General features: G+C 39.5%; 2 protein-coding genes across 2 annotated transcripts; one reads left to right on the top strand and one right to left on the bottom strand.

Annotated features, from left to right (window-relative positions):
• Positions 1-936: 936 nt before the first annotated feature.
• SLC13A4 (solute carrier family 13 member 4) lies at positions 937-27,893 on the top strand. The gene is made up of 16 exons (XM_063154087.1): positions 937-1,739; positions 7,308-7,436; positions 10,410-10,546; positions 10,768-10,949; positions 11,673-11,727; positions 13,323-13,362; positions 14,079-14,156; positions 15,777-15,955; positions 17,281-17,400; positions 20,163-20,264; positions 21,363-21,464; positions 22,517-22,614; positions 23,703-23,833; positions 24,163-24,324; positions 25,796-25,933; positions 26,645-27,893. The coding sequence occupies exons 1-16, from the start codon at positions 1,575-1,577 to the stop codon at positions 26,780-26,782; spliced, it is 1,956 nt and encodes a 651-aa protein (XP_063010157.1). The 5' UTR covers positions 937-1,574; the 3' UTR covers positions 26,783-27,893.
• Positions 27,894-32,120: 4,227 nt separating this feature from the next.
• STMP1 (short transmembrane mitochondrial protein 1) lies at positions 32,121-38,151 on the bottom strand. Its single transcript, XM_063154088.1, has 3 exons — positions 38,072-38,151; positions 35,031-35,084; positions 32,121-32,583 (listed from the first exon to the last, which is right to left on the bottom strand). Exons 1-3 carry the CDS (start codon positions 38,084-38,086, stop codon positions 32,503-32,505), a joined length of 150 nt encoding a protein of 49 aa, XP_063010158.1. The 5' UTR covers positions 38,087-38,151; the 3' UTR covers positions 32,121-32,502.
• Positions 38,152-58,731: the final 20,580 nt, after the last annotated feature.

Genomic DNA, 58,731 nt, shown 5'->3' with positions numbered 1-58,731 from the left:
TATGGGCAGTTCTTATCTCACAGGTTAGAAAATCATTGCCCTCAAATAGCACATTTTATCCTCCCTTTGACCTTATGGATCATAAAAATATGAAGTAAGATTATATTTTTTTCCATTTAAAATAAAACAAATTTTCATTTTATTAACATTTTAGAGCCCTTTTTTGGTTGTTTACTTAGTTTCTCTGAAACTGTTGAAAAAAGAGATCCTGAGCTGTATCGGCCAACCCAAAATCTTCACATTAACTATACCTTTTTTTCCAGATCTAGTTGTTAAATTTACCTAAGAGGTCTCTCAATTCACCTCTCATGTGCACAGTGAATTCTTCCTGAAATAAATAGTTGTATCTTAGACTTCTGGCAGAAGACAGGCAAGCAAGTTTGGGGGTCATGGAAAATCCTAGATGTGTTCTTCCTATGAGATACAGGGCAAATATACATTTGTCTGTCTACAGATGGTGCATGTAACCTAAATCTCCAGTGCTTTCTGCCCCACAAAAAAAGCATTAATAACATATGAGTTGGAGAAATGGTTTTTTCCCCCTAAAAGACAAGAGTAGAAAGTCTAAAAATTGTCATTTTGATTTGGAACCCTGTGGTTACTCAAGGCACTGGAGTCAGTACAGAGATCAGCCCCTGCCTTCTGAATTAGCGACATTCAAGGGTTGTGATGGAAGAAACACAAAGACAAAAGATACTGTTCAGAAAACAACAACTATTTATTTATCATCAGTAAAGGGACCTTGCAACAATAACAAACTGTTCTGCAGCCTAAAAAAGGGTCTTTTTATACATTTGTAGGAATGTCAGAAGGCTGTTGATTTTCTCAAATGTTCTGACTGGGTTTGGGACAATGGGTGGAGCAACTTCTACCTTCTGCAGTCCTCATTGGTGAATTAGAGTTGCCTGTAGCTTTTTAACAAATGTTTGTCTTGAGATCAAGTATAATCCATGTTGGAATTACTGCCCTGTGAATTCCAAGCTCAGGGCAAAAGTAGGGTAAAGGTAGATACAAAATAGAAGCAAGGAAATAAAATCTGAAGGACCTGCAAATGGAGGGGGGGTTTGGTCTTTTCTTTAAAGAAGAAGTACCTGAAAATTTACTTCTATGCATTGGAAAATAAATTGTTTGGTTCAGTAATCGTCCAGAAGGAAAGAAACTGTGTTTGAGATTTTCAGACTATCAAACAAGAGGAAAAGCAGCAGCTCAAAACATATCTTGCCTGGTTTATGAAAAAGGAAATAACACCACTAGATGATGGAAGAAAAAATCTTTATAAGACATGGGAATAAGGATACAACATATCTACAACTGTGAGTCTGAATTGAAAAGAAAATTTGTCAAAAGATCACTATGCTCCAACTTGCAAACCTCTGCATGTTATGGTGTGATAATAGTTCAGATGGGATGGTGAGCCCTACCTAAACTGAATGTATTTTTAATTGAAAAACCTTTTCAAAACAACAGATTGAAGAATAAAGAAAGAAAGATATTTTAGGTGGCTGTGGGGATAGGAGATGGGGTTGTGAGAGTTTTTTGAGGGAAATCCAGGCACAGGTGAAGAAAAACGTGGCATGAAAATTGGAATATCTGAGGAACCAGAGAAGAACATGAAGGAGAAGAACGGCACCAGAAGGAGCATGGCAGTGATGAAGGAGGTTCTCCGATCCAGAAATCTCCTGCTTGTTGTTCTCATTCCACTTCTGCTGCTTCCTCTGCCACTCATATACCCCAGCAGTGTAAGTACATTTTCATTTTCTTTTTAACAAAGCCTCTGAGTGCATCAGGCAGTCCTGCTGATTAAGTTTGCGGAGTGCAGAAGGAAAGACAAAGATGTCAAGAAGCACAGATCTTAGAAAAATCAAAGACTCATCTTTGAAGGACTGTGAGGGTCACTGAGAAACCATCACTAAGAGCTAGAGCTGCCTTGAGTTGTGTCACAAGCAGAGCCAGGTGAAGCTAGAAAAGCACTGCTTTGAAGCAGAAATGCTGGATCTCTTTCTAACTCATAAAATAACAATGTTTTTCAGTTGCCCTGTTCTTCTCAGTCCTTCTAAGCCTTCTGATGTTTACATTCTTGTAACGAACTTTCTCACACAGTTTTATGTAAATAATTATTGGTTTACATTCTTTTCTGGAGGAGGAGAAATTTGATGGACTCTTGGTTTGTCCAGTGTCATTGGAGAGGTGACACTGCCATCCTCCAATCCACTGTCACTTTTGAAAATCTATAAATGTTGGAGTCAGAAATTAAACTTCCCTTCTTTTTACCTTGGAAGTTCCATTGTCCATATTGTTTTATTTTGTGTCCCATAGCAACATTTTCTGTCTTAGAGAGGTGGTGATGTTTAATTTATCAAAATCTGCAATGTATTAAAAATCTGCAGCTTGTCCTTCCCCATAGACCTAGACATAAATCTGTCCAAAAAGTGCAGCAATATCCAATTCCACCCTCTACCCTGCTAAAGATTCATTCTTCCTTAAAGTATCAGGGGATTTATGAATGCTGGTACTTTACCCAATAGAAATGCAAAGGATTGGAAATTGCATAGCTGATTTCAAAAACAAAACAGTAACATTTCATTTGGAAAATAAACCAGAATTCATAACAAGGAAACATTCCTGCACCACTGAACTGTGCGTGTTGCACTTTGAGTTTTCCTGCTTTGAACTTCCACGTGTCTTGGCTGTTCTCTTAGAGTGCTTTTTCATCTCTTTTATCTCGAGAGAGGGGATGAATAACAGACAATTGTGCTCTTCAGGGAACAGAAAGGCTCACCCTGTCACACAGGCTTGTTCTGCAGAGGGGTTTAATCTCCCCTGATGCCACTGGAAGGGTGACATGGGAAGAGATGCTCCCTGGCATGCTCAGCCAGGGGATTGTAAAGCACCTTGTGGCTGCTGCAGCAGGAGTTCACTGACAGCATTGCTGCAGGAATTGCTGTTGGACAGTACAAGCCGGTCTGCACTGTTACTCTGCACCTCGTGGTGCTGCTTTGCTGCAAAGTGATGTGATAATCCGTCCAGGGGAGATTTACATCCACTTTGTAGATATGTGAGTGACCACAGAGGGTAAAGCACAGCTGGCAACCTTACCAAGAGCTGGACAAATATTTATAGTGCTATTAAGAAAACATCTACACCGTTTAAACTCAGCCAACAGTACACTATCCAAGTGCTTTTGTGCAGATTTTATTTTGTTACAACCCACTGACTATGATTATTTTTTAAATATGAAGATTTAATTTGATACCTGCCCGGATGCTTGTGTTTTTGCAATTATATTAGGGCTTTTGTCTTTTTTTATGGAGATTGAAACTACCAGGTCATTTATAGTTGCATTTCAGCAGGGAATCAGCTTGCAGTTTCTTGGATGATACCAGCACCTCTCTGGAAATGTTAAAGGAGCATTACATGTGTAGTGGCATGTACAGAGAGATCAGAGAGAGCACAAGGAGTAGGAATTGTTGGTAGATGCTGCTAATGGGAATAGACTCCACAGCTTCTTTCATATTAATTTGTGAAAAGAAATGGTTGGGTGAAGAATACATTTGAGAAAATTTGCTCAAATTCTTTTTCCCCTTCTGGAGTTATGACTGAACTTGTCCCACATGTTTGGACATATATGAATGCCTTTAAGGTAAAAAAAAGTGTGTGCTTTACAAACTGAGGGTCTTTTTCGTTCTGTCCTTATTTCCTTCATTGTTTACAATGATATGTGAGCATTTTTTCTTCTTTTTTGTAAACTTTATCCACTTTTTTTTTTCTTTTTTTTTTGGCCATGAAGCCACCAGAGATACCACAAGGCATGCCACATGATTTCAGTCAGTTGGGGACAGGCTTTCTGTAACCAATGTTGTTGTGGCCACCCTGCATCCAGTCAAGGACATTTGGATGACTCCTGAAAGTCACCTGCTGGCAGAGCTGTGAGAATGTATTCTCAGGGGATGGTGGCACCTTGATGTGCCAAATCAGCAGAATGGACCCTAAAGCACAGAACACGCTCTGGAGAGCCACAGTTGACTCATTTTCTTTCACCTTTGGTTTTATTCACGCAAGCTGAAGGATGGAATTTCAGCATGATCCCATAAAATCAAAGATGTTATCCCAGAGGCTGGACTACCTCTTTGCAGAGCTTAACCATATGTCTGCATGAAAGATATAAAATGGGCAAATAAGTGGGCAAATTTCCAACATATAGAATTTATTCTTCCTCTTAATCATTCTGAGATCCTTGAATATTTTAGTTACAGAAGTTTTATGCATGACCCTTAGTGTGGAGTTTTTAGCCATGGATTCCTTTCAACTCTTTTAACCCAAGGGGCTGACTGAAGAGATAATTAGATGATAGTCCCTCCAACCATCACGTTTCCCTTTTCCTGCTTCAAGCTCTGAGGTGGGTTTAACAGAATTTTTCAGCTGTGAAACAACAAGTGAAGAGGGTGAAACAGTTAAAATTACACTGCCACTGCTTCAGTGCAATACTTAGTAGCTCTGGTAACCATTAATTAAATATATAAACTCAGTTTAATTAAATAGAAAAGATTAATATGGTTTCTCTTGGAAACCAGCAGAGAAAATAAATAAAGTTGCCAGACAAGCCGATTAAGTTTTTAGTGGAGATTAGCAAGCTTGGCTTTCCCAGTACTTGGTTACAGTTTTGTACCATTTAAAAATGTAATTTATTTGGGTTTTTTCTTTTGGAAAATGGGTACAGCCTTGTGTATAGGAAACACAAAGACTTAGTGCCCATCCCAGTAAGGTTTTGGTAGAGATGCAAATTCCCTCTGTCCTGTCCCATTTTCACTACCAGCCCACTTTTTTTGCCACACACAGAGGAGTAATAGAAAATGACAAAATTGCTCAAAGAAATTAGAGAGAAGTATATTTTTGTAGTGAGAAAATGGTTTGGATACCCCTTGGATCTTACATCTGGACTGCTCTAAAACTAAAAAATCATTGATTCTTCTTTAATTAGAAGTTATTTTTCTCCTCAGGCAACTGCTGAATCTGATGCAGAAACCATGAAAACATTAACAGAAGCTAATGAGTTAAAAATTAAAAATGTGTTGGAGTCACAAGGTCACAAAAAAGGCCCCATGCTCTGCTCTCTGTGGAATATTAACCTTGAGGTATAATTTAGTTAAACGTGACTGAGCAGCAAGTTGGCTAATTCAGAGCTAAGTTTCACCCTACAACTGAAGACATTTTCCCCAATATCCAATATAAACCCACCCTAGCTTTGTTGAATTATAATTGTTTAATGTTACACTTTTCTGAAGCAGGAGTCAGAGCAAGAACTGGCAGCTAATTTAAATCCAAGCTTCTGAGTAACTTTGGCTACAATTCTTGCACAAGTAAAGGAAATTGTACATATCAATCTATCTTAACTTCCTCTCTGGGCTGTGTTGTGCCTGTTGTTACTGTAAGCTGTACTTCAAAAAAAAAGATGAACATCTGATTGTGACTCTTTTTTGGAGGTAATGAAAAAATGACATCTATAAAGATGAACTTAAATACAAGCTATTGATTAATTCCATTGAACCCACATCCCTGTATAATTTCACTAGGCTTTACCACCTTGTTCACCAAACTGATTGAAAACAGTGAAATGTAAAACATCCTCTTTGATTTGCACAAGATCTGTGAGAATTGCTTGCGAGGCCTCTTGAAAAGTGCTTTATTTAGAAGTCATCCAGCCAGGATGGATGTATAATATGTAAAATTATATTTCAAGAGACTCAAATAGCATATGTGAACAGTGAATTTTCTAAACAATAGCCATTTGTGAGCTGTGACTCCATACGGCTTGATAGGTTCACATGGAGCATCTGGTGCAAAATGAGGAACAGATAAATTTATAGGTGGAATAAATCAGTGCAGACCTATTAACTGCCATAGAACAGCAGGTTAAGGCAAGTACAGGACTTGGCTTCAAATTTGAGAAAGAGAAAGAAAAGGAAAAACCTTTTCTTGAGGATAGTTTCTGTAGTTATTACCAGCAGACATCCCCAGGTCTCCAAATACAGAAACTACTGCTAAGTATAAGAAACTGAGCTTAAGGAGAGCTCCAATGAGAGCCATAAATAAAGACGTTTCTAAATAAATGGACCAGAAGACTTCCATTCACTAGCTGTGTTTTCCTGTAAGAATATTCAGCAGATAGCACTTTTCTCTGTCATACCCCAGCTCCCCATGACTGCTCACCATGATGCTCTCATGCCTTTTTCAACCAGAACCTTGGACAGCAACAAATTTGTTTGATTAACTCCATTGCCTCCAACCCCTCAGTCCTGTGGTCTTCTTCCAAAGGTCTGTAGGAATTATCTGAGCAAATAAAATCAGCTGAAAAAAGTGTTTGCACATTGCTTAAAAAAAACCCCAACAAACTAAAAAAACAACGAAAAACCCCCAAGCCTAAGTTTCCAGAGTATTTCCCAAAATAACTAGAAGGCAGTTTTATGGCAAATATGAATGCTCTCATCTGGTCCTGTGTCGCAGACATCCTTTATGGAAAATCTTTTCTTTAGGATTTTTCCTCCTGAGAAGCTGAGAGGCCTCAGGAACAAAATGTAAACAATGATTATCTGCTGCTGTGGAATGCAACAGGTGCATCTGTGATTGGCCCATGTTGGTTGTTTCTAATTAATGGCCAATCACAGTCAGCTGGCTCAGAGAGCCCAAGCCACAAGCCTTTGTTATCATTCTTCTTTCCTATTCTATTCTTAGCTAGCCTTCTGATGAAATCCTTTCTTCTATTCTTTTAGTATAGTTTTAATGTAATATATATCATAAAATAATAAACCAAGCCTTCTGAAACATGGAGTCAGATCCTTATCTCTTCCCTCATCCAAGAACCCCTGTGAACACCGTCACAGTCCTGAAAACTACCAGTTCCTGTCTTTGTCCAGGACTGGAGAGACAAATATGCTGAGATAACAGGTCAACAGGTCTAATTTGAGGAGTCGTGATTAAGTGCCTGGTAAATATTGGATTATGGAAAACAAACAAATTTGCGAATGCACTTTATGCCATTGTTTTGCTGATAAATGGGCTTATCCCAATGCTTTGCTTTGGATTATATGTGAAAACTTTCATTCACCTCATCTTCTGACTCTCTCCTTTCAGAAGGTAGCCAAGATTTCACACCCAAACAGCTGCACCTTTGGAGGTCCCAATGCACTCCTTTTTGGTTTTTTTTTTAAACCAGGGCACCCACAGTGTGAAGAATCCTAAGGGTGAGTTCCCAGTGCTCTCCACAGCATGGGGTGGGCAGTAACACTCATCCTCTGTGCTTGTCCCTGCAGGAAGCCTCGTGTGCCTACGTGCTCGTGGTGACAGCTGTGTACTGGGTCTCTGAAGCAGTGCCCCTTGGGGCAGCAGCCTTGGTTCCTGCCTTCCTGTATCCTCTCTTTGGGGTCATGAAGTCCAGTGAGGTCAGACCATTGTGTGTTTTTATCATGTTATGTTCTTGCTCTCAGCTGATTATGTGAACGAGGCTGATGTTAGTGCAGCAGCAAGACTTGGAGGCATGGGAGGCAGAAGTGTTCATCCTGTAAGGTGCAACTGGGTCCCACCAGCCCTTTCTTCATCTGATGATAGATGTAGGATATGAGACAGGCTACAAGAGCCAGGAGAGGTGTCCATCCTTTCAGCTCCTGCATCACCAACAATGACCAACACCTATTGCACCACAGGATCCCACCCCTGCCTGTCACAGACACATTTTTATGAAAAATCCTTTCCTTAGGATTTTTTCTCCTGACAAGCTGAGAGGCCTCAGGAACAAAATTTAAGCAATGGTTATCTGCTGCTGTGGAATGCAACAGGTGGATCTGTGATTGGTCTCATGTGGTTGTTTCTAATTAATGGCCAGTCACAGCCCAGCTGGCTCAGACTCTCTGTCCGAGACACAAGCCTTTGTTATTCATTCCTTTTCTATTCTTAGCTAGCCTTCTGATGAAATCCTTTCTTCTATTCTTTTAGTATAGTTTTAATATAATATATATAATAAAATAATAAATCAAGCCTTCTGAAACGTGGAGTCACATTCTCATCTCATCCCTCATCCTCAGACCCCTGTGAATGCCGTCACATCTGCCCTCCTCAAATCCATGTGAGCAGCAGCCAAAGGATTCACTGTCAAGTTTCCTTGCAATTTTATTTATTGTGGATGCCATATAAGGCAAGAGGCTATATATGCTAAAACAAGTTACCATTTATTGGAAAAGGCTGGATAATTTTGTTATCCAGATGAATGCCTAGCCTTTTTTCAAAGCTGTAACCTACTGCTTCACTGTAGCCAAAAGTTTTTAGGCAAAGAAGTAGCTGTACAGAAAAGTTTCTATGATCAGTCCTGAATTTGCTTACTTGAGGTTTTTTGAATGTTAATTTCTTTCATTATATGCCAAGAATTTATTTTATTTTCTCTGCAACTTTTTTTTCCCCCTGCCTTTTTCTATCTCTTTTTGGGGGAGTGAGGGGACAGCACATTTGATTTAAGGATGAGTAATACAGATAAGAATGCAGAGGAATATGCAGCAAACATAAAATTGTTGGATTTCTCTCACAGTCTAGCACTGGGAATACCCATAAATGGATAGAAAGAAGCATGAGCTGGGAGTTTAATGACTGCTTATTCCCCCAAGTTTTGTAATAAAATGAGATGCATTTTCATACCAACACAATTCAGTATTTTCACAATCTTTTTTTCCTAACATAAAGGTAAAGTAGTTGGGCATTTTCATTAAAAATTTGGCAGCACATTGGAGAAGGAAATTTAATGTCAGCCTGAGAGACATTCAACGCAATAGCAAATAAAGTGACAGTAAGACTACTGCAAAGAATGTATTATTTGTTTTAGGAGCTGAAATAAATCCCTGCGTGCAAAAGTAAACAACTCTGGAGCATTATTTCCAATCTGCTGTTCTGGATTGACTCTTGCCTAGAAAATTACTACTATTTAAGCTACAAATTACTCACAGGGGCTTAAGAGCATGAACCATATATGTATGCTGGTATTAATGAGACTGTTAGCATTCACTTATTTCTCCAAAATGGCTGTGAAAGGAATAAAGGAGAAAAAAACCCAGATTCTTCATGCTGCTGGATTGATGGATTTCCTTCCTTCACCTCATTATTTTTCAAAAAGGTAGCAGGAAAATAAAGAAAGTTAATGAGAAAGAAACCAGTGGAAGAAAGTCAAAAAGGTGATATTTAAAAGTTCTGGCACACAATTATGATGGCCAAGTCTATTTAGTCACCATAGGGATTTATTGAATAAGTGTCATTTAATACATAACTTGTAGCAAATTTCATAAAATAACATTTTTGTCATTCTTGCATTTTATGGAGGAGCATCAGTATAACTGAGGACAATGGAAAAAAATTATTGCTTCCTCTGATTTTAATTGTTTTTAGGTGCTGGCATCTACATTTCATTAGAGAACTAGTTTTACACTGAAGAAATTACATTTTTTGAAAAATATTCCAGCAACAGCTTAGGAAGGTTTTCATAAAAATGAAATGAAAAATTTTGCTAGACCCCAAGCATCTCTTTGTAACTCTTATTTTCTCCCATTTTGTTTGTTTTTACAGAATTATGTGTGTATGTTTCAGTAAGAATTTTATGGTTTGCTTAATTTGTCATTTTTGCAGTTGCTTCACAGAATATCTTCTCATATTATAGTAAGACCTACATCCACAATTCCTGCTTTGGATATTTTAAATATTTTTGAATATTTTCCTGAGGCAGTGATGGGTTTTGCTCATTGTCTTTAAATAAAATTTCTTAGTCTTGAAACTTTTCCCTCTTTTCCTGATAAAATGGAAATGGATTTCCAATGTGACAAGTTTTGACACAGGATTTGTGGATCACTGCAGAAATATACCAACCCTTTTTTATTGCATTCAAAGAGCAAGTCCCAAAGGACTTTTATTCTGATGCAGTAAGTTCTAGGGATGCCACATTTTTCCCAAAAGCTGAACAAGACAGAATAAAGATAGGCAAGATAAACAACACCTCCAGAAGGAAAAAAAGCAGAGGAAGCACATGAATAAGCTGCCTTCAGTGCACTTTTGTCTGTGCTTGTTCCCATCTGAGCCTAGCTGAGTATGACTGACTCACTGCAGGCACTGAACATCCTGCTTGCAAATATAACATTTCTCTTGATCTCTCCAAAACTCAGAGGTCTATAAACAACAGGGGACAGAGCCTTATTTGTAAACACAACAAGAAAAATATTAAAGAGAATATTTTGATTTATGAATTCTTCATTTTCTTCAGCTTCCCTGTCGTTCTTACTTGAGGGAGCAAAAATGCACTATGCTATATTTCTTCTCATTCAGGATGATTTCTATGTATTTACTGCTTTTTTAACTGTCTGCTTCCCCCCTGGCCCTTAATGCAGGTGGCTGCTGAATATTTCAAGAACACAACCCTGCTCCTCATGGGTGTGATTTGTGTGGCAGCTTCTGTAGAAAAGTGGAATCTCCACAAGCGAATCGCCCTGCGCATGGTGATGATGGCTGGAGCCAAGCCAGGCATGTGAGTGAACCCTTGCCTTTGGGGCAGGCTGAGGCTGGGAGCAGCAGCTTGAATCCACTCTGATCTTCCCATCCATGGCCAAAATCTACCTTGGTTTAAATCTACCTTGGTTTGGGGCATTTTTCATACTCATCTTTCCTTTCAGAGTTTGACAGCTTACACATTTTCACTCCTTTTTCTGCCGCCTCCGACTCCCCATGTTTCCCTGCCCCGCACTCCAGGTTGCTGCTCTGCTTTATGTGCTGCACCACGGTGCTCTCCATGTGGCTCTCCAACACCTCCAGCACAGCCATGGTGATGCCCATCGTGGAGGCAGTGCTCCAGGAGCTGGTGAATGCTGAGGAGGAGTGCGAGGCCATCACGGCTGCAGGCAGCACCGCTGCTGAGGAAAACAAGCCCATAGGTATTTGTCAGTATTGGCATTCACTCTCTGCTCATTTGTTTGTCAGTGACCTCACTTGTTGATACATTTTACTGAAATTCTATGCAGGTCAGATCTCTCTGGCTTATACTGCCAAAACCACTGATATGTACTCCTTGTGCTCTGATATTCCTTTTTGTATTCTGATATTCCTTTTTGTACTATGATATTCCTTTCAAAGGAAATTTTATAAGTGATGGTAAATTTGGAGTTGGGAAATTATTTATACTGAATCAGGGCATCTGCTGTAGCTGTGTGTCATAAACTCTTGGTCATAGCATTTCACAGGGTTGGAAGGAAACCTTTGGGAATAAAGCCAAGGAAATTTAGAAGAAGCTCAGAAGTTTTCTCTTGACAATCCCATAATAAAAAATTGATAAGAGCTGTAAGGTTCACTTTATTCATTCCTTCCCAGAAGAAGGCTTAGGAAGAAAAGAATCTCTCTTTTCTCTCACTTTACAGTTTCCAGGCTGAAAATTATTTCGTCCAACCTTGTCAATTAGACATAGGTATCACAGTCTTTTAATTGCCAGATGCACATGATAAGTACAATACAAAATAATAAAATGCCACAACAAGGGAGCACCTGAGAGTGTTTGGACAAAGCTTTTGTTTTTACAGCAGCCCCTCCAGGTGCAGCGGTGTGAGCCAGGGGCTGAGCTCAGTTGTTCCCCCAAGGGCTCTCTCTCTGTTCCTCTGTTGCAGGTCTCGGTGAAAAGCACGGCCAGCCTTCCCTGGAGCTTATCTTCATCAATGAGGAGTAAGAATGACCCCTGTACACCAGGACTGGACATTTGAGCCCTGCACAGGTTGCAATGAGATGAACCCAGGAGTAGAGCCAGGAAGGGCAAGCAGAATCTTTCAAGTGAATGTGTCTCATGTGACTGATAAGGAAGGCTTACATGATAAATGGGATTAATGCACTGCTCTGGATCTCACTAAAATCTGCAGCATTTATTTATTTTTTTACACTATGGATATTTTAGGGAGAAGGAAAATATTTCTAGGGGTTTAAAAGTTCTTTTGAAATCTGAGTTTGTGCTGTGTAAGAAAGGGCTGTCCACAGGTTTTTATTCTGTTCCCCTGAAGGAACAGTGATGAAGAGGATCCAAGTACAGCGCAGACTGCCCACAGGACATATCCAGAGGGACATCACTTACAGAGCATTCCTGGAGAAAATCTGAACTGCCTGCCTAAAGAGAGATGAGAGTGGAGGGCAGGGGTAATGTAGGAGGGAGAACCCACAAAAAACCACCCCTCCTCCCCTACAAAATTTGTAGAAGATCTCTTTAAATATAGACTAATTTCTTCACAGTTTTGAAACACCAGCAGTTTCTGTTTGGGGAAGAATCTAGTAAGAGGAAAGGGTAAATCAAGTACAGGAATAATTTCTTTGTCAAACGATCTAATTAAGCATCAGTTCAAGATATACAAGACAGTATACAAAGCTAATGTTCTAAAAATTTATTATAGGCCAATTCTGAGGAGCATCTTATGAAGTGTGAGAACAAAATTGCACAGTCCCTTTTTGAGCTCCTTCTGTATTTGCAACTGCTCAAAACAAAAGAGAAACAAGTTTCTTTTACTTTAAATTTTAATATGCTTCAAAACAAATATTATAATTCAAATAGTACAGGTTGATGGCTTTAAGTTAACTGACAAGATCTAAATAGTTTTCTCATTAGTCTAGAGACTATTTGGGTTCTCCAATATTCCCTCTTACCTCTTTTTATCCAGCCATACTTTCTATATAGAATCAAATCTTCAGATTGGCATTGTGCCATTAATCCCTTTAACCCCTATTGAAGAGTGTATGTGCGATATTTCAAACAGAACTATTATTAAAATGGGATTACTTGAAAAAGAGCTTTGAAATTGCCAGGAAAAGTAGCACATAATCTGGAAGTAAATTCAGTGGATTGTTTGCATGATCCACATGCCACACAGGGCAGGTTTTAGGAAAGGCTTTAATGTGGTACAGGTGGGGAGTCAGAAACAGCCTTGGAAAAGTTGGCAGAGGAAGAACTTGAACAGGCAGTAGTGATGCTGGATTGCCTGGTGATCCCCTCCACTCCACAGAGAATGGGGTCCTCTCCTAGAATGGGGTAAATACTACCAAGAAACAATTTTTTTGTTGCATGGAGGTGGAATTCCACTGTTACACAGCTAGAGATTGAGCCATGAAACACAATAATGTCTTACTTTTTGGCCAAGAGCCCACATAAGAGGTTCTAATAAGTGTTATTCAGCATTTCAGTAGGCACTAGTTCTCCCCTCCTCCCCATGATATGTCTCTCTTGCAGAAGCTGGATGAACAGGCATTTTTAAAGCACATTTTCCTTTCTTTGTTTTTAGTGCTTCTACTACTGACTTGAGCTCCTTGGTGCACTCAAAGGTATTGTGGTGGTGGTATCTTCTGTGCTACCCTGTCTTCTAGTGCAGGAACCAGCAGAGCAAAGTGCACACTGCTCTGAAAAAAAAACTGCTGGTGCCTTTATTTCAAATGTGTGGTGGTTGTGGGCAGAAATTAGGTATTGCAGAATGTCCTGCTTTGTATTTAACCTGTCAGCCTGGTAGCACAAATCAATTGGGGAACATTAGCTCCAAAGCAAAAAGAGAATTACAAAACAATAGAAGCCTGCTGTACTCCTTGCTGGAGATCCTGAGATCCAGTCAGAGAATCAACAATTCCATATGGTTTCCAGCAAATCCAGATATGATCTTTTGTTGTTCCAGTATTGCCGGATTCTGAAGCTGAGAACTCTTGAGGCTGCTGCAGCAGCCTGTACGCATCACAAAGTCACAGGCTCAAGGGACCTGCTAGAGTCTCAGACAGGCCAGAGGAAGACCTAATCTCATTATAATTTGACTTTAAAATCACTTAAAAATAAAAAAACCCCAAAAAACAGGGAGATTAATTTTTTTCTCCAATTTAAAATTAACAGTTGATTTTAGTGCATTGGATTTTCCTATAGTTTTGGAACCTTTTTTTTTTTTTCCTTTTTTACCCCAAAAGCCTGCCACCCAGTCACCTTTACAAAGCATCACAAATTCACAAGTGCCCCATGGAGCACAAGAAAGGCTAACCCAAAGGCATTTTCCACCTTGCAGGGTATGAATGGTGTGCACATGATAGCCAACCCTATTGGAACAATGAATTCTACCAGCAATGGGCAGCACCTGCCTCAGGTAAGGAAATGTTAGACCTGGGGGTGAGGCAAAAATCAGGTGTGAACATCACCTGCTCCCTACTGTTTCCTTGAAAGCAATCATTTTCCATCACCTCAGCACAGCCCCAGCTTGGCCCTTTGCCAGTTCTTGCTCCCATTTAGATGCACCCATCACAGGTTTCTTCACAAGACCCTTCCCCAATGGCTGGGACAATTCATTTAGCTTTACGTCCAGTGATGTGATCACAAGTTTCCTTTATTATTTGACTGTAATAGCCACTTTGTTTCTGCAAATCCTCCTTGGAAAATAGCCCAACTCAAAAATAACAACCCTGGCACAAAAAAACCCTACTCAGAATGAAAAAAGCAGACCATTAATCTGTTCAGCCACTTTGTTGGGTACTCTTAGTATCCACTTCCTTTTTGTCTTCCAAAATATCCAGCCTCAAAATCCTCCATTAAATCAATTCATTGCAGTATTTCTACTTCTCTTGAGTGGATCCAAGAAGAGATTGCTGTTTGGATGACAATTTTGTAATGCCTTAATGGCATAAGTTTGTGGGCATGAAAAAATAGGCTAAAATCAACACATGAATTTGCGTTCACAGTTCAAAAATAAATCAAAACAAAAATTAGTAAATGTAACAAGCTTTTCTGAACCACTTGATATCTTTTTCCTCATTCTACCTTTTTTCCCAGTATAAGGACTTGATCTACCAACATAGACATTTTCCTGTCACTGATATGAAAGCTTATTTGGAGCAAAATTTTCTGGCATCTTTTCCTTCCATATTCCCATAGCTCAGCCTTTTCCATTCCATTTTGAGATCCCCAGCACTCCATCCCTAATTAGAGGCCCTGAGCTAGTTTAAGTGTGAAAAGTTCACCAAGCCTTTGTGTGGTGGCTGCTCCTAAGCCTCAAGGATTATGGATTCCCATAATCTGCTGGAATCCCATCCCTGCAGCCCTCAAAGGATTTTGGTATCCCACTGATATTCCAGTCAGACCTGGAGCTGGCCCAAACCTTAGCCAGAAGCCTGATTACTGCTTGTCCTACATTTTTGTCACAGACCAGGCCATTTTAGGCCCTGGGACAAGTTTCCAGGACTGATCCCAGTTAATCCCTGTGAAGAAAAACCTGGCTTCTCTAAAACCTGTTGCTTCGCTGGGACCCGTATCATAGCAAATCAAAGGCGACTCTGACAAAGGGGAGGGAGAATGTTGCATCTGATTCCATGGATATCAGAAGGCTAATTAATGACTTTATTATACTATACTATATATATTTCATCTAAACTGAATCTGCCAAGCACTCAACTCTGCACACAATTGCTCACACTGCCCAGAATCTCGTGACTGTCACCCAACAGTCCCGACACACAAGGAAACAAAACATCCTCACTTTGGCTAAACAGTCTCCATGTTGCGTTCTACTTTGGCACAACACAGGCACAGCAAGTGCTAAGAATTGTGTTTTCATTCTCTGAGGTTCAGATAATGTGAATCTCAGAGATCCTTGGGAAAAATTGTGCCTTGCTTTTCTCTGTGAAATGTGGCGACACCGTATCACTCTGGCATTAGAGCAAGCTGGGCTGCTGTACTGATCACCTGCTCTGCCTGTGACTGTGTCCCCCCACAGGCTCAGATCCTGGTGCTGCCCCCTGAGCCCTCGGAGCTGAGCAGCAGGTACCAGAGCAGGCACGACCACATGGTGTGCAAATGCCTCTCGCTGAGCATCTCCTACGCAGCCACCATCGGCGGGCTGACCACCATCATCGGCACCTCCACCAGCCTCATCTTCCTCGAGCACTTCAACAAGTAAGTGGCATTGGGTTTGGTGAGAGTCATTGTCATCCTTGTGGGTCATTTCCTACCTCAAGGAACCCTAGGAAGAACACTCTCCCTGAAGGAAAATTTGCTTCTTCCTCTACTCTAATCTTATTACCAATGGTTAATGTTTGAAGGTTGCTACATACCCATGTCTTTCTCTCATACAAAAAACTACTCAGGGTGAGATCATCATCATCCTTGTGGGTCATTTCCTACCTCAAGAAACCCTAGAAAGAACACTGTCCCTGAAGGAAAATTTGCCTCTTCCTCTAATGTTATTACCAATGGTTAATGTTTGAAGGTTACTGCATACCTGTGTCTTTCCTTCGCGCAAAGTAAAAACTTCTCAGTGTGGTAACATTGAAGTTTCTCCAGGAACTTCTTTTGATTTGACAGAGTGGTTATCATGAAAGGCAGCAGGCACTCTAGAAAAGTAAACACTAAAGCTGTGAAGATAGTGCAAATACAAAGAAATACAAAAGAAGAGATATCATAAAAACAGCTGCTCAACATGTAGTGCAAAAAAACCCAAAAAACCAACTTAGATATGTGGCCTTATGCATTTGCTTCAGACAAGATGAGAAGCAGCTCTGTGATCACCTAAATATCTCCTTTATCATAGGCCCAGGGCTCCCAAAGACATGAATGTTTCAATGTCAGAAACAGGAATGTTTTTCTGTCAGGAGATGGTGGCACTTACCATGCAGAGAAACACATCCAAGCTCAAATCTGATTCTGACTATCTACTGCTACCACTAGTGCCTTGATATCTCTCATTTCTCTCTCTTAAATGGTGGTAGCACAGAAGACTGAGTTCAAAAGTCATTCTTAATCCAAAGATTTGGACTTTACAGAATTTTCCAAGATTTTGGTTTTATGAGAGTTGCATCAAATGCACACATCCAACATCTTTATCAGAGCACAGCAGAATGCAGTCAACATTTGTGTGGCCCATGAGAAAACATAGAAAGAGGTTCTGGGTGAAATCATTCTGAAGACTGCCAACCTAAAAGAAGCTTTAATATAAACCACAAGCCGGGATGGAGTTTCCTTTCAGGTATCTCCAAGTGTTTTTGAAGCTGACCAAACAATCCAGACCATCTGGTATTAAAAGTTTGGAGAGCTGCTCTATTTTTCTGTTGGTTTCACTCTGCACAGGTAATGCAGCTGTTTGCAAAAGCAAACTGATGGAACTTTTCTCTCACCCCATGACAGAAAAACATGCCCATAGATGTGTTTGCAGCTATGTCTGTTGGAGGTTCCTCTCCCTGTACTGTTCTAACTTCTCATGCATCCTCTTTTTTAATTTACAGCCAGTACCCAAAAGCTGAAGTGGTGAATTTTGGAACCTGGTTTCTGTTCAGTTTCCCCATCTCCCTCATCATGTTGGTGCTGACTTGGTTCTGGCTGCACTGGCTGTTCTTGGGCTGCAAGTGAGTGAAAGTTGTTCAAGATACACAGATTACAAAAGCAGGGCAAATGACAGAATTTAAGGCACAATTTCCTTCTTGTTGCCAGAAAAATGACCAGAGGAAATCTCACTTAACTGCCCTGCACAGACAGCAGTGCAGTGTTGCTACTTGAGATTGAAGTGCCCAGGTATTGCTGACAGAAATCCATATTAAGCATTCAACTGATTTGGGATTTTTTTCACTCTTATGACAATTTTGAGCCACGATTCCCTCATGGCTCAAATATATTGTTATAAGTCTTTTTGGAAAAGCACAGTTTAAAAGATTAATAGAAAAAACCTGCAAGTGAAAAAGTTACTTTTCAGATCTGCCTCCAGCTCAATGAAATTAACATAAAACCAATTAAAATTAAAGGTAAATAGAGTCCATATATATTTCTCTTTAAAGTGGAAGGTACTCACAGCCTAAGAGACAAATACATTTAATACTAGTCCCTAAGCCCCAAAATAAGAAAAAGTTTCAGTCTTCTAGGTCATTTGTACCACATATTGTCTTTACAAAGTTAATGAAAACTGCCAAATGTGTGCATTTAGAATGGATTTGTTAATCTGCATTGAAATGTGATGCAGACACATTTGCTCTGAATTAAATTTGCCTTAATTTGATTTAGTTCACTCTTAAAAGTAAACTGAATTGACATCACTATTTCACCCAGGACAATGAATAAATTGATAATGAGTTCTGCTTGCTGCTGACCTTGACTAGATTTGAAGAAGTAATTTAGAGGTGAATGGCTCCATGCCTCTCTTAGTCAGTCTCTGAGTCTTATAGCTCCAAATTAAAAGGCTAATATAAATTCCCTCTGCCACTTTTTTCTTTTAATCTTGAGGAGAAACAGGTCCTAACATGACCCTCAATTAATTTGGTTTTAAAACAAAAATTGAAATTCCACATTGCATCCAAGACTTCATGCTGATTAATGTTTTTCTAAATAATACCAGAGACTGAAGCATTATTGACTTCTTGAGAAGTAGTTGATTCCAAGGCTCCTTAATCTCTGACTTTATTCACTGCACTTCATTAAAGAATATATTATGTTGGGAGCTGGCCTTCAATTCTCTGCCTTCACATCCTCCTGAGCCTGGAAACACTTGGAACCTGTTGAAACAGCTGCCTAATGCTTTTGCATAAATGTTTAATGAATCCCCATAATGTTATTTTCCTAGGAAGCCCTGTGCTATCAATCTGTTATTGCCTGGCTTAGCTGGAACAGCATTCCAGACTTTAAGGCCCTAGACCAGGTCAAGGGTGAAAGAGAATGGACTCATCAAAGGATCATTGCCAGCAGAGAAGAGTTAAGGGTGGAAGTTACCACAGAACTCTCCTTTATAAACCATAGAGCTCTTCTCTTCCAGCCTGGAGGGCTCTTCCAGCCTCGTCTCTCCCTGCTGGTATATTTTACTAAAGTCTAACAGCAAGATTTGCAAGGAAATTTGAAATGCTTATAGATGAAGAGCAATGCTAAGTGAGCTAAAAAATTGTGTTCCATATTTCACATTACATGTGAAACGCAACCCCTGGGTAAGCCCTTCTCTTGACCAGACAGGGCCTGTCTGGATCTTGAGCAATGCAAAGGAATTTGAGAATCTGGCCTTAAGCAGATACATTGAGGGAGATTGCAGTCTATGGTTTGGCCAGGGCTACAGCTTGGTGCCTAATGAGGTACCCAATGAAATATTAAAATAGCAAGGACCATAAAAGCATCTATTATCACCTTAAAGAGCCATAAAAGTTGTGCTTCCATGGTACCTGAGTCACTGCTGCTGCCTCTTTTAGACTGGCTTAGATCCTGTTACACCTCTGTGTGACAGAGGGTACAGCTGGAGGGAAAAAGGAGGGATCTGTGGCTCAAAGCACAGCTAGGTAACACTTCTGGAAAGAAGAAAAGGAGAGGGTTAAAGTGAGCTTGAAAGCATCTTAATTTCAATTAAGAATGTCCATGCTTTCTTACAGAATGAAGGAAAACTGAATAAACTAAGGGATTCGCTTAACATCCACACAAGTGTATAGGAGGCTCAATATATCCAGCTAGGAAATGTGTTTTCATGTCCCTGGCAGAAGTACAGGCATTTTTCACCTGGGCAAAACACCAGGGTGACTCCCCTGGCCTCTGTGGTGCTTTTCTGGCTGTGCCTGATTTATAAACAAATGTTACTATGACAGTATAAGCAGAAGCAGACAGGTTGTGGCAGCTAATGGGATCCCAAGCACAGCTTTCCCTCATTATGAATCCTGAATACTCAAGGCAAATATGGTCTCAAAAGCCAGAGCAGACCCCAAATATGTTGGATAACCCAGGAAAGCATAGTTAGCCCATGAAAAATTTCTATTGATAGCTGACCTCTGTCACAACCTCTCCACATGATGATAGACTCTAGCTGTAGCTTTGGGAGGTTTCTGGCAGCTCCTTGAGGAAGCCTACGCAGAGGGAGCCCAGCCATGGCTCAAGATGGCTCAGTGATACCAATCAGCACTAGTCAGAGCACCCTGGGAACCTTCCAACTATGTCTAGAGTTGAATCTTAAAAGAACTTGAAATCAGATTAATCAAATAGCATGCACAGTAATTTCCTTTTGCATTGCCATGAGGCCTTGCCTCAGTCACATCTTCTCCCAACAGTCCCTGATACCAGAATTTTCAGTCTACCCCATTGCTGGAGATTTTTTTAATTACTTTTTCCCTCCCTCTTTATGCTCTTGCCTAATTTTATCATGCTATCTCAGTTTTAAAGAGACTTGTTCTGTGAGCAAGAAGAAGAAGACCAAACGGGAAGAAATGTCAGAGAGAAGAATTCAACAGGAATACAAGAAACTGGGAAATGTTAGGTAAATCAGACCTGCCTTCCTTGGGAATTTGTCTCTCATTGTCTCCTACTGCCCTCCATGTTGCCTTGGGCTCATGTAGCTTATTCTAAAATTCTCAGCTCTTTTTTCTCCCCTCCAGTATAGAAATAGAACTAAATGCAAAAATGAGCTAAAATCAAAGGCTTTGTTACAAGCATGCGTGCTAACATGCAACTCATTTATTTGTGAGGAAAAAGGGAAAAGAAAGGAAATATTTGAGTTTATTCCAGGGTTCAAAGGTCATCTGAGTCCAGGTTTGTCTTTGAACCCTAAAGGACCCCTTCTCCTAATTCATGCACACACTTATTTTAGTGGATATAAGTTCAAAAAAGGCTTTTTCCCATGCCATGGGTCGTCCAGCTTTCCCAGTTGCCTATAATATTTATGCACAATGGCAAGAAATGTCTCTTGAAAAGATTATTTGGCAACATTTTCTTTTCCAAAAGGGCTGATATGGCACAGAATTCCTTCTTCGCAAAATATTTTTGTGTTGTTTAACTGAAATATTGACAGATCAACTGCCTGAATATGATAAACTCTGAAACTAAACTGTTGTTCAGGCTGTGCCTAAATATGAAATCACTCTTAATTTAAATCTATGCTAAATTAAAAATCCTCAAGCCACCTCAGGTATCCTCAAGTCACCTTGTGTGCACCATCTGTGCTAATTTACATTGTCATTTGCTCTTAGGCTTTCTATCCTTCTAAAAAATGCAGGAGAATGTGTTTACAGTGGAATGCTAATACGAACTTCACCTTGTTAACACATTTAATCAGATAATAATGCAAATACACAACGAGCATTTAGAAATATTTTCCTTCAGGTCTTGCCCATGAATGATAGCATTGCAAATACAGATGGATATTTTTAGCCTGTTTCTTACAGGGTTTAGATGGTTCCCAGCTGGGACCCAAATCTAGAATTCTTTAATTCAAAATAATCTCCCTTGCTATTTTTAATATATTTTTTATCCTTTTTTAAAGCCAGTTTCTACTTTCTTACTTCTTCTGGAAGTTGCTCTTGAGTTTTCAGACAGACCTTGGAATTACTTCCTTGCTTCCTCTGGTTTTTATTTCTAGCTACCCCGAGATGGTGACTGGATTCTTCTTCATCCTGATGACCCTGCTCTGGTTCACTCGTGAGCCTGGCTTTGTGCCAGGATGGTCATCTTTTTTTGAGAAGTGAGTAAAATCCCCATAACTACTGCACAGGAATACAACTTTGCTTCTTATGACTTTCTACAATTTTTTCCCCCCTAAGACATCATCAGACACATTTCATGAAGCAATGAAAAATTGAGTCTTTATTCAAAAATTGGGATTTTTTTTCTTAAATTATATATTTTTCTATAGTGAAAAATTCCATTCTTTCTCTTTATTCAAAGTGAGTTAAGTAGAGAAAGTAAATTAAACCATTTCAAATGTAAAAGAATAGGAGGGTCAGATTTTGAGGTTAAAACATTTTAGTGCATTCATAAAGAAGTTTTCACTATAATATATTGCAACTATAATTGAAATTAAATTTTTGACAAAGAGTGTTTTATCAAGAAAATGTCCATTCAATTAAATATTGCTGAGAATGGTGACTAAATAAAATAATTTTTCTTTTATTTTAAATAATTTGAACCAAATTATATTAAAGCTTACTAAAACACACTTTGCACATCAAAGAATAAAGTTTTCTTTATATTGCTACTGTATAAAATTACTTTAATTTTTCATTCCAATTTTGACAGGAAAACCATTTCTAATACTGTGATTTTCTGATGATCACTGGAGTTTGGTGCTCCTCAGAATACTTTTACAGAAAGCCTTTTAAACATTTAATTTAAAATCAATCTACAGTTCATTTCTAAAGGATCACCTGGGTTTGGCTTTTCCCCAGAATATGTTTACTGTTTCTTACACTACAGTAAACACAGTATTTTTTTGTACCTCCAAGTTAATAGATTTGTAAACCAAAAGGGATTATTTGTTTTTCAACCAGAATATTGAAAATTGTTGAGCTGTGATTGAAGTTGCATACCAGATTCAGTTTAATAAATGGAAAAAATCCAATTTGTACCCTTGATATGCAGGCATATTTTTCTAGTAGGCTGTTAGTGTGACATCAGATGTGGGAATACAACTGCACCTGCAGAAATGTGCTTGGAGCTATGTACCTGGTTTGGAAATGTCTCTGTTAATGTTTGGAAATGGGTTTTTTTATTAATAAGTTGCTATTTTTTCCTTAGGAAAGGTTACCGGACTGATGCTACTGTCTCTGTATTTCTTGGGTTTCTCCTTTTCCTGATTCCAGCAAAAAAGCCATGTTTTGGAAAAAGGAAAAAAGGTGAGGAGAATACAATAAGAAAGAGAATGGGTGCATTTTTCAATGTCTAATGATTTTTTGTTATTTTTTGTCTGTAAAAAGTTCCAAGAAGATACTTTTATGCTGGTAAGTCAAGGATACCAGCCCTACCTACATTAGACCCCCTTTTCCTTTGCTGTAATTCAAATTGTCTCCTCCAGAAGATGACAAACTTCAATCTGAGACTGACATCTCTTCTGTGCTAGCAGTTATTAGACTTCAGGACTGAGCTTTGGGAAAGGTTTAGATGGAGTTCTCTATTTTCGAATGCAAAATCAGCTCAAGATAAACCCCAGCAAAAAAATTACTCATCACTTACACAGTGGAAATCACTGTAATGTCTTAAGATAAGCATAAAACAGGTCATAGAGTGCCAGACAACATTTCAATTTTGTGCAATTCTTCTCTCACAGTCTTCTTGATAATGAGATTATTTCACATTTCTGTTTGGGTAGCACTCAGTGGTTTGATCAGTTTGCTGCACCAGTCTTTCAGCAGGGCTGTAGGAAAGCAGAATTGCCTGCACAGTCTAATGTAAAGATTATAAATGTATAGAAACACATATTTTTATGCTGTCATATATTGTACAGGTTTTAGGAAAATATGACACTCTATAACTCCTCCTTTAAGAAAATACTCAAGCACTGAAAAAACCCCAATATCCTCAGATAAAATCTAGGGGCCTAAATGCACTTTATCAAGCATCATGGCCTACTTCATAGCCCTTCTTTGATAATATAATCCCATTGTAACATCATCTCTGTGGTCTACAGATATATGCACATGCATATCACAACACAGCACACAGTCCCTCAAAAAGCTGTATCATGAGGACACAGGGATTTACAACTGTTTACATTAACAGAGCAGCCAAGAGAAAGTCAAAATGTTTGGAATTGATATGCTGCATTTTGTGAGGCCAGATTATCCAGAGAAACAGGCTTGCACTGCCTGTTTGCCTCTCTCTCAGGAGGTCCCATGCATCTTCAGTCATTCTATTCTTGTGAAAAACGTGAAGGTCTTTGCTAAAAGGGCAGTATAATACTGGTCACACACTTTATTTGATATAGGAGATGGTGAAAAGTCAGCAGAAATTAACCCACTGGAGCCAATCATTACCTGGAAGGACTTTCAGAAGACCATGCCCTGGGAGATTGTAGTGTTGGTTGGTGGAGGTTATGCATTAGCAGCTGGATGCAAGGTAATGGTGTAGATTTTTTTAAATCCTCCTTCCTAAACATATTATCAACTTGCTCTTTTATTCCTTTGCATGCTTCCCAATTTGGATTTATAATGTGGATACTTTAAAGTTTGTACATAATGCAGTAGGCAGCACTCCCTGCGCTCAATATATGTCTTTCACTGCAGTGAAATCTAGTTTACTGAGCAAAAGGAAATGCAGAAAGCATTGACCTGAACTTTGTTTATTTGCTGGTGGGATTCTCTGATGTAAACTGCCACAGAAAGAAGAATCTGTTTGACAAACATACCAAATATTTAGTAATTCTTGCGCTTCTGTCCTTTCCCCAGACCTCTGGCCTCTCTACATGGATTGGACGTCAGATGCTCTCCCTAAGCAGCCTTCCCTCCTGGGCTGTAACTCTGCTGGCTTGCATTTTGGTGTCCATGGTAACAGAATTTGTTAGTAATCCAGCAACCATAACCATCTTTCTGCCTATTTTATGCAGCATGGTGAGTCAAAACAGTGACATTTTTGGTCTGTTGTTTCCTTACAGGCTTGTGGGAATTTTCAGGATGTCAGGGTCTTGGCACTCTGTCCACATGCAACCCAGCCTCAGTTCCCAAGCTATTGTTCTGTAGTCTTGAAACTAGGAAAAAAACATAACTGAGCAGCCAAAAGAATGTTTTAGAATCATGGAATTTATAATACTTCTCAGAAAAAGTGCACTAAGGAATTCATATGCCAGGTATAAGAAAAGGTGATTATGGAATTAACAAGTTAGGTGAATTTCACATGAAACTCGAGATGCTTTTGTTAATATTATTTTAAATGTGTTGTTCATTACTTAGAAGTCACCTGCTCCCTAGTTGTGAGAAAAGAATGGAGTGCTGAATTTTATTTCAGATTTAGAAGTGTTCAAGGGGTTGATCTGGTAAAGCATACTGTCTTCTACCGTGGAAAGCAGAGATGTTTGTAAGGGCAGAAAAAAATCAGGATGCTATTGACAAAGGTAGAAGAAAGAGAGAGTAAATTAATTTTATATTGGAATAGCAGTTACAGAAAATTTCCTTTTCTTTTTAATATAATGTGAAACTTTTCTGTCTAAGAATGGAGGTCATTAATCATCTTTCCCTATTATAACTATTTTATGGGATTGTCCCAAAGCATATTATGTGAACAGTTCTGAGTTAATATTAAGTAGGGTCAAATCACAATATGTAATTGTGTTTCTGTGGCTTAGGAGTTCAAATTTGCTTCTGCTCCTTGCCGAAAGAGATTCTCCTGAAAAATATTTAGAGCAGTAATCTACTTGCAGTGTGAACCGCCATCTTAAGGCAGACTCTCTTTTCAGATTGCAAAAGTAACCTGGAGACACTTCCCTCCCTCAAATGATTGTAGCCTTGTTTATCCTTCCCTTTCCCTCTCATATAAAACTGGGCCAAAGCAAAGCAAATTAAAATGGAAAATTTTACCACCACTGAAAACTTCATTCTTTGGCCCACTGTAAAATATATTCCATCATCTCTGCCTTCTCACCATGCAAATTTGGATCATGAGCAGCTGGTTCTCCTAACCAGTATTCAGGAGGACATCACATAATGGTCTCAGCATATTCAGCAACTAGAAGAAACAAGTTCTTTGTGTTAACCTGTTGTGACTTCTTGTGGATGAAGACTGAAGCTGTAGTCAGTGTTAAACAAAATGACACAGAGAACAAGTGGGAGAAAGAGCAAAAGTGTCCTAATAGTAGCAAACTCCACCCTCCCTCAGCGTGATATGTCTCAAGAGAGATTCCTGGAGCATGACCAGCTCAAAATTATGGCATTGCTCTACAAAACCCAATCAACCAAAAAATACTTTCACGCTTAAGTTTAGAAATTAGGCAGATGTGATTCACAGCAGAGAGGGTCCTTTCATAGCCATTATCAGCTGTGACTTTTATTGATAAGGTGAAACACTTCTCTCCCTCTGTTCTTCCAGTCAGAAACCCTGCTTATCAACCCTTTATACACCCTGATTCCTGTCACCATGTGCATCTCATTTGCGGTGATGCTGCCCGTGGGTAACCCTCCAAATGCCATTGTCTTCAGCTACGGGTACTGCCAGATCAAAGATATGGTGAGTCTTGGCACTGGCTGTATCCTCCCACATCAAGCAGATAGTAATAATAATAATAACAATAATAATAGTAGTAGTAGTAGTAGTAGTAGTAGTAGTAGTAGTAGTAGTAGTAGTAGTAGTAGTAAAAAACCAAGACCAACAATAATAATAAAAATAATATTGCTGCTAATATTAAGTAGTGATATCTGAACTGCTCTTACACAATAGAGCTGTCAGGTTAAGAACACAGATCTGTAGGATGCACAGATTTCTTATTTGTATTTTTTTTTATGAATGTAATGGTCTAAAGAGCTTTAGGAGTATGGAATCTTTTTTTGCACTGGCCTACTAAGACAAGCACAAAAGAGCATAAGAAATTAGATTTATCACATAGCTCCACAGCAAGTCGTGTATCACTCTATTATGTGTGGTTTAACTCCCCATTCTGATTATCTGATTGAGAAGTCCAAGTGACAAACTCAGCAGTTCACAATGAACTGCATCAGTATCTAACCTGAATATTCATTCCTGAATACTCCAACATATACCCTGACACATATGCTCTCATTTATGCTTTTTCTTTTTGCTCTAGAAATCACTACACATAAATTATCACACTATATATGAGTCAGTATAAATTGTACAAACTGCTTTTTTTTTTTTTTTCCCTATGTTAAAATAAACCATTTTTTTCATTCAGTTGCTCTGTTTTTCTTTTTGCTTTTGCAGGTGAAAGCTGGCCTGGGTGTAAATCTGATTGGCTTGGCTGTTGTCATGGTGGCCATCAACACGTGGGGAATTAGGCTCTTCCAGCTGAACACCTTTCCAGAATGGGCAGCAGTCAGCAACATCACAAGCCAAACGTAATCTCCAATGAAAAAAAGAGCAAAAGTGCAAGACCAAAGCAAGGTGGGACAAAATATTGAACCTACATTTCACATATGAAAGAAAGAAGGAAGCTTGAAGCAGGATCCGTTGTAAAACTATGAAGAAAATCCACTGGGAGGTCTTTTGCAACAGCTTTTCAGTTCTGAAAATCAGTGTGAGTTAAAAGGAGAGATTAGCTTTGCTCTATTGTTGCTTTCTCTGGGATACCATAAGTCAGAAAAAATCCACTCCTCCAAGTTATTTCCCTATAGCTTTTTCATGCCTTAGAGCAGTTACATAGGACTTGTCTGCAGGACTCCAGTGGCAGAAGACAAGTACACAGACACTGCTGTACTCAGCAGCAGCACATTCAGTCCTACTATTGACTCCCACACTGAATGTAGGCTGAGCCTTATTCCCAAATCCAGAGGAGTTTTATAAGCCTACTTCTTTTGAAGGCAAATTATTCTTGTTTTTTTGCAATGACTTATCACTCTTTTGCAAAAACCATTTTTCCACCTAATTCATATGACCTGGACAGAAATCCAGCTACCAACTACCAGCTACAGCGCTTCAAAGGGATAACAGAAACCTCCAGAGAGGAAGGAGAATATGGGGTTTTTTTCCCACACAGCACTAGTATAAATTTCTAATATTGCAGTACTTGCATGAGGTCTCAGCTTTGGAAGGAAGAGTTTCAGGAACAGAAAGTTTTGCTCAAGACCTTCTTCATCATTACTGCAGTGGGAGCTCTTTCAGCAGGGGAAGCTGTGACCAGCAAAACCATATCAGGCCAACAGCCCCTATCACTCTCCTGTCTCTTTAGCTGCTGTTTAATTATGCACTTATGATTCCCCTGACTGAGCAAGTCCCACTCCTGATGGCACTCAGTGCTGCTCCATGAGTAAGAAGGGAGAGGGCTGAAGTGGAGTGGTGCTGGTGTATCTCCCCTTCCTGTGCATTCACTTGAATCTCACACACCCTGCTCTCGAGCAGCCCAGAGAGCAGGAACTTCAAATGTAGGAAACTGTGGCATGAAGGAAATAACCACCAAGCCAAAAGGCCAATCTCTTTATCTCTTATCAATAAAGTGAATGCCCTGCTTTCCTCACTGGATCTCTGTGACACTCATTAAGTCTTCTCATGTATTATGTCCAGTTTTTAATAATTTCTTTAATGTCAATACATTTAAGCTGTATATTAGAATGATTGAATCTCATTTAATCACACATACTCTTTAATGAATTTTTATGCTTTCCATTTTTAATCTAGGCTCTCTAAAAGTGAATGTATTCTGTAAAAATAAAATGTCAATAAAATAAATTATTCACTACTGCACATCCTGGTGCTCCATGAGCATACAAATTGGATATATTTCACCCATAACCCACCAAAACTTTAGAGAAGTAGGGTTGAGACAGCAGGAGGTTTTGGTTTACTGCTTCTGTCAAAACAGAGGGATCCCACAGACTCATATTGAAAATAAACAGGTACAATAAAAGGTCATAGGCTGGCAGAAGTGAGAAAGAAATACGGGAAAAAAACAAAAAGCATGTCTTAACCCTGGTTCCAAAAGCAGGAAGCTGCATCCTTTAGCAAAACAATTGCTATTCCTGGTAGTTTCTGTAAATTTTGTTTTGAATAGCAAAGTGTTTCTGTGCATCAGTCACTTAAACCATCCCCGATGAATAAAACAAGACCTTGGCCTCACTTTTCCAACTCTTCTCCCAGCTCACCTGTTCCTGTGTTACCCTCACCCTGATCCTGCTGCTCTGCTGCACTCCAGCACACAAAGCTCAGGGCAGCCTCTGCCATGCAGAGCCCCCTCATCCTTTCTGCTCCCCTCCCTACTCTGGGTGTCTCCCTGCTCCCCAGCAGGAGGCTGCTCTGAACACAGACCCCAAAATGGTTCTCAAAGCAGAGGCACTCTGGGCTCCCCTGACAGGAGCTCCATCCTGAAGCTCCAGGAGCAGGAGAGCAAATGCAATGTCTGTTCACCAACATTTGGCACCTGGAGGCAACTTCCTCCAGGACAAGCACTACAGTGGGTGGGCATGTCTGCAGTGCCAACAGTGTTGTCCCTACACACAGCAAGCAGAACCTCTCTTTGTTCACAGTGCCTAAAGTTACTTTTGATCATTCTCCCCCTGCCAATAAATTTTCCGGTTTGATTTCTTCCCAGGGCTTTAGCTGCTCTGCACCTTTCACTTGCACTCATCTTCTAATCCTTTTCACTTCATGCTTCATCCACCAGCATCTTCCAATTGCTTTGCTGTTCAGCAACAAATCACCCTCTGACCTCCTAATGCTGATTTCTCAGCTCTGCTCAGCTCCCACCACACCTTGCTATCCCAGAGATTTCCCAGGGGATACAAACATGGGATATTCTCATTTGAGAGAGACCAGCAGCTGGCATTCCAGCCAGCCTTAGGGAGACCTGGGATTACTCACAAATCAAACAGGGTGCCCAGCAATGCTCTTCAGTAAGAACAGCAATAGCAGGAGGCAAATGAAATAGCTCTTGCACATCTCAAACAATATTTCTTCAAAAACATTTCCAGGAGGCTCTGGCATAGCTTGTGTCTCACAAGATTGGTACAGAGGCATTTGGAGTGGACTCAGGCAAGGACTTTCCCCAACAGACTGTTTCTCCTGTTTTGGTGCTCTTGGCACACTTCCACATTCACAGCTGCTGGCACTTGTCACTGCCATGTCCCACCAGGTAGGTGCACGAGGCAGTGGGCTGTGGTTTTGGGATGTAAACCCAATGAACATTCATGTTAGTGAAGTTCTCTGAGGTGCATCCACCAACTTTATTTGGTTCTGGCACCCAATAAGCTAATAAGTAGCTTTGCTGTCTGGCTTTTTGTTTATTTTGGTTTTTAACCCTTGACTGTTTAATGGCAGAAGGGCCTTAGGGCAGCGTTTTCCAACACAGGATAAGACTCTCAGCCCATAGTAAATGTTTTACAAGTCTGTCAGTAGCTCATATATTCCTTTCCTCCCATTTTGCCTTGAACCTTCAGCTCCAGAATATGTCTCAAAAGAATCAATACATGAACAAAACTGTTTCCAGGAAAGGAAGGAAGCCTGCATATATTATTAGCTGGCAACTTTAGCTATCCACATAGGCATTTGAAATGGACATTCACAGAGTCCATGTTAAATGGGAAACTTGCTCATAAGTAACTTCATGGAGCATCCATCTTCTGTGCCCTGCTATGACACCAGTGCATCCAAAGCATTCTGAGCCACCAGATGCAAGTCCTGCATCAAGCACTCATTATCTGTGCTTACCCTCTGAAAGGTAAGGTGAAATTTTAGTATCACCTAGGACAACCTCAGGCTAGGTAAAATGTGTTATACAGAATTTGCAAAGTCCACATCAGCTGTGTTAAGTTATCCAGATTTACAGTGTACTATGTGGGAGGAAAAAACCCAGCTTGAGCTAAAATGGAAAGTGTTGCCACTAGTGTGAAACACCTCAAAAATCTCATCTTTAATATTAATGAGCACATATTTTTTCCACAGCATTACAGCTGCAGCTTTTCACTTCCTAATATGATAGGAAAAAAAAAAAAGAATTCTAACATCTGCTTGGAATGCTTAGCTGAAGAGTCAGCTCCAAAAACACTTTTTCATTTCCTAATATGATAGGAAAAAAAAAAAAGAATTCTAACATCTGCTTGGAATGCTTAGCTGAAGAGTCAGCTCCAAAAACACTTTTAGAGTAGCCTGTTTGGCAATAAACACAGAGATTTTGAACACCATCTCACTTCTCATCCTCATGTAAAGAAAGGGAAGAACATAAAATATGTTTGAGCAAAGAAATAATCCAATTTTAAACACTAATATAATTTTACATGACAAGCAAAGAAAAATGAATGGGTTAGAGACAGTATTTTTCAATGCTCAAGAATAGGAAAGGGAGGGGAGGGAGAGGAAGTTGGGGCAAACTTAAGTTCATCATGTTCATGAAAACATCAAAACAGCTGTGCAGCACTGTCACTCTAGGGAAACACTTTTGGGCATGGAAGAAAATTCCTTCAGTCAGGTCTGAAGGTAATGGAAATCTCTCTGGGTATCTTCCACACGTGCTGCTACCACAGGGCTTCGGATAGCTGGGTTCAGGTGGTACAACCATTTCTCCCTGTCAGAGTTTCTTGGAGTCTTTCCTGTGGAGAAAATTGGTTGCATCACTACTAAGATTGTCTGATTTGAGTTGGCTTTTAAACTTCCCAAGTAATTCTCTGCTAAGACTGAAAGCTTTTATGTCAGCTACACATTTCAGGGCAGAGGTGAAAGGAAGGATTTAAAATTACAGGTGAAATATTCCTTATACATATTTATATTGCTTAAGGAGGAGAATCTTTGCATGAGGAATACTTTCCTCTGTTTCAGGAATGCATTGTGGAAGAACTCTGTCACCACCAAACTTTGGCAAAGGATGCAACTGTTTGGTGTATGGTACTCTGTAAATGTGTCTTAACTGATCCAGTGAGAATTCCTGAACTTGGGAGCCACTCAGATATAACAAAAATTAAAGGCTTTGGGGTAGAGAGTGAAAATTACAATGGGTACACAGAGTTCTGTACTTTAAAGCTTTGATGCTATGTTTATATCAAACAGCACATTTCACTGACAAAGCAAGACAATTAGTGCCCAGAGCTTGGGTTCTTCTCCTTCTGAGTGCACCTAGACCTGTCTAATGGACTAAACACCCATTAGAGATCAAAGCACATCTTCTGATTTAGTCTCTTCTGAGAGGAATGCAGACCATGTGCTCCATGTGGGTTTCCCATGATGAGAATGAAAACATAGTGAAAGGACAAACAACTTTGAAGCCACAATCCTCATCCTAATTAAAACATTAATGGAGAAGCACTCTAGGTATGCTTTAATCTAGAGCCTGAACAAATGGAGGTCATTCTCTGTGCTTGTCTGCACTTCATCATCAGGCATTCTCCATAAGAGCAAGAACATCTTCCTGTGTTCTTGTGTTCTTCATGTCCTGCAAAAAATTGTCAAGGGCACTCAGTCATTTAAACCATGTTATAAAGTTGATAGACCTCTTCCATTTTAAGGGAAAAAAAATTATTTGATAGATTCTTGAATTAATAAAATTGACATCTATTCAAATCATTGCAATTTTTCTTTCAGGATTTATAACAGGATTTTTTGCAGAATTATGGTTTCAAGCAGAAGACAAGAGCTCTACAATGGATGAGTTCTTACACACCAGGGGTTTTAATGGCTGCTTTTGTTGCTTTGCTTGTGTGTGTGACTTAAGGACAGTGAAGTACCACCGCTCACAACAAAAGACAAGAAACTCTGAAAGTTACTCCTTGATGCATTTAATTTCCTTTGTGCTGTTCTAAGAGCTAGGGTATTATCAAGTGTGAGGTTACAATTGTAACAGGACCAAAAGCACTCCAGTTGGACCAGGTAAAAACAGGTTACAAAATATTAGGAAAAGAAATACTGAAAAATACAAATGATACCATCCAGTCACGCATCAGTTGCAAATCCAAATTCTGAAACCCTTGAAAATCAGTCCCAGGAAAAGTTCACAGCCACCCTTTCAAAAGGATATTCCAGTTCTAGGAGACTAAGAGTGGAGCAACCTCCCATGCCAACCCTCTACTTGACCTTTGCTGCCTGAAAGGTAAAAATTGCATCCTTGCTGCACACACAGAGTTGACCTGGGGAACATTTCTCTTTCAGGACTTGTCATTAGGAGGTTTCTTCTTGGCTTCCACATCCTTCTTAAAATCTTCCAGCTTCTTTGCAATGTTAGGAATCTTTAAAGAGAAAACAAAACAATCAAACCCCACACTATAAAAAAATCTGTGGCTACATGAGTTTCATCAGGAAAGACAATACCATATACATAGCAAGAAACTCCATAAAGTTTAAACTGGTTTTTAAGAGATATTTCCAGTATCTGTTGCCTTGCACAGAGATTAAATCTAAGCAGTACCAGGCAAACAGCAGATGAGAGCACCTCAATGAGGTTTCAGGAAATACTTAGATTATTAAGGCTATAAGTCAGTGATGGGAGCAGGAGGAAGGAAAAAGGATCACCTTACAGGAAATTTAGCATGACCAGTTTGGCTTCCTGACTGAAAGAAGACAAACTGCCAAGAATAAGCAGATTTAAACACTGATGCACAGGATTTCAAAGGGGAAATTAGATTGTACTATACCGGTCATATCCCAAGAAAAAAGAGATGTTCAAGAGCATCAAATAAGTTCTCAAGAAATTTATTAAGAAATATTTCTTCTGGTTCATCTTGTGGGAAACCAAATTCCTCACTGGGGAATTCTACTGCATTGCAAATTGGCACCTTTTGCAGTTTCACACTTGAATTAAAATTCAGTTTACTGCTTGTGAGCTCCAAATCTTCAGCTTTCTCTTACAAATAAAATAATTTTGATAAAATAATCCAACAGTAAATTTTGTTCACTTGAAAGGGAAAAAAAGCTGAAGCTCTTAATAGCAAAGAAAAGATTATGACTAGCTAAAACTAGGAAGTGATAAAGTATGATTAAAACAAAATTAAAGCAAATTTTCCACTCTTAGCTGTGAAAAAAAAAATCCTGTGTTTTTACTTCATATGTAACCTGACCACAGAGCAGAAGTTAATCTAAACAGAATGCAATTCTCTTATTAAATGGTCTGAGGCTCACAGAATTGGTAACAAGTTCCTCTTACCTTCCTTTTCAGAATGAATCTGTTTGAGCAAATGAAATTAAGAGCCCAGCCTGTAACATGCCTGACATTTAAACTAAACCAAGAGAACTCCACCACTGCCAGCAGAACCCTCCATGTACTTATTGCCAAGCACATTGTGTGTACAGCTGCAGAATTAGGCCCTCATTATGACAAGCTTATATTAAATGTCACCTCAAACCAATCACCTTCAACACCAGCAGTAAAATTTCCATGTTCATGTTTCAAATCAGTGTTGCATTTCCAGGTAACTACTTCTAGCAAATCAAAAGCCTGAGTCCCCCTCTTGTGGCAATACTTTATCAGTGCTGCCAGAAAAGCAATGCTTGTGATACATATTGATACATCCAAATATATTCTTAGGACTACATTTTTGTAACACTGTAAAACATGTATTGAACAGAAACAGCCTTTCATTAGTCCTTTTGCTGGACTGACTGACAGAAAAAATCACCAAAGTTTGTGCATAAACAAAGCAAAATATAAGATTTTTTTTCTTAAGCAAGATTACTTCAATACTGAAGATGAGAAGAAAGCAAAACATAAACACCAATGATGCCTCAAAAACTTTGTTTCTTTTATTAAGGCTAATACAGATTGCCTAAGAATTTAAAAATATTTATATGTTAAATGTTATGAACTCCTCTAGCCAGTAAGTAAAGTGGCACTGCTCTTACAAGGGATTCTGCTGACTTGGCAGAAAGTAAAAGCATGTTTTGAAGGCTCAGCTTGAAATATTTTTCCTCTGTCCTCTCACCTTGAAGACTGTTAACTGAGAACTGAAAAAACAAAGTTCTCTTTCTTTTCTTACTGTGAGAAAAGAAGGAAATAAAAATTGCAGGTCAATACACTTTTGAAGTAGGAGAAAGTATCACATTTACAAAAAAAAGCTGGCAAAACTTATTTTCATCATGAGTCCAGAAGAAAGACATTTCACACACTTTGAGGATTTTTATTAACAGTTATACTAAGTGGAGAACACTTTAAGAAGACAGGGTATCTGAGACAGGAAACCAGTATTTAGTGCAGATAAAATCCATGAGCAATTGATCAACCTTTTCTGTTTCTCCTGTCTTTGCCTGTAGAAGGCTGGGCTCTAGGACTGAACAGAAGTTTAGGTTTTAAGCACTACACTACCACAGATGATTTTTTGTTTTTTGCAATTAAGGTTGGAAAAGTCCTACAAGATCACAGAGTCCAACCTTTGAACAATCAGCATTTTGTTAACTAGACCAGAGCATTAAGTGCCATGTCCAGTCATTCCTTGAACACCTCCAGGGATGGTGACTCCATCACTTCCCTGTGCAGCCTGTTCCAATGGCTGACCACTCTTTCAGGGAGATAATTCTTCCTGAAGAAGTCTCAGTTCTCCTGTAACTCAAGTCAGCATGATCTGCATTCTGTTCTGTTTGATAAACCATCAAAATAAAGACTGATTCAATTCTAATTGAGGGTAAACAGTCATTTATTTTCAGTTCAGGACAGGTCTGCCTCTGAGAATAGCAAGATACTCACATCATAGTTCTGAGCCAGATACATCCCAACCACGTTGCCAAGAGTAAAACCAAGCTAAAAAGGAAGAAAGGGAGAAGAGTTAACATGCTTGCATCAAAAGCTTATTGGCTAAAATAAAAAAAAAGGGATATTGCAAGTTATTTAATGAGTTGCAACTCTACTTCTACGAAATTTCTCATCTTTCATCCAGAGAGGTGCAATTTTCCCCATCTTCCTCACCAGAAACACTTTGATATCATTTCCAAAACACCACACAGTTTTGTTTTTCAATCCACATCCCCAAGGACTATATGGATCAAGCTGTGTTCATCCTTGTAAGGATGAATATCTTTAAACATCCACAAAGGCAGTAATTCCTAAAAAAATAGGGGAGACAGCAGCAGGGACCTACACATCCCAGAGCTCTTGGTCCACGATGGGAAAGCCTAAAGCAACACCCAACTAGAACAGTGCTCAGTGTTGGAAAGGGACACACGTCTTAGTTTGAAGTAAAAGAAAAACCAAAACTTCACAACATGAACTTAAACTGATGTAAACCTGCTTCTTCTCTTCTGCAGCAACAGCTGGGCATCTTCAGACAAACCCTTCTGACCCCAAGAGATTAGTTCTCAGCCAAATCCACTCTGACCTAGGGGCTCCTCCAAGGCAGTACAGTTGGCTGGAAGCTGGGCACAACCTCTTCTGACAATTGTGCAAACTTATAATTGATGAAGGGTGTCCATAAAAATGCACTCTGGAAGCAGAGCAAGAGTAAAACACAAGCACAGCTTCTGGCCCAGACCCTGTCTGAGGAAAATCCTCAAGCATAAGAACACTTCTAGAGTGAATAAAATTCCTCTCTTCAAAGGCAGGTGATGAGATTTCCATTCAGCACCTGCTGAGTATCCTACATTTTATTTTTGTTTTTACACTTCAAAATAAATCTGCCCTATACCATGAAAGCTCATTTGACTATTTCAAAAAGGAGACACTGCTAATATTGTGCTTTTCTTCATTGTCAGCAGACAAACCACTCTTTGTAACAGCTGAGGATAGTTCTATCTTAAAAAACTGTTATTGCTCATGGTCACTGCTATCAAAATAAGACTATTTAAGGAAAATAAAACCACAGTCCACAAAACAACTTTGCCAGCACTTAATGACCAGACATCTTTTCCAGGCCCAAAGCAGCACAGCTCATCCTTTCTGTGATCCACATTCCATAAGCAGCACTGGTGAAAATCTATCTATGAAAAACTAAAATTGGCTGAGAGCTGTCAAATGAACTCTGACTGCAAATTACTTCAGTATTTTCTTAAACCCATTTTTGGTCTTATTCCTTATATTTATTATATCCTTATATTCCTATAATTAGCTTTTTAAACTTAGCTTTAACAATTTAAGAAGAATTAGTCCTGTGTGTACTGTCCTGTTATCATATGCTCTTGTAGTTTCACTTATCAGCTAAGTAGGTACTGTGGGAGATACTAACAAATAATGCACTGATGAAAACCAGACAGACATGTGATTCCTCTTAATTCAGAGTATCACTCTAAAAGAGGAGAATTTCCTGTATCTTTAGCAGGGTCTGGGAAGCCACCTGGAAGCACAAACCAGATCCTTATTAGCAGTGTTCTAGGCTTTTACCCTAGAACCTCCCCAATACATGTCATATTCTGTTCAGAGACAACCCTTACTCAGTTGAGATAATACTGAGATCAGTGCTCCCTTAAAGTGCACTCCTTTATTGGAAAGTCCAGCACTGCATCCACCCAGCTACATTTATTTTTAGAGCTAACAATTCCAGCAGTGAGGAAAAAAAAATCACTACTTAAGACTTCAATTATATGGAAAGCAAAACACATAGCCAATGAAAATGTGCACATTCACTAAAAACAACAGGACTGATGAGAGTTCAGGCTCTTCCAGTTTCCACTCAGCATTTCAAGGTGCTTTGTAAACAAATGGCTTATTTAAAGCTTAACTGTGGCCTGCAAAAACACAAGGTTTGTGAGATTATTCCTTTATCTCTCTGCTACAGCCCTAACCAGGGAGAGCAAGAGTCAAACATCCAATCTACACCCAAGCAGGGAACAAACCCAGAATTAGTACAACTTTTGTGTAATGGTTATGCACTAATAAGAAGCTGTAATTGTAAAGTATTTTCATCTAGGAAAAAAAAAAAAAAACCAAAAAACAAAACAAAACAAAATCCCCATTAGCAGAAAGCAGTAGAGCTGATAAACATAAACTTTGAGAGGCTAACCATATTTAGCCTTACTGAAGGTTTAAATTGGGTGCACAGGGGATTATAAACAGCTACAGAAATGACTGAGCCTTTCATACTTGTTATTATGAAGCTGGGATGAGAAATAGGCCTCTTTTATTTATTTATTATATAAAAACAGGCAAGACTATCCCAATTTACAACAGGCCATCATTTCTTGCTCTGTATATCTCCACCTGCTATGAAACTCACTGGCCTGCTGCACTACCTCACCCCAAAGCAAGATGAAGTCTAATATTCAGTCTAATAATTCTGCTGTTCTTCGGGGCAGTAATGAAACGCGATTCCTTGCTTTAATTTCCATATATAAAACCCCACATCTCCGGCGGTACGCTTTCAAGGGTGTACAAAACGGCATGGGCTGCTCTCACTCTAAAGGAGAGAGGCATTTCTGCTTACACAAAGAAATTTGAGCAGCAAGGGGGAGCATCACCGTGAGCAAGCACAATCTCCAAGGCAAATTGAGAGCACGGCTTGGAGGAAAAACAAGCCGCGAAACTCCATTTTCAGAGCAGCTTTACGGCACCGTTCTGCGAGAACAAGGGGGACGGGTGGGAAGGAGGAGGAGAAGGGAAGCCGCCCAAGGATGGGGCGCCGCCGGGGAGCCAACATCGAGCGCAGCCGCCCCGGTGACAGGGGCCCGGGGGTGCCCGGACACGGGGCCCCGGGATGGCCGGACACCGCGCCCTTTCCCCTCAGCCGGGAAGCGGCCCCGCCGTGCCGTGCCATGGCGGCGGCGCGGAGCCGCGCCGCGCCTCGGAGCCCAGAGCCTTACCAAGAACTGCAGCATGGTGCCCGCCCGCTGCCCGCGCTGCCGCCCCGCCCGACAGCCGGGGAAATGAGGCGGGCGGCGGCTGCTCCCCTTCCGGGCCCGCCCTCGCCGCCATGGCCGGGGGAAGGCTCCAGCCCAGCCTCCGGCCCGGCCCCGCCGCGCCCCGGCGTGAGGGGAAGCCGAGACCGCGCCATTCCGGCCCCTCCTGAGGGGCTGCGCGGGGGTGCCGAGCGGTGGTTGTTGGTTGGTTTTAATTTGTTGTGTTTCTTTTTTTAAGGTTGCATGAGTAGTTGTTCTTTGTGAATCACTTTGGGTTCAGCTTCTTTTAATGGCTACACTTAATTCATTGAGTTTTGGGCAGTAAATATCAGTTAGGAAGAGTTCTCTAGCTGCGAGTCATTAAGGGATTGCAGGCTTTATCGCAATTTATTTCAAAACCCCCACCCCAAAAATAAAAACACCCAAACAAAAAAAAAAAAACTAATAAAAAACTCTAAAAAAACCACACACACACAAAAAAAACCCAAAAACCAATGAAACAAGAAAAAAACAAAACAAACAGACAACCCCCCCCAAAAACAAACAAACAAACAAACAAACAAAACCCCGAAGCTTCTTTGACCAATTTTCAAGCCCATCCCTCTTAGGAATCCCACTAATCCTCATCTCAAACAAAACAAAAAAAACCACCACAAACAAAAAAACAAAACTAAACAAAACTCCCTCATGAAATATATTTTTTAGCTCTTGGGAAACTACTCTGAAAGCAAGTTAACTCACATCTCAGTTCCCAGAAAGCTCCAATGCTCCATCTAACAGAAAATATGTAGCATCTTCCTTTCTGATGGAAGTACCTTGGTGAAGTAAAGTATCTCCTGCCCACTTCAGGAAAAAAAGCACAGAAAGATACTAAGTAACGCCCTTTTTTTGTTGTTGTTGTTCTGGTATGACTTGAGACCACTTTCTCCTGAATTTCAGGGTGTCCCAAAGCTGTTGTGTTCTTCCCTCCCTGAGAGAGAGCTGTCAGCTGGAAGTGACACAAAGATGTGAATGGATGTGGCACAAGAGCCAGGGCTGGGCTTCCTTGTCCTCTGGAATTACTGACTCTTCCAGAGGTCTCACAAATGAGCTTCGTTCTGGAAAGAAGAACAAATGAGCTGCTAAAAACTATTTTCCTAATACTGAAGCCTTCTCCATGCCTGCAGGATCAGAGCACTGAGATTATATTAGACACCAGCCTGAGCACATGTCAGAAACCAGATGGGGCAAACAAGGCTTTTAGTAGTTAGAATGCCTCCACAGAATCATCACAGGGAGATAAGGTTCATTAAAAATGTTGTTATTATGCTTGGGCTATAATGAATACAACATGTGTTGAGTCTTGGCTCAACATTACTCTACATGGTTATTTTCCTACATGCCATAAATTTCCTCTGTGACATTTAGAGGACTGCCAATTTTATTTTTTTTTTCCTTTAAAGTGAAACTATTCCATTTGCATCAGCCAGTGCTGAATCATTTTGGGTCAGAGAGTGTAGAGGGTGGTGCTGCAGATGGCACACGTTAGTGGAAGGAAGAGCTCAGCCTGGTAGCTATAAATGCAACAATTATGCTTTTATAAATGGGGCCTTGTGGGGAGAAGCTAAACCAAAAATCCCAAAAAACAAACCTAAACCTACTTTTTTTGCTGCTAGGGTAGACTTTCTCAATGTTATCTACTATACTCTGGTATTCTGCAAGTACAATCAAGTCTCTGAGGCATGCAGAAAGCTTGTTTGTCAGGAAGTACTGGCTACTCAGTATTATTCTCGATTGCTAAATCATATTTGAAGATGCATTCATGTTGATTTAATATTGTTTTTATAGAACATGTGCAGTATATATGTACTCCACTCTATAGAAAGTGAGAATATCTTTTTTAAAGGGTAACATTTCATTTACCCTGATTTTACAATGAGTTTGCTGGGTTATGAACATATTAGGACAAGGATGTTTATATGTTAGACTCAGTGGAAAAGAAGGATGTTCTGTCATAATATTGTGAAAATTACTAACAAAGAAGAGTTTATATTCTGATATCCCCATGAGTCTATGTGCCTGGACAAAATTTGCCCCATGTGAGAGGAAGTGGCTGACATTGCTGCAGAGCCAGTATCTATAATATTAAAATTTATAATTAAAAGTTATGGAGATCAGAGGATATCTTTAATGACTGGAAGAGAGCAAATGTCAGACACATCTCCAAGAAGAGCCCAAAAGAATGCCCAGGAAACTAAAGACTCATTAGTGTGGCTTCAACCCCTGGGACAGGCGTGGATCAACTCCTCCTAGAAACTATTACAGACCAAGTGAAGCAGCTGATTTTTCTGTACAGGCAGTAAATATGTGATTGTCAGATCTGAAAGCAGCACCAATAAAATGTTTGATGTGAAAACTTATGATAATTGTGTTGCAAATATCTGAGAGTTTATTTGAGTAAAGGAGTAGTATTGATTTAGCCATCATGAGGATGCAAGCAAAGCAAGGTTGGTAGGGAGGAATAGTATTTTGGCATTCTAACTGCTATCCTAAGGAGAAATCATAAGTTTGCTATAGAAGACCTTTCTCAGACATGAAAATTATTTAAGTCACAGGATATAAAAACTAATTTTAAAAATTATTCTCTTTTTACTTCCACAATAATAATATACAACTTTGAATGTAAGTCCTCAGAATATGTATGTTTAACTGTCTTTTTAATATCACTCTTCATTTCCCGTGTCCAGCTGGAAAGGGAAATCCTACTGCCTTGAGGTAGAAATTTTGTAAAATAAACACCAGATGGAGCCAGAAAACCATCTACTAAAACTTCTGTTAAAATTTTATTGTGTTTGATCTGTACATTTTGATTTTAGTTCTGCCCATTTTCTTTGCTTTATTTTAGTAAAATATCTTTTATAATCTGTGATATGGTTTCAAGGTTTCTGAGAAGCTGTAATTATCCAGGACTCTTTTGTCTTGCCATGGAGACCTGCACTATTATAGCACAAAATAGATACACAATGTATTCTGCACTTGACATGTATTGAACAATATGTAATAAGAAATCAGAACTGCAGGGCAGTAAGCTTGCCAAAAATGTAGTAAGACTTATGATCTTTCAAGTGTAATTGCATACCTCAAAAAAAAAAATAGGTAGCCTTTCATCTCAAATCTTTCCTGGTGGAGGTGCACTTTATTGTTAAATAAAGTTGTTGAAAACATCTTTTCCAGAATAACTTCCAGTGTCTTCTGTCTCCTCTTAGTGGCTGTATCCCAAAGCCCTCTGGACTTCTCAGATCTATAGCCTACTACATTTTTGACAGAAAAACAGAAAACATCCCTGACTCACCGTGTAAGTCAGATTGTTTAAGGCCAAATTTTCAAATGTAGCTATGACTAGAAGAAGTGGTTGGCTTATAGTGGTTCAAATTGACCCCATATTGCAACAGCAGCTGGATCGGGGAGATGTCAGGCACTACTGGGCTCAGAGTGAACTCCAGAGTGCACTCCAGGGCACCCCCTTCTCCTGAAAGTGCTCCTCAGCAGAAAGAGGGAAACTTTAAAGCATGAGGAAGGCGAGCCCCAGGAGAACCAGAAGAGATAAACCTACAAAAGGCCTCTGAGCAGCAGGGCTGAAGGGCAGAATGAATCACAGGTTGGAGTTGAGGGATCTGTCACCCTCCCAGGGTGACACAACAATGCAGGACCCTGTCCCCACCTCAGTGAAAATTGTTTCTGCATTTCCAATAAAATAAGAAAGTGGTCCTTACTTTCGTGGCATGGTCTGATGATGGATGTTCTAATTTAATATATGAATCTAAATATCTATGGCTTGTTCCTCTCTAGAGTAACTCCACAAGACCCTTGGCACAAGGGGAGGGAATCAGAGACATTGAGGGCTAGCTAGAAAACAGAAAATAAAAGCAAAATTTTCTTTATGTGCAAAATAACAATGGGATGCTCCTCCAACAAACCAACCATGGAAATTTGAAATACTTTGAATTAAAAAATAAAAAGGTAATTCAACCACACTTTTTTTTACTTGTAGATGCATGAAACTGCATTTCCTGACTCATTTAGCCATTCATTCCATCCTAGCATTGCAACCTAATCCTGCATTTCAACAAAAGGTGATCTGCAAGCCCTGTCTATGCATTTATCATATACCTTGGAATTATCTCACACAGTGATATATATAAGCCTACAGATGGCTGTAATTTATCTGCTTAATATCTGACCACACACCTTAGAGCCTCTGGTTTTACCCATGTAAATGGCTCTGCTTTATTCTTTTTTCTCCACTCCTTCAGTATATTTATATACACAGGCAACTTATATTTGACTTGGACTCAGCTTTCAACTGTTTCATCATGAGGTCAGTCAGATGATGGTGCAGGTCAGAGAGGCTGTGCCATATCTGTCTTTCAGGTTTTCGTTTTTCTTTTAATGGAGGAAAGAGATTTTTCAGTCTTTGCATACAGGAATAAAGAAACAATCATCTACCCTGCCGGGAGAAATGGAAACCTGTTCAATAAAAGTTCCAGTGTATAATTAAAAAAACCCTCAAACCCAAAAGACTGATGATTTTATTTATAGGCAGGGTAGTGGAGTATCTTGAATGCAAATGAGTCATGACTTTAAGTTTTTACCCCGGAGCTACAACATCTAGAAATGTTCTTTAAACAACTCCTCCCCCGGCCAATTGAGATGTTCCCATGAACACATGTCCCTGGGTCTAGAAATTCAAAAATTGGAGGCTGAGTCAAGCAAGAAATTATTGAGTAATGATACCTTTCAGCTCTAGCTGCTGTGCTGTGGCCTGACAAGGACAATACATGAGAAATAGATGATGTATGAGGAATATATAATTCTCCAGTGACTCACAGAGAGGCATAATTGCATGAGCACATAATAGATATGAAATGAATTCCACTCTGTGCCAGACCCACAGAGGGCAAGGGTGCCAGTCATGCAGATCTAGCTGGCATTTCAAGCTCTAGCTGTGCAGGCAGCTGTGGGAGCTCTTGGTTCAGCTCCTCACATTCTGGTTTAGAGACAATCATCACAATCACATCAGGTGTGAGACACTGGGAAAATAGTCCCATCACTCATAGGATGACAGCAATCACCAGCACACCAGTTTTCTGAAATTGTTTCTCAGAACACCACGAGAGCTTTTTAAGAACTCAAACCCTATCAAAAGTACAGAAAAATGAGCAAAGAAAACCTATTTATAGCTAAGCTTTCTTGCTGCAGTTAAGGCCCTGAGTGCACACGCAGGCTCTCCAGCCTTGGCTACCACCCCTGAGTTGTGAGATAAGACTGGGAGAATCCTCCCTGGGGCCCTCTGTGCCTTGGATCTGAAGCTGAGCTTGCTGCCTGCTGCTAAGGTGCTGCTGGCTGCTAAAAACATCAAACATCACAGTGGCATTAGCTGATGGCTGAAGGTACACATGTGTGCTTTCTTTCTTTCATGTGTTCAAGAGTCATCCAGAACTTCTGGAGTTAAGTTCATGATGTTGCACACAAATAAAACACGTGCAAAGGAAACATCATACAGGAATTTGAGAGTCATGATCAGTAGATGGTGCTCTTTTGCCAAGCAAGAATGCAAGAAATATTTTCAAATTATCAAAAACGTTATCAACATCTTTCAATTTTTTTATTCCAGAATTAGGTAATATCTATTAAAAGTTTTTTCAGACACTTTTTTCCTTCCAAAAGTCACTCCAGATTTTCACTAGATAAGAGACAGAGAGGCACTGGTTTAACTGACCCACTTCATTAAACTTGGTGGAATAATCTAATTGTGGTGCTACACTTTAAAAAGCAACCCTTCAAAAAGAATTAGATTATCTGTCCAGATTTTAGTTAGCTCTCCTCTTTCTACCATGAGATTGTTTGCTCTGCTTTTTATGAAAACAAAACAAAACAAAACCAACGTGTCACCCGTAAAATCCCAAGCCCCTTGAACTCTACTTGTTGGTATTTTCTTAGACATAATTTCTTCAGTTAATTAAAATAATCTGAATTAATCTAGAGAACAACTAAAGAGTGACCTGTTCTCCTTACAGTAGTAATGTCAAAAAGAAATTATTAAAAAAAAAAATAAATGCCCAGAGCTCTTGTTTTGAAGCAAATTCCAGTTATGCAGTGAGAAGTTCAGGTGACAAGTCACAGATGTCATGCCTTTGCAGGACTGTGGCTCTAAATATTCAATTAATCTCTGACACAGGAAAATCTACACTTACTGCTTTCTGCTGAGCCCTGTCCACATTTCTTTTTAGTCTTCAGTGCAAATAACAACCTGCATACATCACAGAATTGAGGAACCCCACTTACTTGATTACAGTTATTTGGTATTCACTCACTTTCTGTTTGTCTTTGACGACTGTCATACTCACTGGCAAGCAACCAGAGTTCAAATGCTCCCAGTTACCAAGCTCCCAAGAAATTTTGTGCTGCCACTTCCCAAGTTTCCAGCGCCATACAAGACAAGCCAATAAAGTAAATCTGGGTAGCACAACTTGTATGAATGTTCTTTTCAGCCCTGCCCCTGACTCCTGTGAGATTTCTATTGAGAAATTACAGCTCCAGAGCATCTCAAGCCTTCTCCTTGAGGGTCAAGGAGGCCCACTCAGTTTGCCCTCTTTGCAGGCTTTGGGGTTTGGGCTAAATAATTTAAAGACCTCAACAAGGACTTAGAGTTTCAAATGCTACTAAAACCCATGCTTCATGTGACAACTGCTTTTAATGAATGGAATATTTACAAGAATTTAATAAAAGCAAAAGAAAAAGTCTGGAACCCATACTAAGTCCTTAATTTTTCCTGCAATGACTTTTTGAACTGATTGAATGATTCTTCTGTTTAGGCCAATGTGGTGTTACAGGGAGCATTCAAATCACTGTGATTTCATACATCTAAAGTCAAGGATATTATAAGATGTGAGATTTTAGCTTAAGCAAAATATGTATTGATTTTTTTAAAGCAGATTGATGAATGTAAGATCAAATCTGTGCTTTGTACTTGTCTGTAATATGTAATTCAGAACACGAAATTTCCTTCTGTTTCAGTAACTGAGTGCTCCTTCTTTCATAGGCTCATTTAGATGCAGACAATGAGATCCTTTACTTCAATAGCACAATTCTTTTAGATGGATGATAGATATGTCTCTGTTATACTTGGGAACACTGAAACTGCAAAGGTGTAAATTCCATGGATGAGGAAATGTGACAGACTTAGAGGCCTGACTCCAAATTATGGAAAGCATTGGGCATTTAAGGCCTAATTTACAAAAGGACTAACTTGATGTCTTGCCTTCTGAAAGGTTACTGAAGTAGAAAACTGAGATTATCCAGCTGATCCTTACTTTTTTCTGGTAGTGTGTTAAAAAACAGTGAGGCAAGCTCACACTTTCCATGAACAGACCTTGTTAATTGCACTGTCAAATTTATATGCTATTAAAATAAAACACTGTGTTCATGTGTGTCATGTACATTTTGGATAATATCCCATACTTATATTAGAATAGTTTAAAAGTCTAAATTAAATTAAATAACACAATCTGATGATTATAAAGGGAAAAGAAATTCACTCTCAAGGAAGCATTTTCAAAGTATATATATTTTTTTGTTCAAGTTAAAGCATCCATTTATGTTGACATTTAATTTCTGAATGAGAGAGTTCTGAATAAGCTTAGAGATGAATTGCTATGTGTATTTGATTCTGTGATCTTATGGGAGGCTACACAAGGGTGTCCTAAGAGCTTTGTGAAGTGCTATTGTGTTGTACAATGTGTACTGCTTCTTGCAAGTTCTTGTCATAACATTCCTTACCTCTATTAACTGCTACAAAACAAAACTAGCATATACATTCTCATTCTGATAATATATTCTCATAATAAATGTATTATTATCATCTAACATGGGAGAAAAACATAGAGAGACATAAGTGCTCCACTTTAATCTCAAACATTTAATATTGCTCATGGTCTTCAACAATGTGTACAGCTAGATGCTCTTAACCTTCTCCTGCAGGCAGTTCTGACCTGTCGGTGCTCAGTACCTGCTAAGGGGTAGTGGGTATTTCAGTTTTGCTAATTTCACAGGTTTTTTCAGGAAATCACAATATGATCTGCTGTTTTCTAGCTCAGAACTCCTTCAGAACTGTGTTTACAAATGCTTTTTGGATATTTTTATTATTCCGTGGAAGTAAAAGTTGTTCTTCAGATAAAAAGATCTCTACTTCTCAAGAAGTATTTTAATATACTGATAGTAGGTGCAAGTTCTTTTCACATTAGTTCATGTCTTGCTACTTAGGTCAAAGTAAGGTGGTTCTGGCAACATCCATTTTAGAGTGACTATGAAAAAAACAATGTGATAGGTAATGAGCATGAGGTTGCAGACTTGAATAACAGGTATCAAATGCATGCTCCTGTTGCCTTAGTAACCATTCCTTCCCCACTGAGAATTTAAGTTAACCCTCTATGCAATGTAAATTTAACCCAGGATATTTCCCAGTTATAGTAAAGGGAAACATTTCCTAGATGCTGAATGAAATTGCAGGAAGAAACAGAGGCTAATTTGTAACTTTATAGTAAATCTTTGGCTCAGTTCCCTGTTCACCGGTTACATAACCTAAGTACAGGACAGTTTCCTGCACCCTTTTTGTTTAATATGCACATAAGAGTCAAAAGCCTCATAAAAAATCACTGTACATCTGAGGATGACTTTATGTGGAAGTGCACAGGTAAACAAATATAGTGTTGAAGTTACTGATTCTGTTTAGCAAAGCCAAGAAGATAATATTCTTTTCCCCTTTTTGTTCCTTATTTTGCAAGTACCCAGGCAATTATCCTTGAAGCTCATTCCAGGAGCTGCCTCTAATTATTGTAGTTACATCTGCTAAGGCATGAAAAGAATTATGTCAAAGCTTAAGGTAAAAAAAAAGCCAAAGAACTGAAGTGTTAAGCTATAGCTGGAGCTGCTTCTGTACTCAGGGAATTTTGCACAGTGTACTGTCATATCTTAAAGAGATAAAAGGAGAAAGGGAATCAAACTGTTCTTCCTTTGTGTCTTCTTGAACTGGCCCCTAAAAGGCCTGATATCTGATGAGCTCCTACAGTAAAAATTTGTGCTGGCATTGCTCAGGGACATGAGGAAGTGTGATCCCTGAGCAGCAGCAATGTGCTGGCTGAGAAAGCTTGGTAAGAAGCAGTTATAGAAAGAAAAACACACTTCAATGTGGAGCAGGGTGCACTACATGAAATGCATCTTCTGAGCTGTAACAATCAGAGCCCTTTGCATCAGTATACCCTGGAGTCAATGAGGCCTCACTAGACACTCTCCTTTTGTTTAGATTTTACCAGATGTGTGTCTTTTTTGTTTTTTCTTCATTTCAATATTTTATTTTGCTGTTTCAAAAGTTTCATTTTCCTTCTGTCTAAAACAGTTGGAAAAGCACAGCTGTGTCATGCCACATGGCCCTGGCAAGGCTCTTGATGTGCAGCAACACATAAAACGAGATCATTTGGAATGGTCTATTGAGCTGATGGCCTGGACCTCAGGCAGGAGTGCTTAAACACACTCTCCAGAGAGGCTTGAGACTTCTTTGTTTGAGGAAAGGTTCCTGCTGAGAAAAACAGTTGTAAGCATGAAATGAAAGCTTAAGGGACTATGTAGGAGCAGAACTGCACAAAGGGAAGATGCACAACTGAAAAGGTCTTCTCAGTCCTAGTACTCCCTAATTTTTTTTTTTTTTTTTTTTTTTTGGGGACTGTATAAATATTTTGCATGCAGTATATTATTTATGAGGTAATTGCCTCAGGACAAGATAGATTATTTTCAAAGTCCCATCCCACCTCAAATAAAATGGCCTATAGAAAAAGAAGAAAAATAATTGAATTATGCAAGCTCACTGTCAGTCTGCAAGTTTTATTTGGAAAAAAATAATTTTGGTGCTGTTCATAAATTATCCTTGACTTTAATACCAGTTAAGCATCTTTTCCCCAGCATTATCTCCATGTCCTCTGCCCAATGGTCCCAGACAGTTTGTCCTGACATTTCTACCTCTGTTTTCACCTTCTTTACTCTGTGGTACAGGTTAAAGCCTAAAGCTCAGAAACTCTTGAGAAGAGCCTTTGCTGCAAAACCGAGACTGCAGACTAGGTAAAATAAGCATGTTCTTCCCTAGTATTTGAATATGATTCTTCAAAGAAAAACAATAAACTAGATACAACTTTGCAAGGTGCCACTGCAATACTTTCTTTACACAGGTGACAGTAATGCTGCCATGTAATTTGTTCTTTTTGTGACCCTTTTTTCTTCCATTAAACCCATGCAACATGGCACTTAGAGAGGATAAGGAAAAACCTGAGGAACTCACACATCTCATCCTGAATTGAGTATTGGAAAGAGTAAAAAATTGAGTATTGGAAAGAAGGTCCACTTTATGCATATATTCTCATCTCACTCTTTTTCTATTTCATATTTTGCTAATAAGAAAAGTTATTGATCAATGTTGTGTTGTTAGTAGCAGAATTTGAAAATGTTTTTGTGTCTACAGACTGTGCATATGGTGGCTGTCAGGTGTTATTCAGATTCTTTTTTGCATATGAAAAAATTTAAAAAGGTACCAAATAACCATCCGACAATAAAGCTTTTGATGGGCATGAAGATCCTGAGGCCAGTCAGGCAGGTAGCTGTTCAGGGCCTGCTAGACTGGGAGTGTGAAAAGGAATCAGTGAACAGCCAAGAGAGAGAGTTTCTCTTCTTTCTTCCTTCCCCTTGTGTTTCTGAGACTCACAGGGAAAAACATGAAGTTTGGAATATTGGAAATGTTGTGGAGAAAGCAATGCTAAAGGTACAAATGTATCTGACAAAAATGCACTGAAAACTGACATTATGGATCTCTGAGTTCTTTGGGGTAATGAAACCTTTCTGTGTTCTCTGTGCAAGTGCTGTGATCTGATAAGGCTCTTAAATTGTAACACAATGCCATAGGAAAGAAAAGTTCAGTGAAAAGCAGTGTGCTGAGAAGGAGGTAAAAACCCTGGCACTGACACAAATCAAACCCATGGCTCTTACTTTAACCAACTCACACTAGTGAGAAATAGCTGTAAGTGATTTTCAGTCCATTAACATGAAATATTTTTCATCATCAGATCTCAATACAGTCCATGACAAAGTCAGTGTCATTGTCAAAATATTGGAAATGAAGAAATTGAGGTATAGAGAAGTAACAGCGTTTGATGCGAGGTCACCCATCTCTCTGACAATACCACAGTGAATACAATCCAGGAATCTGTAGACTGAATCCAACATTTTCTGCAACATTATCTTGTTGAAAGTGTGTCTGGGGTGATATTTGGCATGTAGATGCTCACACATCTGCACAAACTCTTATACCAGCAGATATTCTAGAAATAACTGGAAGTATAATTCTCTTCTATCCCATACTAGTAATCACCTGTCAGGAAGGCATTGAGCACATCTTATCAGAGTGCAGAATAATCTTACCTCTAATCACTTTCACCTTTTCAATCCATTAAGAGGCCCATCTGTGTTGTGCCTTCCATCCACTTTTTTTTTTTTGAGAGACCCAACTGATCTACCATGTATTGATCTGAGCTTGTCTTCCAAATTACTAATTTGTTTATATGCTCCTAAATGGCTCTAGCAGTGTTTCTGCCAGGATTCTGGCAGAATGTGAAACAGACTCTTTTTTGATAAACAAAGATGCAACTTATATCATTTTTATAATAATGTTTGATTACTGTTCATCATGTTTTTACAAAATACTTCAGTGTAGTAAAGGACAGCACCTGCCTTTGGGTACAATGGCTACTTTTATAAATGCTGCAATTTATCATTTCAGTGAACCCATTTAAGCAAGCTGAAGTTATCCTGCCTAAAATTGTCCCAAGGGAACAATGGGATCTACTTTTTATTTTTTAAAAAGTACATTTGCATTATCACAGACCCTGAAAATTAAAGTAATATTGGCTATTATAAAAAAATAATAATTTAGCAAGTATGGAATGCAAGCCATCAAGAAAAATAAACCAGATTTGTCTTATTTCCCCTTTTATATTTGTCATGTACTTAATTTGTTGTGATGCTGTTCTGATCCTCTGTTATTTTAAGAATCAGAACTGATTAGAAATTTGCTTGCAGTACTTCTACTAGAAATCCCCTTTTTATACACTTTTTTGGGATATTTGTTTATGTTTTTACAAGGAATGGTAGGATAGTGGTTCCATATTACTGTGGGTGTTAGTGTAACTTCTCAGAAACTTCTTTTTCCTTGAGACCACTGTTAATATTTAAGAAATTTTCTAGATGAAATATTATAAAAAGATCATAAAATCAGGGAATGGTTTGGGTTGGAAAAGACCCTAAAGGTCATCTAGTTCCAACCCTCCCTTGCCATGGGCAAGGACACCTTTCACTATTCCACTATTCCTTTCAACCTGTCCTTAAACACTTCCAGAGATGGGGCATCCACAGCTTCTCTGGGCAACCTTCCAGTGCACTGAAATGAAATGCTCAGAGGGTAAATTTGATCCTAATAACTACTGGGGATACTATTAAGTTAGATCACCAATCTGTTTCAATCAGAAACTCTGATTTCTAAAGCCACCATTGTGCTGTCAGATGAAAAATGGGGTCTTTCAACCATTTAAGTCTGGATGTTCCTGGTGGTGGAGGTGATCTTCATTCTGCAGCAGATGGCTGACTCTGGTTTGGATATGGATGCAAGCTCGGCAGTAAGGGGCTGAGCCTGCTGGAAGCCACTCAGTTTGCCCTCTTTTGCAGGCTGTTTTCCTTAGAGATCTGCTCAATTCCAAATCAATTCATTGCACTTTGCCCATCTGTACTCTCAAGACAAAAAAAAAAAAAAAACCCTCTTCATTTCCATTCTGAACCAATAACTTTCATGCTCACTGTCAGTCTGCAATCTATCTCAACAATCTTATTATCATCCACTGTCCAACACAAAAGAATTTGCATCTAAGTGTGTTTTCAACTGAGAAAACCCAGGAGAAAAGTTCTGGCTGCAGAGAGAGAGCAGCTTTTTCTCACTCTTCCATGCCATCTTTGGATCTGTTTGATTACATATCCATTTTATCTTTCTGTAACTCCCTGTAATATTCCTCGCTGGCACATGTTTTGGATGCTTCAAAAGCAGAGGGAAGAGATGGACAACTTTTTAACCAAATAATTTATTTTTTTCTCTTACTATAAGAGCATCAAGCCAAGTCAAGGAAGCACTATAGAAGCTGAAAACACCAAGGAATATTCTTCTCTTTCTTGCATAGAGTAAGAGCTGCACTTTTGAAAACTGAAAAAGAACAAAGTCTCTGTACAGAGCCTGGGCACAGTGGGAAAGATTCACAGATGCCTCTGTCCTACTGCACTGACTTTGTGAAATTAAAGCACACGGTGTAAGTTGATATCTAAGACAAATTGCATTTATGAAATTACATTTCTATAATCATTTAAATGCTCCTTCTCCCACTGTAGTATTGGAGTTATTGATTATAAGCTGGAAAATGAATTCTGTTGCTTTCCCAGCATAAAGAGAAATGTAGATACATCCGTGAACTTCTTTTCTTTTGCTGGTAACTCAGAATGCCCCTAGGAATTTTAACAATGCAAAGGACATCTCAGGCTCAGAAAAACAGAGAACATAAAGGTATCAGCTCCCATGTACACAGCATTTGTCAAGCCTTTGGATGTCAGAGACTGTTGTTTTACCAGATTTCCCTATGGCCAAAATTTACCTAGACAATGCTTCCTTTGGTCTTATGGATATCTCACAATTTGCTGAGGCTCCTGGATGTCCAGCTGAGTGCACATACTGGTTCATCTACAAAACACACCCTGCCAGTAAATGGAGAAAAACAAGTAGAGTCAAGAGACTTGACCACAGAAGACTTCTCCTCATTACAACAAACTATCTGAAGGCCCTGACAATTTGTTTCATTACAAGCCTTGCTGATGCAGACAGACCTTAACAATATTCTGCCAATGATCCACTGTGGAGTAGCAGTTACCTTGCACTTTTCATTTAGAGTTGTTTTTCTTTCACGTTTTTCCTCTAGGTTTTCTCTTAAGACAAAGTTAAAAGGCACATTTCTATCTACCAGGCTGATGTTGTTAAACTCATGCACTGAATCCCCGTGGGGGAAAAACAACAACAAAACTTTCTGCTGGAAAGGGGAAAACAAAACTCTCTGCTCCAATTATGTAAATCAGGAACATGTCTGCAGGAAGGGAAGAAAGGACTAAGTGGAATTAATAGAGGAGAAAAAACCCTATTTTATTATTTATATTTGAGTGAGAGTACCTGACATCTTACACTCCAGAGACCTTGCTGTCAATAAAAATATACCATGAAATATTGTTAAAGAACTGTACAGCAGCATTTCCTCTGTCTTAGGGAGCAGAAAATATATTAAAATATATGTCAGAATTATACAGTCATGGAAAATAGGGCTGGAAGGGATCTTATTTAATCATCAGGCTCATATTGGCACCTCATGCCTAAAATATACCCGGCTGACATCTGGAAAACCTCGAGCAGTGGACATTCCTCAGCTGTTTTGGACTAACAATACCTTGTCTTTAGTAATTATCTCTTGTAAGAAAGCACACACATTCCCCTGAAGCCCTGTTCTAGCAAACCCAGCCTTCTACAGTACCCCTGGAAGCTGCTGTAGACCACTGAAGTTGGCCCTGAAAGTCTCTTTATTTCCTTTTTATGCAATATTACCCTATCCAAATACACCTGATAGCAGCTGTTGCTAAGCAGAGCCTAAAGAATAAAGAATGTTTATCTGGATTCTGCCCATTCACAGGTGTAGGTGCAAGAAGGAGGAACAGAAAATGAAGCTGAGAGAGGAGCAAATACAGCACCTGTAAGATATTGGTGTGCCCTGGCATTGCATGCAGAAGTTCTGCCAATTTTCCTCTGAGCTGCGTGGGAGGAGCAACAACAACTGATGGCATATGTCATGAGGGTAAATAGGATTGATAAAGTGTGATAGACCACAAAGCTTTCATGCACTGCTAATCAGAAATTTTGTGAAATGCCTGTTTCCCCCTCCTTTTTAGTACAGCTGTTGCCACTGTGTGCCCTTAGCACCAGAAGGATGGGGACAGTAGCTGGACTCTCCTCAGTGCACACAGCTTCAGTTATGCCCTGAGCAATTTGTTTCCAAACACAGTCAGGAGTACCTGGAATTGTGGGGTTTGGGTAGTTTTGGTTTGTCTTTTTTTTATTTTAATTCTGTTTCTCATTACCTATGGAGTACCATGTCAAGTAGCAGCAAATAATATCACATTGTTTCCTTCATTTCATCTGGCACCTGGAGCTTTGGGGTTGTACCCTGCAGAAATCCAGACACTCTCCTCATGATGCTTACATTCATATCATTTAGAAAAAAATTCTTTATTGGAGTTTAATGCCTGGCAGCCACTGCTATTTGGGTGCAATTTTCACAAACAACAAAATTACTTGCATAATGAAAATGGCTCTTGAAAATGTATCTGCTGTGTATTTTTAGTACAAATTTACTTTCACCCAAAACCAGTTTAAAATATTTTACTGCTGAATTAGGATAATGATATGTTAGATATTTTAGCAGAAAATGAACCTGTTTCTAATTTAAATGTTGTAGGTTTTAAAAGAACAGATCACTTTACATAGTGTTGGGAGAACCTACCATTTTATAGAACTGAAAATTTACCTACAGCTGGTAAAATAATCAAGAATTCAATTTCTGCATAGTGGGCAGGAGGAAAAAATCATGACTCCAAGCAGTTTGTTTTCTTGACTGAGGAGAGAGTTATAAAAATGGCATTGGGGCCAATGAGCACAGAGACCCATCCTGACGTGGTGCTCTTCCAAACACAATCTCTCCTCAGCAAGCATGGCCTGTGATGAAGACTCATCTCATATCAAAATTGCCAGGCAAGTCACAGTGAATCCCTGGCATCATGATAAGGACTCTGCTTTGTTCTCTTTATCTATGAAAATTGCCGTGGGAGCAGAAGCAGTTTGGTTGGGAGCGTTTTCTGCTTGGCACAGTAGGTGGGTTTTCTGAGGAATGGGGAGGAATTTGGCTTGCTGGGAGCTCTGTGCTGCTCTGTACTGGATGAAAGCAAGGCATTGGCTCTGCCCTTGTACATCACCCTCCTTCCTTCTGCCCTCACTCCCCCAGGCCAGCTGCAGCCAGTTGTATTATCCAGCAACACTCATTGCAGAGGATGGTGACGCTAACTCTGTATAAATAAGGCAATAACAGGTAAAATCTGCAAGCTGAGGGATAGAGAGTGTCCCCCTCCCTTTTAAAAGAGCATCCACAGCTCTCACCTCATCTCCAGTCAGCAGGAAAACATCTCCTTTACTTTTTTCAATCTGCTTTTGAACACAGTGCTGGGGCAGGGTGATGTTAGTCTCTTTAAGGGACAGAGAAGGGGCAGAGAAATGCCCATTCCCTAAGCAATGCTCCTCTGTGAAGAGTGAAGGATGCAATCTCAGCCAAACTGGAGAGGCAAGAGGATGATTTTAGACAGCAGGCTTGCTGGGGTAACATATTTATCTATTTATCATTTGAGGCTTTGTTTATAAAGAAACATGCTGCCTATATCTGTAAATATTTAAATATAGTTCAGTCGGTGGTAGGCGTGGGAAGGGGATCCAAACAGGGATTCTGGGCATTTTCCTTGCTGTTCCTTCTGACATGTCAGTTCAGAGCAGTTGGTAACATAGCGACAGGCTGCAGCACTTCATTATCACCACAATCTGCTACCTTTTAATATAGTATCTGACATTTCAGTCAGACAGAGATCTGCATCCTTAAGCTGGCAGGAACCTGATGCCTTGCACTTGGGAACATCTCCTTGCTGGGTGTGGGCATGAGGCAGGGCACAGGCTGCCAGTGTTTATTTAGATGCGCCAAAGCATGGCATTCAGGTGAAAGGCAAACATATATAAACACTGATGGAAAATGGCCAGCAAGATCCAAACCATCCTCTGCCATCTGGCAAAACCATTTCCCTGTTATGCAGTTTCCAGCAAGCATTCACACCATTTGAGAGGAGAAAAGCCAGTGTCACTTGAACTTTGTTGGCAGAGCTGAGGCACCCAGTGGGGCAGGTGCTGGTGCTGCCTGTGCCACAAGGTTGTGGGAAGATGCCAACACTGAAAGTAATGTGGCCACAGGGTTGCTACTGTGTTAGCCAGGCAAGAGGCAGGACTGTACTTTTGGGATTGCAGTGCAGGGAAAAATTTGAGCTTGGAAAATTCTGACTTACAAGAAGCAACTCCATGCCAAAGACTTTTCCTTAGGTATGTTAGAGATTTTTTATTTCAGACCAGCCTCTTTTCCATGGCTTTGTGTGGCTCATCTTGAATGTTCTGTTTTGCTCTGCCTACTTGTCCTTGTTGGGAATCTGCTATTAGAAAACCTAAATAAATGGCAGAAGTGAAAATGTGTAATAATATCTATTGCTCATTTGAACCTCTGTATGTCAAGACCTCGCTTATAAAATCTTATATAAAATCAGAGCTGGAAAGCAGATGTTACTAGTATTAATTTTCCAGGTGGGTAAACTGAGGCACAAGCAGCTACTAACCATGTACAGACTTTCCTACCTTTACTGGGTAGCTGAGTTTCTCCCAGGAAGACTGTGAATTTTATATATTACATGGAAAAGATTCACTAAAGTTCTGGGATTTAGCTGCAAATAAGTAACCTAACTATGAAATCAGAAAGTTCTGGTTTGCTGAAGTTTTGCTTTGCTACTTTAACAACACTGGCAAGCCTGATGTTTCCTGTTTCAGCCCACTGAGATTTCAGTCAGGGGTTCCAGCATGACTGAGAAGTTTAAGTGCTGTGCTAAATGCTGATCATCAGAAGAGCTGCCCTGTTTGCCCCACAGCTGCACAGGGGTAATATGTGAAATCCTCTTTGTTTGTAATGCTTTCTGTGTTATCCAGCTTGAAACACTAGATAAGATTTTCTTAATATTTCAGCAAAATTTTTTGTCTTAAACAAATCTTTGATCAAAGCTTAAAATTACCTCATTTGATCTAAGCTGACTTTATAGATAGAAGTAGAATAAGGGGATGATTTCCACTACTCTCCATTTTATCTTGGCTGGAATAGTTTTTCTCAATAATTCATGCACTACAACATCCATAATCTTTCTTTTATTATGGCTAGACTATTTGCTTTAATACTAGATTTAAAATGTCACGTAGGGTAACTATGGGAGTTCTGTGAACTGAATTGTTAACGGCACTTTTCTGCTTTGTAATTCACATAAACCATAGGCTGATTATGAAAATAAAAGCCTGTGACCCTTTAAGTTATACTAACACATTATGATTACTCTTGTGAAAAGAAAGGTGAAATCTTTTTCTTGTCAGTGAGAAGCAAGTATGTAAAACACAATCCTGCTCTGATTTGTGAGCAGTGGGTTGCACAGTGATTTAATGGAAACATCATAAAAGCACTCCAGTAATTTGGGACATTTATCTTAATTTTTACAATCATCCACAACCTGTGAAAGCTTAATATTCATTGCAAAACAGGGAGACTTGAACTCCTAAGTGTCTAAAGCCTTTTGAAAAACAATGATTCAATTCTCAAAAGCTTGTTTTTCCTTCTAAAACTCTCAGTTCAAATTCAGGGGTTTTGTTTGAGTTATTTTAATGTATTAAACTTCCTTAATACCAACACAAGTTTGCCTTAAAGAGTCTTCCACATTTAGTGAGTAGATGTGGGAAATATGTAGGATTCTATGTTATACCAAAATGCGTCATGCATCTCCTGGGAAAGACTGAACTTGCTCACTGAAGTTCACTGCCTGTGAATAATAAAGTCATAAAATACTAAGAGAGGATGCTGAGCATGCATTAATTGATCCAACACACTTCTTGCCCAGTGGAGGGCTGGCAAACACCAGTAGACAACACTTGTGGTCAAGGAAGGGTATTGCATAGTGAGCATGTACCTGGGAATCATCCTAATGCTGTTTCTAGATGTGTTGAACATGCTTTTAGTAGTGCTTGGAAGTCAACAGTGTGCTGGAGGTCTGAAAAGCTGTCAGTCTGCTAGGAAATATCAGGAGATATCAGATGGCAGGCACATGAAGAGCTTTTGAATTCCAGGTCACAGTCACCGGAGCTGCAAGGCAGATTGAGTTTGCTATGCAAAACCAGGTTCCCACTCTTTGTTACATTGTGTAACAGAAATTGGTTGACAAATATCATCAAAGGATATGAAACAAACACTTAAGAGGCTGAAGAGCTTCAGTGCTAAGGTCATTTTCCATTATTTTGCTTCATCAGAGTGAGGGGAAAGGTATTCATCACCATTATGGCACTAGAGTGTGCTGTTCTTTGCTGAGACCACTCCAGACTTTGCCCCTCGTTTTGTAGCAGCTCTTTCCCTCACAAGTGCTTGCTGAGTGTTTTGCTTTACCCCACCTGGCTATTACCCCCCACACTGCTTTTCACTCACTTACCCTGGTGGGATGGGAGAGAGAATCAGAAGAGTAGAAGTGAAATATCTCGTGGACAGGTAAAGCAAAAGCCACACACACAGACAAAGCCAAACAAGGCATTCATTTCCCATTTCCCATGGGCAGGCAGGAGCTCAGCCATCCCCAGGAAAGCAGGGTGCCATCCCAGGTGAAGGTGACTTGGGAAGAAAAACTCCATCCCTCCCAACATCCCCCCTCTTCTCCCTTCCCTAGCTTTGCCCAGTGGGCATGACAATGCTCAGTATGGGATATGCCTTGGTCAATGGGGATCAGCTCTCCTGGCTGTGCCTCCTCACAGCTTCTCTTGCACCCCCAGCCCACTCCCTGTGGGGGGAGAGGCAGAAAAGGCCCTTACTCAGCAGAGCAGCAGCTTTCCAACTTCTGCAGCAACAACAGTATTTCCGGCACAAAGCAAAAACATAGCCTGTACTAACTACTGTGAAGAAAATTAACTCTGTCCCAGACACAAATACCACACCATGGCAGTCTGGGTCTAAATATAGTGCTGATGTTAATGGAAAAGAAGAATGAGATGTGAATGAAAAATTGAATACATTATATTGATGTCTCAACTGAAGAGAGATTTCTGACAGTACTTCTCCTGCAGTTTTGTAAAGCAGTACTTCCATTTTATTAACAATGACTGAAAGAAATAAACAATTGCTTCATATTTTTCTGGGGAGAAGTTTCTCCTTCTGAAATCCTCATAATGAAAGGCCATTCTCTCTGCCTTTCTCAAACCAATTTGTTCATAATTGCTACCTTTGAAAAAGAACATGTCTGAAGATTTCAGTTTTTTATCTTCCAGTCCACATCTTTAAAGTAGAGGCAAAACAAATGAGCTCAAGCTAAAAATTTCTCTTTTTTGTGTGTGTTCTTTCTTTTTTGTTGTTTTTTTTTGTTTGTTTTTTTTCATAAAAATAAGAGCAAAAACAGTAGAATAGGTCCATGCTCCATAGTGCTCTAAACCTTTGCAAAACCATAAGACCCAGAAGTTTCCTATCAAGAAATTTCTTAATTATGAAACATTATACAGCTTCATAAAACAAAAATAAAAAAGTCTGCCTACCTCCAATTACTGATCC

Source organism: Melospiza melodia, chromosome 4 (assembly GCF_035770615.1).
Source record: "Melospiza melodia melodia isolate bMelMel2 chromosome 4, bMelMel2.pri, whole genome shotgun sequence".
Classification (NCBI taxonomy): domain Eukaryota; kingdom Metazoa; phylum Chordata; class Aves; order Passeriformes; family Passerellidae; genus Melospiza; species Melospiza melodia.
This window is presented reverse-complemented; position numbering and strand designations above follow the sequence as displayed.

Bases quoted from the DNA above. Each gene is read 5' to 3' on its own strand.
- SLC13A4 (XM_063154087.1), top strand. From the start codon at position 1,575: ATGAAAATTGGAATATCTGAGGAACCAGAGAAGAACATGAAGGAGAAG. The intron at 15,956-17,280 runs GTAAGTGGCATT...TTTAATTTACAG, and splicing joins TTCCTCGAGCACTTCAACAA to CCAGTACCCAAAAGCTGAAG. The intron at 17,401-20,162 runs GTGAGTGAAAGT...ATGCTATCTCAG, and splicing joins TGGCTGTTCTTGGGCTGCAA to TTTTAAAGAGACTTGTTCTG.
- STMP1 (XM_063154088.1), bottom strand. The intron at 32,584-35,030 runs GTGAGTATCTTG...TTCTCTTTAAAG, and splicing joins ATCTGGCTCAGAACTATGAT to ATTCCTAACATTGCAAAGAA.